At 37.7% G+C, this 72,089-nt stretch overlaps 4 protein-coding genes and 1 non-coding gene across 15 annotated transcripts; 1 reads left to right on the top strand and 4 right to left on the bottom strand.

The window, feature by feature from the left end:
* Window positions 1-52: 52 nt before the first annotated feature.
* LOC138897073 (uncharacterized) lies at window positions 53-935 on the bottom strand. Its single transcript, XM_070183027.1, has 2 exons — window positions 309-935; window positions 53-121 (listed from the first exon to the last, which is right to left on the bottom strand). The coding sequence occupies exons 1-2, from the start codon at window positions 933-935 to the stop codon at window positions 53-55; spliced, it is 696 nt and encodes a 231-aa protein (XP_070039128.1).
* Window positions 936-45,051: 44,116 nt separating this feature from the next.
* LOC104114335 (uncharacterized) lies at window positions 45,052-45,507 on the bottom strand. Its single transcript, XM_009624758.1, has one exon. The coding sequence runs from the start codon at window positions 45,505-45,507 to the stop codon at window positions 45,052-45,054; it is 456 nt and encodes a 151-aa protein (XP_009623053.1).
* Window positions 45,508-47,028: 1,521 nt separating this feature from the next.
* LOC104114333 (indole-3-acetic acid-amido synthetase GH3.10) lies at window positions 47,029-51,680 on the bottom strand. Its single transcript, XM_009624755.4, has 5 exons — window positions 51,267-51,680; window positions 50,596-50,697; window positions 49,907-50,298; window positions 48,808-49,257; window positions 47,029-47,658 (listed from the first exon to the last, which is right to left on the bottom strand). Exons 1-5 carry the CDS (start codon window positions 51,590-51,592, stop codon window positions 47,120-47,122), a joined length of 1,809 nt encoding a protein of 602 aa, XP_009623050.1. The 5' UTR covers window positions 51,593-51,680; the 3' UTR covers window positions 47,029-47,119.
* Window positions 51,681-54,451: 2,771 nt separating this feature from the next.
* LOC104114331 (pentatricopeptide repeat-containing protein At1g03560, mitochondrial) lies at window positions 54,452-68,362 on the bottom strand. 11 transcript variants are annotated; one of them, XM_070182085.1, is made up of 7 exons: window positions 66,107-68,362; window positions 65,012-65,164; window positions 56,336-64,634; window positions 56,063-56,255; window positions 55,726-55,802; window positions 55,129-55,632; window positions 54,452-54,733 (listed from the first exon to the last, which is right to left on the bottom strand). In XM_070182085.1, the coding sequence occupies exon 1, from the start codon at window positions 68,255-68,257 to the stop codon at window positions 66,191-66,193; it is 2,067 nt and encodes a 688-aa protein (XP_070038186.1). In that variant the 5' UTR covers window positions 68,258-68,362; the 3' UTR covers window positions 54,452-54,733; window positions 55,129-55,632; window positions 55,726-55,802; window positions 56,063-56,255; window positions 56,336-64,634; window positions 65,012-65,164; window positions 66,107-66,190. The 11 variants fall into 11 exon arrangements, with proteins under 11 accessions (XP_070038186.1, XP_070038187.1, XP_070038181.1 ...); XM_070182086.1 differs by having other exon boundaries at window positions 63,847-64,634; XM_070182080.1 differs by having other exon boundaries at window positions 56,063-64,634.
* Window positions 68,363-68,453: 91 nt separating this feature from the next.
* Window positions 68,454-68,525, top strand: TRNAQ-CUG (transfer RNA glutamine (anticodon CUG)). The gene has a single exon. It is a non-coding gene; the product is annotated as a tRNA-Gln (tRNA).
* Window positions 68,526-72,089: the final 3,564 nt, after the last annotated feature.

The raw sequence follows: 72,089 nt of genomic DNA, 5'->3' as shown, positions 1-72,089 counted from the left end.
ACGTGGAATACCACCTTTTCATCACCCACCCGGAAAGTGAGTTCTCCGGCTTTCACATCAACAAGAGCCTTCCCTGTAGCAAGAAAAGTTCTTCCAAGAATAATCGGCACTTCATTGTCCACTTCACGATAAAGAATGACAAAATTCACCGGAAGAAGGAACTTATCAACACGAACCAATACATCTTCAATCAATTCCAACGGTCTCTTTATGGTACGATCGACCATTTGTAATCTCATAGATGTGGGTCTTGGTTGCCCAATTCCCAAAGTCTTAAAAACCGAATATGGCATCAAATTGATACTTGCCCCAAGATCACAAAGAGCTTTAGTAAACTCGGCACTTCCAGTGGTACAAGGGATTGTGAAAGTACCGGGATATTCCAATTTAGGAGCCATTGAATGCACAATTACACTTACTTGATGAGTGACTTTGATAGTTTCAAAATTCATTGACCGCTTCTTTGTCACCAAATTCTTCATAAACTTTGCATAACCGGGCATTTGTTCCAAGGCTTTAACTAATGACACATTGATTGAGAGACTCTTCATTATGTCAATGAACTTTTTGAATTGATTCTTGCCATTTTGGTTGGCAAGCCTTTGAGGATATGGAGGAGGAGGCTTAGGCACTGGTGCCTTAGCCTTTTGCACTACCGGTTCCAGTATGTCAATAACATGATCCCTAGACGGGCTCACTTCCTCTTGAGTCTCTTCCACATTGTCATCAATATCAATATGAACTTCATCATTTGATTGTATCACATTGCTCGGGATCTCTTCTTCTAGTACTACTTGCTCATCATCCATAAGTTGCTTTTGACTTGAGGTGGGTGTATTTTCACCTTTTCCACTTCTTGTAGTAACGACCATGGCATGGCCCATGTTGTTCCCACACTTTGGGTTCACCACCGTGTCACTTGGTAGTGCCCCCATAGGACGAGAATTTAGAGCTTGAGAGATTTGCCCTATTTGCACTTCTAAGTTGCGGATCGATGTGTTGTGTGAGGAAAGTTGGGCATCAGAATCGACATTCTTCTCCATTATTTGCTTAAACATGTTCTCAATACGTCCCATTTCATTGTTGGAAGAACTAGGACCATGGGAAGGATAAGGAGGCGGGTTGCTTGGTTGTTGATACATCAGGGGCCTTTGAAAACCCGACCCCCAATTTCCTTGGTTGTGACCTCCCCAATTGCCTTGGTTATTGTTGTTATGCCAATTCTCTTGATTATTGCTACCACTATAATTTCCTTGATTATTGTTGTTATTCCAATTGCTTTGATTGTTTTCACCATTCCAATTACCATGGTTGTGAGAATTCCAATTTCCTTGATTGTTTTGAGGTCTCCATTGTTGTTGTCTTGGGCCTTGGAAGTTGTTTTTTTGCCCTTGAAAGTTGTTCACATATTGAAACTCTTCTTCTTGGTCATTATAAGAGTTATCTTGATCAAACCCACTATCTTCTTGCACAAAAGTATCCACTCTTTGTTGCACTTGTGGACCCTTTGTTCTCCGTTTGTTCACCATCATGTTTACTCCCTCCATTGCATTTACTTGCCTCGGGTTTTACACTTGTTGAAGTTGAGGCTTTTCCAATTGGTTCATGGTGGTGGTCAATTTGGCTATGGCTTGCCCATGGTCATGCAATTATTTGTGAAGGTGAATCACATTGGGATCATATTATGGAACATTAGCCCGAGATTTCCATGCCAAAGAGGTATCCACCATCTCATCCAAAATATCACACGCCTCCACATAAGGTGTAGTCGTGAAGTTCCAACCGGCAAGTTGATTCACTACACATTAGTTGGTTGTATTGATCCCCCTATATAAAATTTGTTGAATCATGTTTTCTGTCATATCGTTGTTGGGACACTCTTTTACCATTGTTCTATACCGTTTCCATATCCCGCGTAGTGGTTCATTGTTCTCTTTCTTGAATGCTAGAATTTCATCCCGAAGTATAGCCATGTGCCCAGGAGAGAAGTACTTAGAAATAAATTTCTCCGCCAATTCATCCCAAGTATGAATGGAATGGTTTGGCAAACGTTCCAACCAATCTAACGCTTTCCCTGATAGAGAGAAGGGAAAAAGCCTTAGTCTCAAAGCATCCTTGGAGACATTTGTTTGTTTACTCCCCCAACACGTATCCACGAACCCCTTCAAATGTTTGTATGCATTTTGACCTGGAGCACTGGTGAATAACCCTCGTTGCTCAAGCAAGGTGAGTATCACATTGGTGATTTGAAAGTTACCTGCCCTAATACGGGGAGGGACTATTACACTTGCATATCCTTTATTCGGCAAAACCCAGTGTGGAGCCTCTCTTACTGGAGGTGGGTATGGAGCGGGCACATTTTCCTGAGGCACTCGGCCTCATCTATTGGATTAAGTTTCAAGAGGAACCTCATCCATTTGATCATCCTCAACGTCCACATCTCCCAAAGCAATGTTTTCGAGCTCGTTGTTTTCCATGGTTGCACATGCAATTTCTCAATACATTAGTAACACGGAAGGAAAAGAAGATATTCCCAAAACATACTCAAATATATAGCTAACACCATTTTTAACTCCCCGCCAACGGTGCCAAAAATTGGTCTCATCCAAATCACACCTCAAAACAAGGATATAGAATGGTCGATTGCAATAATAGTAACCCAACAACGAGTCGGGATCGAATCCACAAGGAGTTTATATAGGAGTTAGGAGTATATATTCCAGTACGTGAGTTTGAACTAACTTAATTTACACTTCCACAAATTGGTTTTGTTTCTATTTCTATTTTTAAAACTAAGATTGCAAAGTTAAGAAATAAAACTAAGATAATTATTTTTGTTGTTTTCAAGTTTGTAAAACGCCTAGGGTTATGACCATCGCATAGGTGTTCGTCTACTGGGATATAAACCTTAATGCTTATTTTATTGATCGGGGTGTATTATAGCTATCAACTCTCAATTTGGCTATCTCAAGTCCAAATAGGTATCACACAAAATGGTTGATAAGAGCTCAAGTCGGGTTATTACTATATCTAGGCTGAACCCTTTAATTGGGTTGAACAATCTCTCGATTGACCCAATTTCTTGTTAGCCAAGTTTTCCTAGACTAAGTCTCTCTTCTCAAGTAGAGACTAAGTTAATTAGGCATGAACTAATGTTTGCAACCATTAATTCCACAAATTAAGCATGAACAAGGCTAAGCAATAAACACCCAATCATAAACAAGCACTAAATTAGATACTCATAAGGTTTACACACTAGGGTTAGGTCACAAACCTAGTAAAAATCTAGCTACTCATGCTTGAAATTGAAAAATAGAAGAAGAAATACTAATTAAACTCATATTAGAAAGTCAAAATGATAAAATCTATGTTAAAATATCCCAAAATATAGAAAACTGCTAAAAGAACCAAAGAAAAACGGCTACAGGACTTGCTGATGTCAAAATATTAACCTAATTTTGTGAAACTCGTCTATTTATACAAGGCTGGAAATTTCAGACAAAAATGCCCTTCGGGAGGTTCTGCGGCTGCACAATTCCATGTGCGGTCCGCATAAGTCTTCATCTTTGCAGGAGCTGGGATTCTGTGGCCGCACAATTCTCCACTACGGCCACGAGGCATTATTTTTACGGTCCGCAGATTTATCACTGCGGCCGCAACCTGGTCTTCTGCGGCTGCAAGGCACTCCTTTTGAGGCCGCATAATTCTTGTGCGGTCCGCATTCTTGAGGGACTTGGACTTTGAAAATTTGCACACCCTCTGAAGTTCATCTCAATTTCTTCATTTTTGGCCGCACAATTCCTGTGTGGTTCACAGTTTGCTAGGAAACCCTGTTGGGATTAGCTTCATTGTTTGCAGCTGCAGATGGAATTCTGCAGTCTGCACTTTGCAAGCTATTATGCCTTTTGTTGCTTTGTGTTTTGATTATTCCTTTTTTATTCGGATTTCATCCCGGGGTTCGACTTCCAACATTCCTTCAAATTTTGCACATTTCATCAGTTTTGGGAACACAATTAAATACATTTAGACTAAAACAAAAGCTAAAAGGCGCTAATAAGTAGTCAAAATCCCCACTTATCACGCCTGGAGGAAGAGAAACATCCGTGCCCCCAGGAGAAGTGGGTAGATCCGTCACCGGCTCGATATCTTGACCTTCATCATATTAACCTTTAACATCTTCGCCTTCCGGTTCCTCTTCAGTTCCCGAGGATTCAGAATCGGAACCACAAGAACCAGAAGCATCAGGCTTGGTCCAAATACCCCTTTTAGCAATTGACTCCAGCTCACGGGCTTTAGCATTTTGGCATCAAAGTCGATGACACCCGCTTTAGCCTCTTCCAAGGTTTTTCTCCTCTTACTGTACATAACATATGTTTTTTCAACAATGAGGGGAGCCGCTCGGCGCTTGAGTTCTTCTTTATGTTGGTCAACCACAACAAAAAGATTTTCCCGAGCAGATCTAATGGATCGGAGGATAACATCGAGATCACGGACAATAGAGCTGAAAAGTATATTATCTCAATGGTCCTCTTATACTTCTCCTCCAATTGGGCATATTTCACCTAGGCAACAGCAAGTTCTTCAATTTTGGAGTTCAAAGCTGCCTCCAAATTATTTAATCTTTCAGCGGAGGGAGCCTCGGGATCGGATGCAACAAGAACGACACTATGGACTTCAGTCCATTTGGCCCTAGCCTCTTCAAATTGAACCTTTAGCGGGGCAATCTCTTGGCTAAGGGTCTCTACTTCTTGCTTGCTTTGCTGCAAATGAGCCTCCAACACAACATCCTCAATAGCTTTGGCTTCCAGTTCTGAGAGGCGAGCAACAGTTTGGTCCCGCTCTGCCAAAAGTTGATCCCGCTCGGAGGTAAGTTCTTCCTTATCCCGAATCAACCTTTGGAGGCCCTCGGAAGCAAGGAAATTGGAATGTGAAACAAAAAACGCAAACTCAAAATACTACTAAATCAAAGATAGAAGAGATAACGAAGGAAGTGAAGAGTATACCACTGCGGTGTTGTGCATAACATTGTTGAACAAGCACTCTCCTAAGAGAGCTTGTATCTTTTCCCAATCGTTTTCTGAAGCCAAAGGCTTTAGATAATTAGCAAATTCCACTGGATGGGACAATAGATTGCACCTGGTAGAGACCGATAGAGTAACACTCCTCCTTTGTGGATCTTCTGAGGGGGCGGCATAATTTTGCCCCGAATTCCCATGAACTAGGGACTGGTGGAGAGGAACATCCTCTTCTCGGATAGATGCGGCCGGTGGAGATGATGTAGCAGTTGCTGGTGGAAGAGTCGGCGAAGAAGGAGATGAAGCCGATGGCATTTAAGGATGAGAAGTGGATGCGACAAGCGCGGTGCTGGGTATTGGTTGCTTGCCAACCGAAGACGACAGGGACCCAATACTCAGCCTCATAGTACCGGGCACAATGACTGGGATACGGAAATGGGAGTTGGCATTTTCCACCATCTCAAACTCCCCCCAGAGCGCTGAGGCATCGTCCTCGGTTGGTGTAACTAACTCAACAGATTGATCAGTCTATTGAGCTAAGGAAAGTCGTCATCTTCTGTGTAGAGAAGCCCCCTCCTTGCTGGCTTCCCTATGATCGTCAATCATCACGGTATCTATGGTCAGCTCGGGTGGGGGTCTTGTCACCATAACTTTCGGAGATGACTCAGGGGCGGCATTCTTTGCCCTCTTATTCTTCCCCCCGGCTGTGGAGGAACGCCTTCTATTTGGTTGCTTGTTCTCCGGCCAGGGACTCCGAGAAGAAGCATTCGCACCAGAAGTAGGCCCGGAGATGCTTGTCTGTGTAAAAGCCTTCTGTAGCAGCCTCACCACATCAGTAGAATTAGCTAAAACGTCCTCCTCGAGGGCGACAACTGAGCCCTGGGGTAGACCTATATTCAACAGGAGAGAAGAGTCAAACAACTTTCTTATGAGAAAAGGTAAAAACAAAATGAGTTCAACTTACCATGATTTTTGGCCTCCCACCCGTATTTCAGGGACAACTCTTTCTAAGTGTGGGTTTCGGGTGTAGTAACGCCCAAAATTTTTTGAACCCATTGGTTCAAGCCCTCAACCCTAGGGGGAACCCACCGAGTCGCTAAGAAGGGTAAATGAAGAAGAGTCAATAATGATAAGGAATGATCTTTAACAGAAGAAGAAACAAACGATAGACTTACGAGTGAGGTTCCATAATTTCGGGAAAGCGGGAGTAGAGGCCGAGATGATGTCACCGGTGGCGACTGAAATGAACTGTCCTATCTACCCACAGTCATTATCATCATCATCCATGCTGGATAGCAATGCATGATGGCCACGCTTGCTGAAGTTAATCATTCCCCCACGAAATGTTTTAGGGGAATAGAGGTTCTTCACTCGAGCTAAGGATAGCTCTTCTCCCATCTCTTGGCACACGCGATGTAGACAAGAAATTGTCCTCTACAAGGAAGGACTTACCTATGCCAAACACACCTGATAGCAGAGGCAAAACTCCACAATGATGCAGTCCAACTCTCCACTCAAAGAAAATGCTCCCAAAGTAAAGGGATACGTATAAATATATGTATAACCCTTCTTGGGTAATGTTATCCGCTCTGCCAGGTCGCGGGAGATAATGTTCAATTCTTAAAAATGTCAGTCTTCCTTTATAGAAGGGATATTGGAAGGACGGATAGGAGAAGGGTATACACTAACAACCCACGTAAGAGGGTGAGTAGAAGGGTACTTCTCTTCAAAATATTTGGAGGTAATCAGGTTCTTTGGGACGATGGTACTCACCGTAGAGGGAGCAGCATCATCAGCTTTGCCTTTGTTCTTTGAAGAACTAGGTTTTCTTGAAGAAGAGGCCAGTTTTTATCAGGGGAGGGGGGGGGTTCTCTCAAAGAGGGAAGCTAAATAAAGGTTAAAGTCGAAGTATGAGTTGAGTAAAGAAGGTCTTAGAAAATTCAGAGTATTATGAAGTGAGAATGAAGGAGGTTGATGCATATAAGTAAAGGTTTAGGCGGCTAAACTCGTGGTCATAATTACCTCGATAGCCGGTAAAATTTATGCTAAATCGTAGGATGGTGCGTGTACGGAGCATTAAATATGGAGAGACGTGCGTCTAATCAACCGTTAAAAACTTTTCAAAGAGGTCAGTAAATTTCCCGCCAAAAAAAGAATGTTTCTACCAAATTTCCGGTGACATAAAAGTATGCCACCGGAAAGTATGGAGACTATATGTATAGGGTAAAATATGTTATATTAAAAGATCACATGAGGAAGTGACACGTGGAGCCAAAAACAGAAGATAGCCGAAGTCAAAGGCAACGATCCCGTCTGTTACCGGAGAGAATGATACTCATAAAGATGGAATAAATACCCGCCACCCATTAGCATTTAATGATGAATATTCTACAGCATTAAGTATACTGTCCGTACAAGAAATATGGCATTCACTGCATGTCACTACACATTCTTCAATGGCCCTCATAATTGTTATTAAAGAGGGGCTTGATCCTAGGATCTTGTTCCCTAAGTGCAACTATAAATAGTGAGCTTTATTATCATTGTAAAGGACATGAATTTTCTGGCAAACATATGCTACACTCTGTTCAAAACTTAATATAATTTTATCTTCTTGCTCTTTGATATCGTTTCTATTTTGCCCGGAAGCCCTGCTCCCGGAATTATTATTTCTGCTATTTTGCCTCCATTTCAAGGGCCGTGTTAGCTCCCACCGCAGCCGCCGATTTTGCCTTGTCGTACCCTGCCGATGCCATCGCTGTCACTTTTTCCATATTTTCTTTGCTGCTTTTGCTGCAACCCCATTTTTCCGTCCAACTGGAATTGGATTGATTTTCGTTCTTCATTACAAGGAAAATTGGAAGCATCTAACTCGGTTATACATCCATAATCATCATTGACGCCATCTTCTCCACCTAGAACCACCGTCTACTTGAGACAAAAATACAATTGTTTTCACATATTCCCTTACGGTTGCATCATCTTTTCCATCCACCTCACTTCCGGGTGCCTATTGTCTTCGCAGTTCCCTTATTTCATCGTCTTTGCAGCCCAAGAACCAACTATATTCCAACAACAGTCAAATAAAGATCTTGTAGCAGATAATAAATTAAATATTTCTTCTTTCTCTGCATCTGCATTTCAGTTTAATTTCTTTTTTACATTTGTGTTTCTTAAGAATCATGTCAGTGTTCTTGGAATTACAGTATTGATTTTCCGGCAAAGTTCGTTCTTTTTTTTGGAGATTTATCGGTTTTTCTGGTGAGCTTTTCGATGAGGCGTACGGAAGATTTTCATAGAGTATATACGGAACATTTGGATTGAGTGGTTAAACAAATCGAAACCGAATACAAATCCAGAAAAATCGGACTGATTCTTAGTCTGCTAGTTTCAAACGACGACACCGTTCCTCCAGCTCGTCGCAATCCATCACGGCCAGATTTCCGTTAACTTCAAGTGCTGCAATCCAGGATCTATTATTTCTCTCTTGTCTTGATATTTTAATAGTTTGATATTTTAGCATAATTGTATATCATTTGCAGCCTATTTTGTTCTTTAATATTTAGTTAGTATTGGCCCTAACATTGTTAAATTAATTGCATTAGTGATAGCTTTGCATTATAGTTTTGCACATTTTCTTTGTGATCTTTAGTTGTAGATTATAGCCCGCTTTAGCTCTTGTACTGTATTTCTTCACCTATTTTTTTGACCTTTAATTGTAGATTATAGTTTCCGTTAGTTCCTTTATTTTATTTCTTCACTTGTTTTGCAACCTTTAGTTGTAGATTATATTTCGGTAATTCATTTTATTTTTTTTGCTTGTTTTCGGGATAGTACTTGCATAGTGACTCATAGATTCTAGTGGCTTTGATGAACGATGGTAGGGTAAGTTCTTGTCCTCGGGGGTGTCAGCAAGGGAGGGGTGTGGGGGGTAAGGGGGTAAGAGGGCTAAGGGAGCTACTAGGCTGAGAGTGGGGTCTTGGAACATAGAAACTTTGACTAAAAAATCTGTAGAGATAGTGAAGATTCTCGAGAAAAGGAAGATTAATATAGCTTGTGTACAGGAAACTAGGTGGGTAGGAAATAAGGCGCGGGATATGGGAAGTTTCAAATTTTGGTATTCTAGGAGAGTGGGGGCAGGAACGGGGTAGGTATCTTGGTTGATAAGGACCTTCGTGAACTAGTGGTAGAGGTTAGGAGGGTGAATGACAAGCTGGTGACTATTAAGCTAGTTGTTGGAGGTTTTACTTTGAACATAATCAGTGCGTACGCACCCCAAGTAGGTTTGGATGAGGAAGTCAAGAGGTGTTTCTAGGAGGATTTGGATGAGATGGTGCATGGTATCCCGCATACCGATAAGCTTTTCATAGGAGGAGATTTCAACGGCCAAATTGGAGCGACATATGGGGGTATGATGATGTGCATGGTGGCTTTGGTTTTGGAAATAGAAGCGGAGGAGGAACGTCTCTGCTGGACTTTCATAGAGCATTTGATTTGGTGATAGCAAACTAGAGTTTTACGAAGAAGAGGGAGCACTTGGTCACCTTCCGGAGTTCGGTGGTCGAGTCTCAGATTAATTATTTACTATGCAGGAAGTCCGATAGAGGTCTTTGCACGGATTACAAGGTCATCCTGAGTGAGAACCTCTCGACCCATCATAGGCTCCTGGTCATAGTCCTTGAGATCACGAGGAAGATGAGAATGAGGGCGATGTATAGCCAACATAAGATAAAGTGGGGAGCCTTGACAGAAGCTAAAGCGCAGGAGTTGGGGGTCAAGCTGGTGACTATAGGGGCTTGGAGGAGTAGTGGGGACGCAAGCGCTATTTGGACCACGAATGTGCAGTGCATTAGGGAAGCCGCAAGAGAGGTATTAGGGTTATCAAGGTGTTACTCTAGTAGTCACAAGGGAGACTGGTGGTGGAATGGAGAGGTGCAAGGAAAGGTTGAAACCAAGAAAGCAGTGTATCTGAAGCTAGTGGAAAGTGTAGATAAGGAGGAGAAGAGGGCGAATATGGAGCATTATAAGTTGGCTAAGAAAGAGGCAAATCTAGTAGTTATGGAGGCCAAGACTGCAGCTTTTAGTCATTTGTATGAGGAACTCGAGGGTCGAGGTGGGGATAAGAGGTTTTTCAGGTTAGCCAAGGCGTGAGAAAGGAAGGCGCGTGACTTGGACCAAGTGAAGTGCATCAAGGATGAATATGGTAGAGTTTTGTTGGATGAAGGGCTAATCCGTCAGATATGGCAGACCTACTTCCATAGTCTCTTATACGAGCAAGGGATATGAGCATTGTACTGGGTGATTTGGAACTCTTCGAGAGTCGCTGTGACTTTGGGTACTGTAGGCGGATTAGAGTTGATGAAGTTGATAGGGCTACGCGTAAGATGAGAAGGGGTAAAGCGACCGGGCATGATGAAATCCTAATGGAGTTTTGGAAGAGTGAGGGCAAGGCAGGCTTGGAGGGGCTCACTAGGTTATTTAATGTTATTTTTAGAACTAAGAAGATACTCGAAGAGTGGAGGTGGAGCACGATGGTTCCTATATACAAGAACAAGGGTGATATCCAAAATTGCAATAACTATCGGGGTATCAAGCTGCTTAGCGATAGTATGAAAGTCTGGGAGAGAGTGGTAGAGCTAAGGGTGAGAAGGAGTGTGTCTATTTCTAAGAAATAATTTGGATTTATGTCGGGACGTTCGACTACAAAAGCCATCTACCTTGTTAGGAGATTGATGGAGCAGTATAGGGAGAGAAAGAAAGACTTGCATATGGTGTTCATCGACTTAGAAAAGGCATACGATAAAGTTTTGAGGGAGGTTTTGTGGCGATATTTGGAGGCTAAAGGTGTACATGTTGCCTACGTTAGGTTGATTAAGGACATGTATGATGGAGTAAAGACCCGAGTGAGGACGGTGGGTGGGGACTCGGATCATTTTTCGGTTATAATAGGGTTGCATTAGGGGTCGCACTCAGCCCTTTTTTGTTTGCTCTGGTGATGGACGTATTGATGCGCCATATCCAAGGGGAGGTGCCGTGGTGTATGCTATTTCCAAATGATATTGTATTGATCAACGAGATGCAAAACGGTGTGAATGCGCAGTTAGAGGTATGGAGGCAGACCCTGAAATCTAAAAGTTTCAAATTTAGCAGGTCTAAGAAAGAATACATAGACAGTAATTTCAGTGGCGAGACTCAAGGAGGGCAAGGAGAGGTGAGGCTAGACTCGCAGGTCATCCCTAGGAGAGGGAGTTTTTAAGTACCTTGGGTCTATTATTCAGGGGGATGAGGAGATTGATGAAGATGTCACACATCGTATTGAGGCGAGATGGATGAAATGGAGACTCTCTTCCGGTGTTTTATGTGACAAGAAAGTGACACCAAAACTTAAGGGTAAGTTCTATAGAGTGGTGGTCAGACCAACAATGTTGTATGGGGCTGAGTGTTGGCCAGTCAAGATCGCTGTTATGCGGCTTCTTCCTGAAGTTCCTTGGAAGGGCAATGTAAGGCTAAGCAATCGATGTCAGTGCGGTTGTTGTCCGCCAATTGAGGTCCCCTCCGTATGCTAGACTAGATTGTTAGTGCCGTACGGGAAAACCAATATCGTGAGCAATTGAGCAGCGGAAATGAGCAATTGATGATGAAAGCTGATGATTGTATTGATGGTGATAAAAGCTATTACAAAATGTTATGCGGTGTCCGGGGGGGGGATACACTAGTACAGAGAATTGTTTAATTGCTTGAATGTTTGAATTATAATGAAAAGGACTTAGTCCTCTACAAGGTAGAAGAAAGTCCGATGGCAGCAACTTTGTCTTGAGCATCAGGGTCTGCGCGCGTATTGCTATCGGCGCGCGCAACACTATTTGGATTTGCATGCGGCTGGGCGCTGGCGCTTGGCATTGGATCTGCGCGCGGGGCACTGTCTGTGCGTGCGGCGCTTTTGGTAACATGATGGTTTGTGCGCGCGACACTGTTGGCATTCGCCAGCCGCTGGGCGCTGGCACTGATTATCGGTGGGGTGACAGAGGCGCATGCGCGCTTGTCACTTGGCGCTACCGAGACCACGGGGCTGACCGTGACGCTTGGCATTGGGAGGCTTGCCAGGATGCCACGGGGCGCATCCAAGGGGTCATGGGTTGATGATGGAAAGCAGACCATGACATTCTCCCCCATGTGAGTTGGCGACGTCCTCGGAGCCTTACCTGCAGGATGATGATAAGTGGTCAGGCTCTTGTTGGCTGGGAGGTATGTTCCCCTCGGTGCTGTGAGGTGACTTTCTAAATGACGTTCCATATATTTCTGAAATGACCTAAGGCGGCTCAGATGGAAGACTGGATGGATTTTCCACCAGTCTGGAGTATTCACCTGGTATGTGGATTTCCCAATGCATTTTTTGATAGACATGGGTCCGATATAGTTTTGCAATAGGCGAGTGTCCTGGGTCCTCGCTGCAAACAAGTATCGCTTTAGGACTCTTACCATCACTTTGTCTCCTGCTTGATGTTGGACAAAGCGAAGGTTTTGTTCGGCATACTTCGTTGCTCTCTCTTGGGCTTTGACAAGATAGCTCCGCACTATCTCCAAAGTTTGCTCTCATTCTTGTGAGAAGCGGGTAGCTCGAGGCGATGTTGGCATGTTTGGTCCATTCACCGTCTGTGGGAGTAGCGGTTGCTGCCCGGTAATAATTTCAAAGGCATTTTTGTTTGAAATGGAGCACTTTTGAGAATTGAAACACAGTTGAGCAGCATCCATAAGCTTTTACCCAATTTGTTTGTAACCCGGTTGCAAAGTGGCGGAGATATTCCTCCAGCATGTCATTAAACCGGTCTATCTGGCCATCTGCTTGTTGATAGAAGTTTGAGTTATGACTCAATTTGGATCCGAGGAACCTGAAGAGATGGGTTCAAAATTTGCTAATGAAGCGTGAGTCGCAATCACTAATAATGTCTTTGGGCATGCCCCAATATTTAACAATATGAAAGAAGAAGAGTCAAGCTGTATCTTCTGCCGATATGTTCTGTGGGGCTGCTATAAAGGTAGCATACTTGGAAAACTGGTCTACTACCACCATGATGGTTGCAAGATTTCCGACCTTGGGTAATCCTGTGATGAAATTTAGGGAAATGCTTTCCCAAGGTCTCTGTGGGACAGGTAGCGGCTCCAAGAGCCCCGCTTGTGCTAAGTGATCCGACTTGTCCTTTTGGCATGCTTGACAAGTCTTCGCACACTGAGGGGCGCCATGAGTTGCTAGACGCCGATGATCTGATGTTTGATTGAAGATGTTGTGGGTAGCCAGAACCGTAGGTTCAAACCTTTTGATTCCCTTCTTTGATTGTATGGCCGAGATGTTTTCAGCGGCCATCTTTATGGGTATGCATAGTATGGTGCGGGGTTTGGCCCCGTTGTCTCCCATCATTAGGAGCATGTTGGCATATGGTTCCGGGATGGTGTTGGTCTTCCTGAGGAATTCCAATCCCACTATCAATTCGAAGTCATCGATGATAGCTATGCGTAGGTTGAATATTTCCTTGTATGGGCCACGCTTCATTGGCACTTCTTTGGCTATTTCACTCACTGTCTGAGATAGAGAGTTGATAGCCTTGACACGACCCATACTCTTTTTCACCGCTAGACCAAGGCGCTGCACCTGAGTTGAGGCCAGGTAGTTGTGGGTAGCACCTGTGTCTATCAATGCCCGAATAGGTTTGCCATTTACTTTCATGTCAACGAATATTAAGGTCCTCTTTTGTGTGGTGGGAGGCCTCTCATCCGCCTTTTCTTTCCCTTTCTTGACGATTGGGCGTGCGTTCTTCTTGGGGTTACCAACACTGGTTCCCGCCAAGGTATTATGAATGGAGCCAACAAATGCGTTGAAGGTACCTACTTGTTCTGGGACGTCTGAGTCGTCAGTATTTGACTCATCTTCAACAGCCTGTTGAGCATTGATCTGTATATGGGGACATTGATTGTTCCAATGTTCCCCGCCGCAATGACGGCACTCTGAAGGGGGCTTTCTCCCCTGATTGTTGTTAACTGATGCAGCATTGTTGCTGCTTGAGGAAGGAGTCTTAGATTTGGATGCACCCTCGATCTCCTCCGTTTCTGTTAGGGCCACCGTAGCTAGGCTCGCTCCCGTTATATCCCCCTCGGACAGGCGGCTGGGGACTATCCTTCTGAGTTTCTAAATGATAATCCCCAAGGCATTCTACAGCTTGGATCGCCTTGGGCAGGGTATCTACCCATTGTTTTTACAGCTCCATACGAGCATGAAATTTCAAACCTTCTATGAATGCGAACAGTTTGTCTTTGTCCCCCATATCCCGTATGTTTAGCATGAGTGCGGAGAATTCTCGCACGTAATCCCGCACTGACCTGGTCTGGCGGAGTTCACGCAGCTTTCTCCGTGCATTGTATTCCACATTTTTGGGGAAGAACTGTAGGCGTATGGTTGCCTTCAGTTCTACCCATGTGTTGAGAGTATCTTCCCCGACCCTGATGACTTCGTATTTGACTCGCCACCAGAGCTTAGCATCACCCTGAAGATACATGGCAGCAGTTGCTACCTTTTTGGCTTCTTCCAACTGTCCTACGACATCGAAGTATTCCTCGATGTCGAAGATGAAGTTTTCCACTTCTTTAGAATCCCGGGCTCCGTTGTATGGATTTAGCTCTAGAATTTTTAGCTTGTGTGGCATAGGGGCAATGTTCGTGGCACCCCTGATTTGGTTTTCGCCTCCTTTGAGGAGGCTTTGAAGAGCAGTATTGACAATATTAAGCTGGCCTGTCCAGTTGTCTATGGTTTGCAGCATGGCAGTCAATCTATCTGCCTCTAGTTTCCGATGGGCTAAATCCTTGGCACGCTCATATTGGAGGTTCTCAAATTTGCCATGAATTTCGGCTGCCTCGACGGATGCCGTTTGCCGGTCTTCCTCAGAGTCGCGACTGATGGTTGCTATGTCAACTTCGGCCTGCCGCATTCTGCGGTCCAGGTCGTCCAACCTTTGCACTAGGTTGGTTTTTAGATAAGGCACCGTATCCACAATGGGACGTAGTACGTCAACCATCTCTTCGAGGACCGTGATGCGATCCCCATAATTCACCATGGTAAAAAATTATGATGATGGCAATGTGTGTTCCCTCGTCCGATGTCGAGCCTAGGCTCTGATACCAACTGTTACGCGACGCCTTCCTGAAATTCCTTTGAAGGGCGACGTAAGGCTAAACAACCGATGTCGGTGCAGTTGTTGTCCGCCAATTGAGGTCTCCTCCATACGCTAGACTAGATTGTTAGTGTCGTACGGGAAAACCAATATCGTGAGCAATTGAGCAGCGGAAATGAGCAATTGATGATTGTATTGATGATGATGAAAGCTATTACAAAATACTATACGGTGTTGGGGAGAGGTGGGAACAGACACCAGTATAGAGAATTTTTTGATTGCCTGAATGTTTTAATGCTTTGGTCTCCCTTAATAATTCTTAAAAAAAATAAGCCAAAGTTACATGACTAGACCTATGAAAGTTGTAGAAGCATAATGAAAATGAATGAAGTAAAACTACTCTATTATTACAATGAAAAGGACTTAGTCCTCTACAAGGTATAAGCAAGTCTGATGGCAGCAACTTTGTCTTGAGCATCAGTGTCTGCGCGCGCATTGCTGTCGCCGCACTTGACACTATTTGGATCTGCCTGCGGCTGGGCGCTTGGCATTGGATCTGCGCGCGGGGCACTATCTGTGCGTGCGGCGCTTTTGGCAACATGATGGTTTGTGTGCGCGACATTATTGTTGCGCGCAGCACTGTTGGCATTCGCCAGCCACTGGGCGCTGGCACTGATTATCGGTGGAGCAACAGAGGCGTATGCGCGCTTGTCACTTGGCGCTGCCGAGACCACGGGGCCGACCGTGGCGCTAGGCGTTTGGAGGCTTGCCACGACGCCACAGGGCGCGTCCAAGGGGTCATGGGTCGATGATGGAAAGCAGCCCATGACATTGCTCATGTCCAGAAGATGAAGGTAACAGAGATGAGGATGTTGAGATGGATGTGCGGGCACACTAGATTAGATAAGATAAAAAATGAGGTTATTCGCGATAAGGTGGGTGTGGCCTCTATTGAGGACAAGATACAGGAAGCGCAGCTTAGGTGGTTTGGTCATGTGGGAAGGAGGAGCACAGACGCTCCGGTGAGGAGGTGTGAGAGACTGACATTGGAGGGCCTACAAAGAGGTAGAGGTAGGCCTAAGAAGAGATGGGGAGAGGTGATTAGGCAAGACATGGCGCAACTTCAGCTGACCGATGACATGACCCTTGATAGGAAGGTATGAAAGTCGAGTATTAGGGTAGTAGAATAGGTAGTGTAGAGTGGTCATAACAGTAGTACTGATGCATTTATAACTAACCGTTGTTTTCTTTTATTGTTGATCATCATACTGTCTTGTTGTTTTTATTCTGCTTTTATAAGGCTTTTTGGTATTGTCCCTTCTTGTCTATATTTTCATTATTGTGGTGCTTATGCTTTCCTGAGCCGAGAATCTATTAGAAACAACCTCTATATTCTCACAAGGTAGGGGTAAGGTATGCGTACACACTACCCTCCCCAGACCTCATGGTGTGGGATAATACTGGGTATGTTATTGTTGTTGTCTCCATTTCAAAGCTAAGTATTATATTTTTATCTAATTTATCTATTATTTCAGGATCAAATTAATTTACTTGTTTAGAAATTACGTATAAATTCAACTGTACCGTTTTACGGGTAAACATAAATAATGATGTTTTATTAGAAACAATTTTTGCATATCATGATCATTTCATTCTTACTTTTGTCTTCTACTAATACATGTAACTATATCTCGCACTGCTAATATTAACCATTAAATTGAAATCAGATACCCAACATGATGCTTTTGGACAAAATAGGAGTTAAAGTTGAAAAAGTATTTGAAAAAATAGTAGAAGTTCAAACAGTCATTCGAAGTTGAAATCACCTTCAAACCACTAGTTTCAACTTAAAATACTAATTATTATAATTAAGAAAGAGGTTTAAAATTCCAAACTTGTGAAACAAATTTCAACTTGTGAAACAAATTTTAACTTGCAAATAAAGGGTACAAGATTAAATGATTAATAAGAAGTTTTAGATGTGACACTTCCAATCAACCATCGGATGTACTTATAAATTAGGTGAATACCAGCAGCTTTTTCCGACTCTATTATCCTAGTTTAACTTGCCATTGATATGTCGAGAGAGAAACAAAAATTAATAAGTAAGAAGTTAAACAAAACAAACAGATGGATGAAACAATAAACATTGTGAAGGAAAAAATACTAGTTTAACTTGGCATTGATATGTAGAGAGAGAAATATAAACTTATAGTAAGTAAGAAGTTAAACAAAACAAACAGACGAATAAAGTAATGAACAGTGTGAAGGAAGCAATTCTATTTTATGTACGGTTAGATAATGACAGGTACTTGAACACTATTACTATAGAAAAAACAATTTTTATTTTCAGAACTATTTTACACATCTGAAAAATGTAAAAAGTAGATAAAATTATGTAAAAATCAGAGAAATAAGTGGAGTGGGCGTGGGTTGAAGCAGCTGGGTCACATGCAGGTTTGGACCACAGAAGAAAAAGACGAGAGACCCGTGCAATTTGGGTCACGTGATCGGTCCAAATTTATTCTCAGCACTGACTGACATTGCTTTCTCTTCTTTCCATGGTTTGACATTTTACCAATAGCCAAAGTCTCACAAATATGAAATACAGTGAAAGTTTTCTATAACAATAATATACTTATTTTTTATAACAGCACTACATTATAATAATCAAAATATTTCAGAACAAAAGATATTCGGTATATTTCGTCCATTTGATCTAGATGTTGATCTACATATATACTGTGAGTTCATGGTAACTAGTTTGTTTTTTACTAGGTTTTTGTTATTTATTTTGTAGCCCCCATTAATTCGAATTTAAGCCGCGTAAGGCCCGTTAAAGTGGTTCCTTATATGTTTTAGATACGTTTAAAATAGAGGAATTTTCAAAAAAAAAAACTATTGTTTTAGTGACTATTAACTTCATATAGCTACCAGATACATAATTACTTCCTATAACTACTATTTAGTTGTTACGCGACTGTATTTGCTATATTCGCGCTACTGTATTCATGAATACAGTAGCGGAATTCGCCTAAAAAATAGGAGAGTGCAACTGTTTAATAACGGAAAGAGAATCAATTAGCGTGTACACTCCTAATTTAACTCAACAAAATCAATTCTACTCAAATTTCGCTGCTACACAACTGTATTCGATGTATTCGCGCTATTGTATTCATGAATACAATAATAGGGGAGTACAACTGTGTGACTGTATTCGTGCAACTGTATTCATAAATACAGTAGCGGAATTCGCCTAAAAAATAGGCGAGCCCGACTGTTTAATAACGTAAAGAGGATCAATTAGCGTATATCACTTCTAATTTAACTCAACAAATTCAATTCTACATAAATATCGCTGCTACTGTGATGTATTCCATGTATTCGCGCGACAGTAGTTATAAATACAATGAGGTAATCAAGAAATAGGGTGTATACCGTTCAATTCAATTCGACCGTATATATTATATTCAATTCATAGATATTCATTATTCACCATTATACATTGTATTAAATTCATCGTATTCAATTCGACTGTATTCAAACAACAAAAATCACAAAACACAGTGGTGTTCGACTGTATTCAAAAAATACAGACCTTCGGAATACATAAATACAAGTGAAAAAATAATGTATTTATACAAAAATACAATGCATTTGAGTGTTTTTGTACATAATACAATATATTTGTATTATTGTATGTGACTAATATAGCAAAGAAGAGAAAAAAGTTCGTCGGAGATAGCTTTTTTTGGCCAAGCAAAAAATTATATACATTGTATTAAAACTAAAAATGGAGATGAACAAAAACCTGACCTTCAAATCTAAGAGGATAATGACGCCAACGATCAAAATTGAGTGCTTAAGTGGGTATATCTCGTGTAACCCTCTTCGTGGTTGGTGAATCAGCCATTGAAGACAAAGTTTCTTCCTCAAAACCTAACAATGGCGAAAATTAAAAAAAAAGTGAAGAGAAAAAGAAGAATGACAGAGTAATTTGACGTGAACCGGCCAAAAACTTTACCAATTACCACGAACTTTTGGAGTAAAAACGTTGAGGATCAATTATGAGAAATTTGTTCCTACAATCTTGTTGAGAGAGAGAGAGAGAGATCGTTGAGAGAGAAAGAAGAAAAATCTTATTGTGATTTGAGAAAGAACGTGTGTTAACTGAAAGAACGAGAGAAAAAATACATAAATAGCATATTTTACGCCTGCATGGTAGCGTATACAATAAATACTTATTTTACTATAAAATATAAAAGGTAGCTATAGATAATAAAAGTTTAAAATAGTTTTGATTTATAATAAATAGGATGTAATAGTTTGCTATAGGAGGTTAAATTTTCTTTAAAATAGTATTTCAAATGTACCTCTGAAATTTTTTCGTACTTTAAGTTTATTAAAGATGAAGATTTTTGGTCTGTGACAAATATGTTTTCGTTAAGTTCAAAAGATCACTAGCTAATAGAATGGTCGTTATTGCTTTTGACATCCCATGGTATATGTGTTACCTAGTCACAAATATACAAATGAAACATAACCTCTATCCGAAGGAAAGAAAATGCATAAAAAGAGGAGTTGGAACATGATATAGATGTACCAAACACCCGATGTTTAAATCAAATAATATATATATATATATATATATATATATATATATATATATATATATATATATATATATATATATATTAAGTGAGAGGTCAATATACAAATATCATTAGTCTATTGACTTCAGTAAAATTAATTATCGAGTACGGATAAATTTTGTCGTCACAAATAATATCAATGAAAGAGCAACAATCATGCACTCAATATATGTTTTTAAGGGCTAAAAATATTCCTTAGTAGTAGTATGTTTCTTACTTTGAACTCCTTTGGGCCTTGGCCCTGAAGACATACAGCTATTTAGGAAACTCAAATATAAAATCGTCCGTCAAAACTAAGTAAACATTGCACGTGCCATCCTATTTGGCCATCCCCATTTAATCTATATTCATTTTTTAATTTTTTTTTTAAACTTATACCCACTTTTTAAACAATTTCGAGCCTCTTTCTCCTCCTCCTTCTACTCCTTCATTTTCTCATCCCCTTCCTCCTCCTCCTCCTCCTTCTTATTCTTCTTCTTCTTCTTCTTCTTCTTCTTCGGGTGACAATGATTTTATATGGTGGTTGTGAACATATTTTAATGTTGTTTATAATGTTTTACAATAGCGAGCTGTTATGACGCTTTATTTTTTTACTATTGCTTAGGGTTTCTTCTTTTTCTTTTTCTTAATTGTAAAATGGGTTCATTAGATTAATTAGTGTTTTGACAAATTGATGATTGGGGTTTGTTCCTGATGATATTTGGAGGTTATATTTCAAATTTGAGTTCATTTAGAGTAGATTTAGGTATTAAATAGTATATTGAATTGTTATAATTCGAAGAACAATTTTCTGTTTCAGGGCAATTTGCACTTCAGACCTATTTGACCTTAAGTGCATAAAAACGTTGGTTGCACTTAAGACCTTTTGGCCTTAAGTGCATCTGAAGTGCAATTTTTCACTTCAGACTTATTGGCCTTAATTGCATGAAACCATTGGTTACACTTCAGACCTATTTGGCCTTAAGTGCATATGAATTGTAAATTTTCACTTCAAACTTACTGGCCTTAAGTGAATGAAAACGTTTGTTGCACTTCAGACTTTTTGGCCTTAAGTGCATGAAACCATTGGTTACACTTCGGACCCATTTGGCCTTAAGTGCATCTGAAGTGCAAATTTTCACTTCAGACTTATTGGCCTTAAGTGAATGAAAACGTTTGTTGCACTTCAAACTTTTTGGCCTTAAATGCATCTGAAGTGCAAATTTTCACTTCAGACTTATTGGCCTTAAGTGCATATGAAGTGCAACTTTTCACTTCAGACTTATTAGCGTTAAGTGCATGAAATCATTTGTTGCATTTCAGACCTATTTGGCCTTAAGTGCATTTGAAGTACAATTTTTTCACTTAAGGCTAATTATTTTTTAACTTCAGGCCCGATAAGTTTGAATTTGATTGTAAAGTGGGTACGCTTGTAAACTTTTTTGCAAAGTGGGTATAGGTTCAATTGCGACCCCAAAATCAAGTATAGATGCAAAAGCCCCCAAAACTAATTGCATTCGCTAGCTTATATATATATATATATATATATATATATATATATATATATATATATATATATATATAGCCTTTTATTACTTTTAAAAAAAATATACATTTCTCATTTCAAAAATAACAGTAAGCAATCCACGTGAGATATTTGTCCAATCTATCACTTCAAATTATCTAGAACAAAATTTGATCAATCCGCACTGATTATTTCATAAAAATGTCCGAAACCAAACTAGGAAAATGTCATAAAATTTTCCTAGCCATGAAATACCAACACACTTGTACCTGCTGAGACATAACATACATAAGTAACTAAAGTATGCTTTCTCCACCAACAACTTAAATTTACAAATGAAACGATCACGTATTTCAGCATAGTATCAAAGCAAGCAAGAGTTGATATTCCATGTTTTGGTCCACGAGAAAAAAATCAAGACGACATGTATGAGGGCGTTTTAAGATATAAAAATGGGGCAACATGGTGCACAAAGCATTTCGCATTCACACATAATCCAGAAAAAGGCCACACCCCAGGGGATGCGATGTAAGCAGTCTGCCTTAACACAAGCATTAGTGACTGTTTTCACAACTCAAACCCGTGATCTATAAAGATATAATAATATAATTAACTACTTAAACGTGTGATATTTGTAACAGTTTAAGATTTTAAATGAGATAATCGTATACTTTTAGCAGTACCTCATGGTGTTCATGTTAGGGAGTTGTTTCCATTCATCCAATACAGGATCATAAACCTCGGACATATAGACCAAATGTCAATACGAACATTGTACTTAAGCACTGAAGGAACAACTTCTATATCGATTTCTTGAACATAATCGTTAGTTTCAACCCCTTCAACATCCTTGTAACATTGTCGACCTCCAATTACATAAATTGACTCCTCAATAACAATCATCGCGAAACCCTTCAGCACATGATTCTCCAAAAGGCCTGGAATCGACGTGGCTCGACTCCATGAGTTTGTTGAAGGGTAGTAAAACGAAATCCAATTCGATAAGTTAACGTTAGGGGTTACAAATTTTGCCACAAAAAGAGACGTAAACGCGATAACAATTAGCATCATTTGTTTGGGATTGATGAGGATTTTGTGAATGAGAAGAAATGGAACTCATAATGTTGTTCTTGATTTGCTGTTAGTAAAGAAATATTGGACTAGTGGAGAGAGTGTGTCATGAATTGGAATATATAGGTAGGGAAATTAAATGGAGAGTACTAAGATTTTTTGGGGGGGATTATTTCTATGAGTTTCTTGTTACTATGGTTTGAATATTAAGTTTGTTTTTTGTTTGTTTCATTATACTCATAGTTCAAGATTTTTTTGGTGAATCACGAGGAAAGTTTACAATTGAACTTGGAGTTGGTTGGAAATGAAGTACGCTGCTTTGATCACAGTCGAAAAGCTAGTGTAGTTGCAAGGTTTTCAATTAGACCAATACCTTGAGAGTTTTCTTCTATTTGTTTCCAACCCGATAATTGGTATATACATTGGAGCCCTATCAATCGGATTCGCGCCACGCAAAGCCCATTAAAAGGAAAGTATCTCCTCTAGAGAAATTTTTTCCATATAGGATTAAAACCCGAAACATCTGGTTAAAAGATGCATATATCCTATCCATCCTGTTACAATTCTTGCTGGTAATAGTCGTTTCGTTACCAGGATGTGATAGATAAGGATAATTCATGAGTTGAGATATCTTATGGAATTAGTTATCCCAACTTCTATAAGAAATAGCTAATCCCACTAGTTTAGTACAAAATGGTTCCCGGACTAATTAATACTCATAACAAAATTAGGGATAAAATAATCCTGTATTTTATCTCAAGATTGGCATTCCTTATCCCGCCAACCAAATGACTAAGAGTTCACACACTGAAGGTACATTTTTTCGTGTCTGTTTCTGCATCACATTACTAGTTCAATGGAAAAAAGGGAGAAAAGAAAGAACCAAATTGTTTAATGAAATAATTTTGTGGTTGGATAAATCAGAACTGGGTTGCATAAAACTGCTGCCAAACCCATTCACAAGAATTGGGCTGTCCAGAAAAGAAGTCGACGTGACATTGTTTAAAAGCCCAAATGTAAACTCATTTCTCAACTTTGCTGCAACTCAAAACCTTATGTTTTCAGAATTATACAGTAAATTCAAAATTTAGTTAACAGGGAACAGTGCTAACTCTAATATTAATCGACTACTTCTTACTAATATGGAAATTAAATTTGGTGCTCATCAAACATAATGGTAATGGCAGGATGTACTTTTCATGATTATTTATCATTATTTAGGTAAAATCAAAACAAAAATATGTAAATTATAAGATACTCTTTTCATCTTGGAACACGGTTCAAAGCCTTTGACGCTACTCCATTTGTGTACGATTTTCACAATATAAATTATTTAAACCGCTAGTCCTTACTCCTTAGTATTTCTTTCATTGCACTAACGTAATACATCAATTAATTGTTGACATAGTAAATTTTGTGCTCAATCTAATATAAAATAGAATTAGACGAGTTCTAGTTTGGGACTTCTAATGGAGTAGTATATATATGTGTAATTGTATATTGATGATCTTTTTTCTGATAGAAATAACAGAGTCTATGACTGCTGGCCAGAGTTCCTTTGTTTCTACATATTACTTTGCACTTTTGTCATATTCCCTTGGACGGAGCTAGGGAGCGGAACGGGGGTTCAAAAAACACTAATTATGTATATGTTGTAAACTAATAGTCCACTAAACTGTATAGAGAACTCAATTCCCACAGAACACACACACATAACAGTAAGTAAATGACACATCAGAGTTTTATGTAGAAAACTTCAAGCTCACAGGATTAAAAACCACAACCTACACTCGTAGGATTTCAACTTCACTAACTGAGCAAACTTCATATTACAACCTATTATAATCTAGGAATTAACCTCTTAATCCCTCACCTATTTGTAATAGGATCTAGTCCTTCATTCTGTTTTTGCTTTGTTTTTCAAGCCTTGGAGTCATTTGAAAGTCGGCAACACACTTGAGAGAGAGACTTGATAATTTAGGTTTTTTAAGAGAGACTTGTGTTTTCCCTCGCCTCATCCGGTACAAGGCATGCTCCATAAAGTGACTGTTGCACTGTTGCGTGTGCAGAGATACAGTGCAGCGACTTTAACAGCTGTAGAGAGTTGACTTGTACTGTCACCGGAGGAACTGATAGCCATCTGTTCCCTCTGCCATTTCTTTGACTCAAGTTGTTGAAACTTGTGGCAGACATGAAACTTGTTGTTCTTGAACACTTTGAGGATGTGTAACAGGTTCCCAATCTGATTTTCATATGAAGTTTGTTAGATCATCAAAATACGGGGAAAGATTTCAAAATTTCCATGATTCAATTCTTTTAAGAGCTAGTAGAACTATAGAAGTGCTTTCTAATAGAAGCACAACAACTTCCTCTCGTTTTCCCATAAGGGACCTTTATTTCCTATTTATAAGGGTCGTGAGATCAAAACCCATTCACACCAAAAACCCAACATATATATTAGGTGGTGAATCCTTTAGCCCTTCGACAGTGCTTGCTCCCTTTAGTTCAACATCAAGGGGCATCCTTTTATCCTTAAAATCGAGAAGACGAAAAAGATTATTCCACCTGTGTGGTTGCACACCACATTATATAAAACCTTATCAAATATACTAGTATGAAAATTTTGGCTCTATAATGCTAGCTGTCTTAATCTTTCTAAATCAAGAAAGTTGTTTGTTGGTAATAGTCGTAGTTTAATTTTCAAGTATCAATGATTGGATCTCCTGTGAAAAACGAGTTGCACGAAGCAAGAAAAAAACGTTCAAATTAAAGTTTTAAAGTAATAATTCTATTAAATTCATAAAAGAATTGGTAAGATATGTGTTAGCAAATTGTCCACGCTTTCGTATTTCTTGCATGGCTATAGGCTTTCTACGTGTAATATCTTCTTAAACATTAAGACAGTGTCGTCTTAATAATTCACTTGAACATTGACGTTTCCTTATGCTTGTTTATTTTTATTCTCTTCTAGTTATTCACTCTCTCTCTCTCCATATTTTTGTCATAAAGAATTTTGCACAATCATATCAAATAATAATTTAGTAAGAGGTAGGATTTGAAGTTTATGAATTTTGAATTTGTCATTGAAACCATAGTTCGTCTTAGTTATTGGGTTCATAATTAAATATTTATGTATATTTTATGAATTTTCTAATACAAGGTTTAAGCAAAAGTTATTGGCTTCATCTGAACCCGTAGCTAATGTTCTCCCTTCGCCCCTGCAAGTAAGAGTAATGGTAGAATGGTAAGTACTCCTTTATATTTAATCAGGGGCGGCTCAACACTATTGGAGGCCTAAAGCCAAACTAGCAGAAGAAGCCTTTAACCTTTTTTTCTTAAAAAAAAAAAAACTTTCTTATATATAATTTATTTGAGATCTAATTTTTCAGCTTTTTGAGATGCAAAATTATAAATAATTATTTTATAATCAATTTCTTCTAATAATTATTTTTCAATTGATAATATAGATAATCCATTCAACCTCTCTTGCGCCATGGTTGATTTTAAGTAAGATTTTATTAATTTTAATTTTAAAAAAATTCTTTCAAATTTCTAGTTTGTGGTTGAGGGCGGGCAGAGGCAACTGTTACAGGAACTTTTATCATTATTCTATAAGCAATATAAGTATTTGAAAAAGAATCAAGTGTTTTTATGTGATTGAGTATGTCGATTAGAGTATTATCATCTCTTCTTTTTTGGGATTGTATCAAAGATTTAACTTTTTTTTCTTTAAGTTTTGAATAACCGGATTCATACTTTCTATTTGACATATTTTAATTTTAATAAATACTAAAAGGATAATATATGCATACGTATTGAAAATATTAGTAAAAACAAACGTTAGACGAAAACTATTACTAGTAAGTTGGAATAGAAAAACTTGATTCATTAATTTGATGTGAAAATAAATATTTGTTGCTTTCAATATACTTCTCGTATATAGACTTTAGTTGGATAGATGAAAAATACATAACAATAGAATCTCTTGGAGGTTCAAAGGAAAAATATAATAGTAGTAATGTTTGTTGCAACCGAGAAAGATCAAAAAAAGAAAATTGAATATTGTGGAAACTAAGAGAGGAAGTGGAAAGATTTACATAATATTTAATAAAAAAAAAGACTAAAAAAAGGAACAATCAATTGATTCTTTTCATAAAATTTGTATTTACCCGTTAGGGACACATTTTTAAGGAATAGAGATATTTTTCCTTTTCGGTTTTTACCAAGATATGTAATAGGGGTAAAAATATTTAATTTAAAAAAATTATAGGGTAAAAAGTGGAGCCCCTAAAGTTGGGGCCTAAAGCTTGGGCTTTAGTGACTTTACCCAAAAGTCGGCCATGTATTTAACGACAGATTTCAGTTTCGAACCCTTAATATGAAGTTGTCTTTGTTAAATAGTGTTTTAACCCAATAGACTTCTCGTCATGAATTCGAATTTAGTCGAATCTCAAATACAATCACCAAGTGAGAAGCCCCCAAAAACAGTTGACAGCCAGCAGTAAAGAATTAAAGTATTTGAATCCATAATGTCTTTGTTTCAGTGCATTAAAATCTTATCAGCACTGCCATTCACCGCATGACTTTTTCATACTCGTATACAATGTACTGGTCCAACAGCTTTTAATTGTTCTGTCGCCTTCATATGGTTCAAGGACAAAATAAAAATATCATCTCTCTATTTGGATCAAGCTAGATTCAAGCCGGGGAAATCGTTAAATCGATAACGATTTGCATGTGGTGCCATTTGATCCTATTAATTTCTTGTTGTTAGTGATTGTTACTTTATTTTCACTGTTTTTTGAGCCGAGGGTCTATCCGAAATAACCTCTCTAGGGTGTGCGTACATACTATCCTCCCTAAACCTTACCCGTGGAATTTTTTGTTGTTGTTGTTTGTTAGTGGTGTAAAATTTTTCGTTTCAAAATATATGAATTATTGTCTTTGATTGTAAAATTGCTATTAAAGGAGGATGATCCTGTCAGTGTGAAGCGCAGTACTGAAGCTACTGTTGATGACATGTCATTATACGTATACTTCAAATACAGAAAAGCAGTAGAAGATTATTCTTAATTTTTAAGACACTTCCAAAATACATTCACTACAAATTATAGCAACAGGTACAAACTGAGTATAATTAATGTATAAGAAGTCTAAATTTATTCAACTGTATCTGTGGTTAAAACAGATAATAGTAGGTTTCCCTTCCCTGGATCAGAACTGCAATTAGAGGCGAATCTAGAGTGTTGAGTTTGAGTTCAATTAAACTCATCATTTTCAGTATATATCATAAAAAATAAAAATACATTCTGTCTTTGCACTCAAGGGCTAATCTTTGTCCGGCCCGAAACCTTTGCATGCCTCTGTTACCAACTTTTGAGAGGCCTACACCCATAGAAACTGTCCACCTAAGATTGTCTCGTGGCCCTGTCAATCTCCTTTCATGGATATCTCGTGCGTGAAGGATTGCTCATGCTTTCCAAACGTCATGCATTTTTTAGGCCATTAGTCAACGATTCCATGGACAGCAAAATAAAGGTGTGGAAAACTCATTTTTAAAGAATTCAAAATTTTGAGACCATTGAATTTAAATCATGAGTATATATAGATAACCATTTATAGGGTAAGTGATGGAAATTACAGCGCAGCAAGTGCCAGCTTTCTTTCACAATGAAAAGATGTCCAATTATATTGACTAGGGGTGGGCATAGTTTGGGCAAACCCGAATTTCAAACCGAAATCCAAATTTTTTGGATTTTTGATTTGGATTTTCGAATTACGGATTAAATTTTATACTTAATTTATAAAAGTTCTGGATTTCGGATTGGATGTTGGATATGGCACTTTGGATTTTTGGATATCTGAAAATCCAAAATGTTTATACTTTATATTTGGTCCATTATTCATATGTCAATAGTAATAAACCCAATACCTTACTCATTAGACATTATCTCATATATTCAATACCAATTACTAAGTTAATATCAGAATACTTTCTATTTGGATATGATTTTGCTATTTCTACTTCTTATCGGCCTTATTAACGTCTATGTTGATAGTACAAGAGGAGAAGGGGAGGGGATGAATTGTAACCGATTTTAAAACTTAGTTGACTAAGAGAGGAATTAGTCGACCAAACTTTACAGTAGGTTCGATTTCAGCAGAAGTAAATTATGCAGAATAAAAAAGTAAGGGAGGCAGATCAATTTGTGGTACCTACATCCAGTTCTCTTGGGTCACAAGGGTTCTCTTAGATCTTCAATAAGTCTTTACAACAGTAGTGGTTTTAGTACGTTCACCACCAACGATATTCAGCAACAATGTTTGTCTAACTTACACAACTCTTGTTTTATTTTCTAACTCTTCCTATCTTTTGTGATATTTGTAAACTCAAGAATACAGTGTTTGTACTAAGAAAGAGAAAGGTATAGAAACAGATGTTAAGTTGCGTAAGCTTCCTTGTCCTTCCACTTCTTCTTTAATAGTGCTCGATGAGGCTTTTGATTTCACTTTTCTGGGATTGCGAAAGATCATTGATTGAAGGTCTTTTCCTTGTGAGGCATAGTCTTCTAAGAGTAGGTGTTACAACCCATATTTTCGCACGTACGAGTACGTCGTAAGTCAATTGATGTAAGTTCAGAACTGAAATCATATTTGAAAAGTTTACAAAGTAAGCTAATCATATTACCTCGGAGGTTATAAATATTGAAGATCATGAACAACAAGTACAAAGATGGTTGGAAGGTTCAGAAGCTAAAGGAATTAAAAAAAAATAATGTTTCGTCGAAAGTTGACAAATTGGGAATGTTATAACATGTACTTTTGGAGTGAGACCAGGGTGTTTAAATGATAAGGAGGTTATGTTATGAGTTATGTTAGTCGTATGATAGTCATGTGTTATTTTTGAAGTCAAGCGAGTGGTGGAACAAAAGTCTATAAAAGTCATCACAAGTTACGTTCATAAGTTTTATTGAAACTTTGTGTCAAATGTAACTGCCATTTTCTCCCAATATACGTAGAGTTATGGGGTGTTCCACCCATAGAATTAAAGATATATGAGTCTATTTTCCAACGCATTAAACCGTTTATCAATATGATATTGGAGTAGAGAGATATGGGTATTTTTCCGAGACTGCGCAGACTGTCACCTACTTGCTTAAACGAGAATCCAAAACTAGGCCTGTTCGGGTCGTCCAAAAATGGGCTTGTTTGGGTTGTTCAAAGTGGCCTTTTTAAAGGCTTATCTCCTTCATATATTAGGATGATAATAGGGTAAAATAACCAGACTTAATCTCTGCAAAACTCCTTCCAAAAATTTCCCCCAAACCCCAATTAATTTTCTCTCCCTTTCAAGTTCTAATTGGAGGTAAAGCCTAGAGTTTGAAGAACCAAGATACGAGCCGAGTTATCCAATAAATAAGGTAAGTTTACTGCTCTCTTTCATCCATTTTTTTTCTGCTGTAGATGCATAATAAGTCTTTCTATATTTATAAGAACTCACGGGACGGTGATCGGAAGTCGTGAGTTTGAGCTATTCACTTGTAGCGGACTGTTTTGTGGACTGTTTTGTGGTGCTGTTGGGCTGCATATTTTACTACTGTTTTGTGGAGTTTTGGAGGAGTAAGGGTGTGGAGAAACACCACATAAATGCAGGATGTTGGGCTGGTCGTTCGTCGTAACATTTTTGGATTGTTGACACTACTACGGTGGTTGTTTTATATATGAAGAGATTGGGGTGTGTTGGGCTATTTTATAGTATTATGTGGTATGCATAAGGTTGGAAAATAATGTATATATGTTGTTATTGTTGTTTTTGGTGTTGCTGGTGTTATCTTGAATTTGGAGGAAGTAAGAATTATAGGGGAGATGGTGTCCGTTTTAATAAAAAATAAGCTTGTCGTTCGTTGTGCGTTAGTTGTACCTTTCGTAACTTAATGATAGTATTATTATCGTTGTTGTAGATTAAGGTGAGAAGAGGCGAGTTCAAGTTGGTGATTGAAAAGATTATGATAAGGTATGTTAAGGCTAAACCTTTCTTCATTTTGGCATGATCCCGTAACTACATGAGTTTGATAACGAGGCATAAAGAGAAGTTCGTATTTCTGAATTTATTCACATTATCCTAGTCTCAGAAGTTATAGTATTCTCCCTTATCGGGACTTCATATTCAGTTTAGTATTGTCTTCTTTCAGCCAAGAGAGCAGAGAGAGAGAGAGAGAGAGAGAGAGAGAGAGAGTGTGTGTGTATATATATATATATATATACAGTATTATAGTATTTTCACCACCATCGAGCTATAATCGGTGGGCAGGCCCCTACTGGGCAACCTCTGATTAAATGGTAAGTTATATACCGATCCTACTGTGGCCGAGTGCCTATGAGCGAGCCCACAATGGCCGAGATACAGAGCCTAGTATGGCCGAGCGCCTACGCGCGAGCCTACTACGGTAGAGCAGTTACACATACCGAGCCTTATAAGGCCGGACAACTATTTTATATACTATATGGAGAGAGTTGAGTCAGTATCAACAGGTAAGCATATTTTCAGATTATTTTTGACTCCCAGTTACATTCAGTTATTATATCATCAGTTCAGTTTCAACTTTCAGTTATTTTGTTGTCCTACATACTCAGTACATTATTTGTACTGACGTCCTTTTGCTGGGGACGTTGCATTTCATGCCTGCAGGTCCTGATAGACAGCTGGATAGACCTTCCCAGTAGATAGAGCCAAATATCAGCTTGGTTGGTAAGCTCCACTTCCCTGGAGTTACCAGTCTAGACCTTGGAGTCCGTTTTATATATATATGTCTAGACCTTGGAGTCCGTTTTATATATACAGGTTTGATGGGTAGGTCGAGGCCCTGTCCCGACCATGATACAGTTCAACTATCTCTAGAGGTTTGTAGACAAGTCCTGTATAGTTTGTATATCAGTAGATGTTTGTGGCGGCCTCGTCAGCCTACATATATATATATATGAATACGAGATTTTGGGTATGTTTACCCCTCAGATGAGAGAGACGATATTTTCAGATGATTCAGAATACGGCCTCATCAGCCTAGGTTTAGGTTTACCCCTCTAGAGTTCATAGTTACATAGTAGTACGCTCGGGCCGAGTATGGTACCGGGTGCCGGCCACACCCCTTCAAGTTTGGGGCGTGACAAACTTGGTATCAGAGCAGTTCTATCCTAGGGAATCTATAAGCCGTGTCTAGTATAGTCTTGTTTATGGGTGTGTTGTGCACCACACTTATAAGCAGGAGGCTACAAGGCATTTAGGAGTCTGTTACCCTTCGTTCAAATACAAATCATGCTATAAAGCTGAGTCGTAAGAGTTCGAGCCAAAGATTATGCTTGCTAATGATATAGCGATGCTTTCAATTAGAAAAATTATAGCTAGCTAAAGGGCTAATACAACAGCATGTAAAATTAGTAGAGAGAGAATTCTTGACTACGTGGCCCTGTTTGAGACCCTATTAGATCATGCTTACCATATGTACAAATTTTCCATTTACCCTAAGACGGGAATATCTAACATACCCCGTGAATAGCAGGCCATGGGAGTTTCAGAAGGTAAAAGTATAAGTTTCAACAGATAACAGAAGCAGGGTGAATAAGGGTACGAGGTACCTAGTTAATGAAGACTGTCCGAATTTCCACGTCAGGCAGAGAAATAAAAGGATTCTAAGTTACCTTCAACAGAAATAGAGGTATGTACAATTGACCACACCCATCTCAGTTATGCCCTATGGGAGCTAACATATATAGTTTAAGAGAAGGATGGGATATCAAGATCCAGCTTGGGTTAGAGTAACCCGAAATGGTGGATTGAGCCAGGGGAACTAAAAGTGAAATAATTTTTTGTTGAAGTTTTCAGAATAATGCGATAAACAAAAGTATCAGCAGGAGAATAAGAAGAGAGTAAATAAAGTATTATGAGTAAGATGTGATAAATTGGTGATAACAGTAAATCAAAATATGATATGATGACAAAGTCTATAGTCAAGTGAAGGAAAAAACAAGAGGTGACAGGTCTTGAGACAATAAAAGAGTAAAAGCCAACAGTCATATCCTCATTTCGAGAAATGAGTTGGTGCGTCCAACGTGATTACCAAAACAAAAACATTTAGACCGCCGGAGTAATAGAAATCAGCATGGGCTAGTGAACAAGATAAACTGAACATCAATTAGGGATCGAATGTGGTGATGATAGTCGACATCAAGAGAATTTCAAAGATCGCATTCCAGTAATAATACAATCGACAACAGAAGAATAACCTTTAAAGGTCATTCAGGAAGATGCTTCCCTAAAGCAAGCAAGGTGAGTAAAGTAAAGCTTAAGGGACTATGTGTGCCAGTTACACTAAGTGTCACCCTCGCAAGTGAGGAATTTCGTTATCCTTGGTACAGAAGGATTACCGTGAGGAGAGTAAGGATCATCGATAATGTGAAAAGATGCCAAAGATGAAGAGGGTAAAACATCTATACGTAGATCATCATAGCACTAAATCTTAGTGCTCCCCTAAAGGGGGAATATGGTGCGACGTGGCATTAGGTCAGAATTAAGTGGTTCTAGTAACTATGGAAATTGTAAAGGAAGAATGTGATAAGAATGAAAAATTTACGAGAGTGCAGTGATTTAAAGCCTACAGATATGCTACGATTCCATAACATTATGCAAACACGATGTCAAGGAAAGGAAGTAAGGGTCCCTGCCCAAAATGTTATTGATAGACGAGGAGTCAATGCGAGACGTAAGTTAAAAAAAAGGAAATAACCCAAGAAAGATTGTGCAGAATATTGATATGAGAATAGGCCAACGAGTAGTCAGTAGTTGATTCAAGAGAAGCCTAGTTATGGCTACACAAGAAGATACAGACAAATCAACAGATCGTGCAAGATAAAAAAAATAGTGAACCCCAACATGAAGCATTCAGTCTCGCAGATATGATATTGTAACCTTGAGAAATACTCAGATAGGAGTCAGGGTAGTTAAAAGTATTGTATGTTGAGTATTACAGAAATAAAAGAGAATGCCGCTGGGAAGACAGTAAAAATATCAAGTTCAGAAGCAACCCTACAAGCACAAGAATGTGGAGATAAGTAACTACGGCCATTAAATAGGAAAGGAAGAACATCAAAAATTCCGTCAAGCATACAATGTAATAAGCTCATAGTTTTACAAGAGTCAGAGGATCCTCCCTAAGTACTACAACGAAAGACTAGCTGAGAAAATAAGGAAGAAGGCTTCAACATAAGCATAGTGACCTAAAGAAGAAATGATCTTGTAACAACAGTCTCACTATAATATTGTATACACTCTATAAGAAAGTGGCATCTATCGTGGCTAATGAACAGGAAGTAAAAATCAAAAGTAATATTTGAGATCATATGAGTTGCACAAAATTTCAATAGGTGTGGGAACTAGGATAAGCCAAGTATTCATACAATAAGTAGCAGAACGACCAGGAGAAGTAATTGCGCACTTTTAAAGAAAACTGAGAAGGCACAAAAAGAATTATTCAATTTATGACCCAGAGTTAGTTACATTATGACCGCACTTAACATTTCAGAGTATTATCCATGCAACATATATGTTGACATTCCTACAGCTATAGGAGACACCGGTATAAAGTTAAAAGAAAGAATTGAGCCCAGGTCATAGACAAAGGATTGAATTGTTAGAAGATGGTATGGATATTCCATAGCGTCCATGAAGGGATAAAGAAATAACTAATACCATGAGCCGCAAATCGGAAGATAGCTTAAGCCTATATAAAGGCTGATCAGAAGGAAGAGGAAACTAAAAAGTTACATCAACTAAGTAAATCAGTAGTCTGATTATTGGACCCAGAAAATTATAGAAATCATGATTGAGAACATAATGAAATCACTCTTAATATCAGAGGTGCAAGAGAGATAGTACAACAACCATATACTATAACGGCTCTACGATAAAGCCATTTAGAAGAGTACCGGCCTCATAAAAAGTCACTATGAAGCTCTCACCAGATTGTGTATGCACCTGAGGTGCAAGTGTTATAATAGAGCTTCAAGTCGTGGATGTGAATTATACCTGTGTTAAAGTGAGGTCATGAAAGAGATAGAAGATGTGATGCGAGATTTTAAGGTAAGTAAGGTAAAGGTGAACAACGTACGGGATACTCAAATGCAGAAGGTTGTGAATAATCCATACTTCAGATAGAAAGCCAGAAATGCTGAGACTCAGTATCCAAGATTAATAACGGCATCATCAGTGGCATATTTTCCGACCTATGGTTTCTATGTATCAAGAGGTCTAATTAAAAGAATAAAGAAGAGTTAGAAACGATGTGATATCTTGCTTGATGTTCCAGGATGACATAAGGAAATCTACTATGCAAGTAAGTTGAAGGAAGGTTGCGAGTAATATAATAGATATGTGTAAGTCGCAAGCTAGATTATGGTAAAGCGACAAGGTTTTAGGAAGACAGGAGTAAGGATAAGAAAGGGCAAGTGAGAAGGTAACGAAAATGGATAAGTCCTCGGGATTAAGCCAGTGAAAACAAGAAAGATGATGGTTTCTCTAAGTTATAGAAAGCTCAGTATAGGCTGAATAAACTCAAAGGAGTCTAAGACTAGCAGCATTTAGAAAAGATGTAATGTTGCCCTGGTAGTAGAATGAGGGTATGATTGCGACAGATAAAGGATGGCGTTTGGGCCTTCGATTGAGTAATGATTTGGTTTCATGAATTGTACCGGATTAAAATACCCCTCATAAGGTGAATCACATTAGGATGCTATGAAATACGGTTATGAAAGCATGGTATCGCCCTAGGTGGATCAGTCTGATCATCTCAGAAGTTCCCCGATGAGACGTGAGCCCTAGTGATTACATAAAAGGTCAAGTTATCAATGGTAAATTACAGATCAATATTGAGGTGAGTCAACAATGGATGGATAAAATCTACAAAGTATGAGATGATATTAGGCCGTCATTCTTAAGATAAACAGTAATGAGAAAGAACTAAAGGACTTAGATTTATACATATAGGATAAGCAGCGAAAGGGTAACCTGGAGTTGGGTAGCAAACCTCGGTAATAATAAACTGAAGTAAGTGTGATGGTGTAGTATAACCTACCTAGATATAGTAAAGCCATAAGGATATATTTAGAAGGCTACGAAACAAGATATCGCAACAGTCATAAGTTTGACAAAGTAGCGAGCGAAGAACTTCACTACACCTATATACACCGGGAGGAACAACTTGTCATAGTTCTATATATGTTCCCAAAGTGAGGCATAGAGATTGGCTAAAAGTTGGAAGAAAAGGAACATAAGAGTCGCATAGGCGCACATACAAGGACAAAGTCGTACATGCTGCATGACAGAAGGTCGCAATAATTACGAGGTTGGAAGGATTCAAACCAAAAGTCATGGTGTAAGAAAGAGGCCTAAAGGGGGGAATGCCCTGGTCTATAGATTTATTCATAGAACAGTTGCCTAGATGGAAAGGCCAGCAAAAAAGTATTTATGAGAGCTATAGTTTATGAGACTGATAAGTGCACCAGTCAACATTCGAGGACGAATGTTCCAAAGGGGGGAATGATGTTACAACCCATGTTTTCATACGTACGAGTACATCGTAAGTCAATTGATGTAAGCTCAGAAATGAAATCATATTTGAAAAGTTTACAAAGTAAGTTAATAATATTACCTTGGAGGTTACAAATATTGAAGATCATGAACAACAAGTACAAACATGGTTGGAAGGTTCAGAAGCTAAAGGAATTGAAAAAAAATAATGTTTCGTCGAAAGTCGACAAATTGGGAATATTATAACATGTACTTTTGGAGTGAGACCAGGGTGTTTAAATTGATAAGGAGGTTATGTTATGAGTTATGTTAGTCGTATGATAGTCGTGTGTTATTTTTGAAGTCAAGCGAATGGTGGAACAAAAGTCTATAAAAGTCATCACAAGTTACGTTCATAAGTTTTACTGAAACTTTGTGTCAAATGTAACTGCCATTTTCTCCCAATATACGTAGATTTATGAGGTGTTCCACCCATTGAATTAAAGATCTATGAGTCTATTTTTCAACGCATTAAACTGTTTGTCAATACGATATCGGAGTAGAGAGATATGGGTGTTTTTCCGAGACTGTGCAGATTGTCACCTACTTGCTTAAACGAGAATCCAAAACTGGGCCTGTTCGGGTCGTCCAAAAATGGGCCAGTTCGGGTCGTTCAAAGAGGCCTTTTTAAAGGCCTATCCCCTTCATATATTAGGATGATAATAGGGTAAAATAACCAGACTTAATCTCTGCAAAACTCCTCCCAAAAATTTCCCCCAAACCCCAATTGATTTTCTCTCCCTTTCAAGTTCTAATTGGAGGTAAAGCCTAGAGTTTGAAGAACCAAGATAGGAGCCGAGTTATCCAACAAATAAGGTAAGTTTACTGCTCTCTTTCATCCATTTTTTCTACTGTAGATGCATAGTAAGTCCTTCTATATTTGTAAGAACTCAATGGACAGTGATCGGAAGTCGTGAGTTCGAGTTATTCACTTGTATCGGACTATTTTGTGGATTGTTTTGTGGACTGTTTTCTGGTGACGTTGGGCTGCTTGTTTTACTACTGTTTTTTGGAGTTTTGGAGGAGGAAGGGTGTGGATAAACACCACATAAATGTAGGATGTTGAGCTGGTCATTTGTCATAACATTTTCGGGTTGTTGACACTACTACGGTGGTCGTTTTGTGTATGAAGAAATTGGGGTGTGTTGGGCTGTTTTGTAGTATTGTGTAGTGTGCATAAGGTTGGAAAATAATGTATATATGTTGTTATTATTGTTTTTGGTATTGTTGGTGTTATCTTGAATTTGGAGGAAGTAAGAATTATAGGGGAGATGTTGTCCCTTTTAATACAAAATAAGTTTGTCGTTCGTTGTGCGTTAGTTGTACCTTTCGTAATTTAATGATAGTATTATTATCGTTGTTGTAGATTAAGGTGAGAAGAGGCGAGTTCAAGTTGGTGATTGGAAAGATTGTGATAAGGTATGTTAAGGCTAAACCTTTCTTCATTTTGGCATGATCCCGTAACTACATGAGTTTGATAACGAGGCATAAAGAGAAGTTCGTATTCCTGAATTTATTCACATTATCCTAATCTCAGAAGTTACAGTATTCTCCCTTATCGGGACTTCATATTCGGTTTAGTATTGTCTTCTTTCAGCCAAGAGAGCAGAGAGAGTGTGTGTGTGTGTGTGTGTGTGTGTATATATATATATATATATATATATATATATATATATAGTATTACAGTATTTTCACCACCATCGAGCTATAATCGGTGGGCAGGCCCCTATTAGGCAACCTCTGATCAGATAGTAAGTTATATACCGAGCCTATTGTGGCTGAGCGCCTATGAGCGAGCCGAGAATGGCTGAGATACAGAGCCTAGTATGGCCGAGCGCCTATGAGCGAGCCTACTACAGCAGGGCAGTTACACATACCGAGCCTTATAGGGTCGGACAGCTATTTTACATACTATATGGAGAGAGTTGAGTCAGTATCAGCAGGTAAGCATATCTTCAGATTATTTTTGACTCTCAGTCACATTCAGTTATTATATCATCAGTTCAGTTTCAGCTTTCAGTTATTTTGTTGCCTTACATACTCAGTACATTATTTGTACTGACGTCCCTTTGCTGGAGACGCTGCATTTCATGCCTGCAAGTCCTGATAAACGGCTGGATAGACCTTCCAGTAGACAGAGCCAAATATCAGCTTGGTTGGTAAGCTCCACTTCCCCGGAGTTACCAGGTCTAGACCTTGGAGTCCGTTTTATATATATATACAGGTTTGATGTGTAGGTCAAGGCCCTATCCCGACCATGATACAGTTCAACTATATCTAGAGGCTTGTAGACAAGTCCTGTATAGTTTATATATAAGTAGATGTTCATGGCGGCCTCGTCAGCCTGCATATATATATATATATGAGTTTTTGGGTATATTTACCCCTCAGATAAGAGAGACGATATTTTCAGATGATTCAGAATATGGCCTCATCGGCCTAGGTTGAGGTTTACCCCTCTAGAGTTTACAATTATAGAGTGGTACGTTCGGGCCAAGTATGGTATCGGGTGCCGGCCGTGCCCCTTCAGGTTTGGAGCGTGACAGTAGAACTCAAGGGTAGCCTCATGAATCTAGCTTGAGAGGTCTAGCCAGATTCATTCTCAGTTTGAATTTTGGCTCCTTCATCTTTCCAATTAACTTCTCTTAAGAACTTTTGCAGATTTCCCTTGATTGTTTCTCTTTCCTTCCTTGTATGCTCGAGAATCTTTTGCTTGTTTGATTGATTTTCTTTCCTTTCTTGTTGCTTGTTTGATTGATTTTCTTTCCTTCCTTGTTGCTTGTTTGATTGATTCTTTTTCCATCTTGGTATCCATGGAGTTTGAATAACATAGTCGTTCGCTCCATTTGATATGCTTAGATGATTTTCTTTTCTTTCTTGTATTCATCAGAGCCGTTGCGAATCGCACATAAAGTGGAATGGCATTAGTCAATGCACTTTTGATTATTGATCATTATTAAAATCCTAAACCTAACAATCTCTCCCTTTTTGATAATGATAATAATCCAAAAGAGTTTGACTAATTTAGAGGATACTTTGATAGCTAATAATAATAACAGTTAAAGCATGGATAATTATATACATCTAACAGTTATGTCAGGAAAAAATTGGCATAGTCGACTGTTTGCCCATCCAAACACAACGAAAAAAGAAGCTTTATCAAACAACACAAACAATAACAAAGAAAAAATTATTTAAACAGCCCGGACAATCAATTTCTCCCCAGGAAATACTTCAAAGTGTTAATCCCTTTGGTGCAGAAACTATCATAGGGGGCATCAATCTCCTTGGTAACTTTGGTTGACTTCTCGGTGACATCCTGCATAGCCCTGATCCCCTGCCTCTTTGTGGCTTGAAGGGTGATCCTTAACCTGGCCACATCTGCTCCAGTTTCCTTGTCATTTCCCTAATCTTGTCCACATGTTCCTGCATATAATTTAGTAATTCCTTGATACCTACAATATTTTGTTGCATCAGTAGCAACTGATTTGAGGAAAAGGATTTGCTTGATTCAGATTTATCCCTCCAGTGCCTTATTGAGGAATGGATTCTGATGCTTTGTCCTTCTTGAACCAAGTTCTCTCAACCAGAGTGAACCTCATCATAGCAAAGGCAGTCTTGTCATATGTGTTAGAGATGGTTTTAGGGATATAAGGAGACAAATCCACTTTCGTAACTTGAAAGATGTGAGAGATTACTAAACCATAAGGCAAGTTGTTAGCAGAAGAAGAGACATCTGTGATGCTTTCAAGCATGTACTGACGCACCCACGCAAACCAGTTAATAGCCTTTCCATTCACAAGACAGTACAGGACAAACTCAAATCTCTGATAGACAAGGTGCTAAGAGAACCAGTACGGGGTAATAGGGTGGTAGAAATAATATGGGCTAGTACACGGTGCTCAAATTTCAAATTTTTGGGACCAATATCAGGGAGGGGGGAGGGGGTTTCAAACAAAATACTTTTTGCTTCTTCAAACGAGACTTCAAAACTATCAGGCCAAGAATGTTTCACAAAGAAATTATACCCAACAAACTTAGTTTCAAAGATCTTTTCAAACTGATAAGAGTCAAGAATAATGCGAGTTCCCAAAACCATGGATTCTAAGTCATCTTTGCCATTCACAAAAGGATTAGCATAAAACATATGTACATGCTCTTTATAGACAGTGTCACCAACAATTGTAAATAGGGAGAGAAGTTTTTGAGTTTCAAACATAGATATAACATCACAGTGAGAGTTTTTCATAGATTTCAAACTTACAATGTGACCATAGGCAATCGACTTCTCTTTGTAGGCGACAAATTTTGTTTTCTCTTCGGGACCATAGAAGTTCATCTTGTCTTCAGGCCCAAATTCTATGCTCTCTATTTTTCCTCTCTTTTGAGATGACTGTTTGGGGATGGACTCCATTGGACGTTTTTCAGCCCTCTTTTGATCAATGAGGATTTCTTCCTGAGAATCACTGGACTCATCCACGAACTGTTGATGATGTGTACTCTCTGACGACTCAACATCCACCGAATCATCAGTTTGAGTATTTTTCTTAAAGCGATGGCTTCTTCTAGGCATGAAGAAAGATGGAGAAGGTTTGGTTTTGGCCATGAGCAAGAGATAGCAGAGAGAATCTTTCTTTGTGATAGTGGGAGATATGAATGAGAATAGGGGTTAAAAAGAGGGTGAGTGATGATGAATGGACACCTCGATTCTGGAGAGGCATGTGAAAGGCAACTGAAAAGTTGCCTTCTGCAAGCTCACAGTCAGTGAGATAATTAATGCACATTCAGAGTAATCAAACACACTTAGAGATATTTTAGGCAAAAATCACGAACAACACTTATAGAATATTTTTTAAAATAGGAAAACTTAGAGAAATTAAATGGGAATCAAGCAAATACCAATTTTGTCACGATGAAAACAAAATCTCCCTTCAAGTAGTGGTTTTGTAAAAATATCAGCCAACTGATTTTTGGTATTAATAAATTCTAACACAATATCACCTTTTGCAACATGACCACGAATAAAATGATGCTTAATCTCAATGTGCTTAGCCCTAGAATGATGCACATAATTTTTTAAAAAGAGAATAGCACTAGTATTGTCACACATAATTGGAACGCAATTAAGACGTAAATCATAGTCTAACAGTTGATGCATTTTCCATAGGACTTGTGTGCAGCAGTTGCATACAGCCAGATATTCTGCTTCAGTGGTAGATAAGGCAACACAACTTTGTTTCTTGTTGTGCCAAGATATAAGAGATTTTCCAAGTAATTGGCACGTTCTACTTGTGTTTTTCCTGTCAATTTTATCACCTGCAAAATCTGCATCTCAAAAACCTTGAAGATCAAAGACATTTAAGCTTCCGTACCATAGTCCATAGTCGACTGTCCCTATCAGATATTTGATAGTACGTTTAATAGCATTCAAGTAGGATTCTTTGGGAGCTGACTGATATCTTGCACATTTGCAAATACTAAACATAATATCATGTCGACCAGTTGTAAGATAGAGTAGAGATCCAATCATACCTCGATATATTGTTTCATCAACACTTTTACCATCATTATCTTCATCAAGGGTGGTTGATGGACTCATATAAGTCCCTATGGCCTTAGCATTAGACAAGCCAAACTTCTTGATAAGCTCTTTTGTATACTTTGTCTAACTAATGAAAGTCCTTTTCTGTAATTGCTTGATTTGTAGCCCAAGGAAGAAAGTTAATTCTCTCATCATACTCATTTCAAATTCTCTTTTCATGATGTTTGAAAATTATTGCATAACACTGGGTTAGTACTTCCAAAAATAATATCATCCACATAGATTTGCACAACTAAATTACCTTTAACTGATCGCTTGATAAAGAGAGTAGTATCAATATTACCTCTATCAAACCCATGTTTGACTAGAAATGAACTTAGCCTTTCATACCAAGCTCTAGGAGCTTGCTTTAACCCATACAAGGCTTTGGATAACTTGTAGACATGATTTGGAAAGGATTCAATTACAAATCATGGGGGTTGCTTAACGAACACTTTCTCAGAGATGAAACCGTTTAAGAACGCGCTTTTCACGTCTATCTGGAACAGTCTAAAACATTTATGAGCAGCATAAGCTAATAAAATACGAATAGATTCTAACCTGCCAACAGGAGCGAAGATTTCCTCCTAGTCAATTCCTTTTTATTGTGAATAACCTTGAACAACCAGTCTAGTTTTATTTCATACCACCTGTCCAGATTTATTCAACTAATTTCTATAAACCCATTTTGTTCCAACAATGAGTGAATTCGGAGGTTTAGGGATGAGTTCCCATACTTTGTTCTTCTCAAATTATTTCTTATTCAACTTTTGTCCCCAAGGGCCGCATGGTTCGAACTGAGATGTGAGGGCTATATTTGATGTCTGCTTTACTGATCTTCTTGCTTTCATGCCTTCCCGAGGATTTCTAATGATGTACCTATGTGGATATCCTGGCTCATTTTTTCATTCATTTGGAACTACTGGTGCTGGCTTCAATCGACTGATCCTGCTGATTAGTCACCTCATCACAAGTGTTCTCACCTGTATTTACAGACTTTGGAACTATGAAAATTTCCTCATCTTTAGGTAGTTTTTCATTCCTTGAGCGAGGGTTAGTGTCCACAAATAAAACATGTATGGATTCTTCAATAGATAAAGTACGTTTATTAAAAACTCTATATGCTCTACTTGAGGGAGAGTATCCAAGAAAAATACCTTTATCGCTTTTTGGGTCAAACTTACCAAGGTTGTCTTTTCTATTATTGTGGATAAAATATTTGCAGCCAAAATGATGGAAATAATTGATGATGGGTCTTTTACCTTTTCACAGTTCATATGGAGTCTTTTTTAGAATAGATCTTTTCAGGCATCTGTTAATGATGTGACATGCGGTGCTTAGAGCTTCTGCCCAGAAGTGGTGTGGGAGAAAATTTTTCATAATCATAGTTCTTGCCATATCTTACAAAGTTCTATTTTAGCATTCTACCACTCCATTTTGTTGAGGTGATCTAGGGGACGAGAAATTGTGAGAAATCCCTTGATCATTGTAGAAATTTTTGAATGCTTTGCTTTCAAATTCTCCTCCATGATCACTTCTTATGGCAGAGATGTTGTATCCCTTTTCCCGCTGTACTTTTTTGCAGAAGACTTCAAAATTCCTCAATGCATCATCTTGACTCAGAAAAATAACCTAGATAAATCGAGAAAAATCATCTACTATAACAAAAGTATATTTTCTACCACCAATACTAGCAGTTCTAGTTGGACCAAAAAGGTCCATAAGCAAAAGTTGAAGAGGTTTTGTAGTAGAGACTATCTTTTTAACTTTAAAAAAGGACCTGGTTTGTTTTCCTAATTGATATACATCACAGATTTGATCTTTTGAAAAATCTAGTTTTGGAAGATCAATGACAAGATCACGTTTGGAAAGTTTTTGAATAGTATGCATGCTAGCATGACAAAGTTTTCTATGCCACACTCAGGGATCATCAATCATAGAAACTAGACAGATTTGATTTTCTAGACTGTCTATGCTACTGAGAGTGTAGACATTCCTATCTCTATTTTCAGATAGAATGATTTTACCTGATTCGTCTTCAATAAACAAACCATACTTTTTAAAATGAAACTCATAGTCATTGTCACATAATTGACTGATACTGAGTAGATTATGCCCAAGTTCATCTACCAGGTATACCTCGTCTACATCACATGATGAGTTGAGAGGGACTCTTCCAACGCCAATTGCATTTCCGTTTGTTTTGTCTCCAAAAGTAACTGATCCACTATCTAGCTTAGTGACAGTTTTGAATAATTGTTTGTCACCTGTCATGTGTTTGGAACACGCGCTATCAAGATACCATTTCCCTTTTCGATTCTTCTTGTGGTGTTCCTGCAAAAACAAGTTACTTATTTTTAGGTACCCAAGCCTGCTTTGGTCTTGGAAGGTTAGTATTCTGAGTATTAGCCTGATAAAGGCCTTGGGTCGCCAAACCCATCCTCTGTTGTTCTTAAACCTGCAATGGTTAGATGTATGACCAGGTTTTCAACAATAAAAGCAAGAGGGGTTATTAGAACTGTTAGAGACTTTTTCTCTGCTATTTCTAAACCTGCAATGGTTAGAGTTGTGGCCATCTTTGCCACAATGAGTGCATGCAGAGTGATTTCTTGTCCTAGATGTGAAATTGCGAAAAGTTGACTGGTTTGATTTGACATAACTGTGACAGGTGGATTTACGCAATCCATTCAGTTGAAGTTGAAATTCACTAACTTCATCTTGAAACATGTCTCTTTCTATTGCACATACTTCTAATTTCAGTGCTCAGTCTTTCTTTTCTCTTTGGATCTTTCGAAGTTCATTTAAAACTTTATCAATGTCTGTAAGAGCAATATCAATAAATTCTTGAAATTCATTACATTTAGGACATGTAGGTAAACGTATCTCACTTGTTACTTTGCTTGCCATGAGACCAAGCTCACCTGAATCTTCATCGCTATCTTCTTTGATGGACATAAAGCACATGTTGGCAATTTCCTTATGACCGGATTCTTCTTCATCACTCCATGCTCCAAAAGATTTCTTTTTCTGGAAATTTATGCTTAGTTTTTTTTTCCAGCTCAGGGCATTCAACTTGAATGTGTCCATGTTTTCCACATTCATAGCATCTTCCATCATTTTTTTCATTCTCATTACTCATTTTCCCCTTTCTGAAATTTGGTTTACCTCTTCTGTTGTTTCTATTTTTCCTCATCACGTTTGTTACAACTTTAGAGATCATAGCTATATCCTCATCTTGTTCTCCTCCTTTTTTTTCTTCTTCTTCATTTTCTGATTCAGCCACTATTGCTTTAAATACAACTGTCTTCTTTTTTTCTTGCTGTACTTGTATGTTTAAATGTGTTTTCTCAAAGGCAATTAGATCACCTTTGAGTTCATCATATGACATCTTGTCAAGATCCTGACATTCTAGAGAAATTGCTTTGGGTTGCCAAATAGTGGAAAAACTTCTTAGAATTTTTCTGACATGTTCTCCACTTTTAATGGTCTACCAAAGGATTTTAAGTCTCCAAGGATTTTTCTGAACCGGGAGAATATTTCTTCCACTGATTTTCCATCTTTCTTTTGAAATAATTCATATTCACGAACTAGAAGATTGATCCTTGTTTCTTTTACTTTGTATGTTCCTTCATATGTTACTTCTAACTTGTCCCACATTTCTTTTGCAGTTTCATAACTTGATATCTTTTCATGCTCTTCTCCGCTTATGGCATTATACTGGAGATATTTTGCCTTGGCATTCACTTGGATAACAACTGCTTGTTCTTCAGTGTACTCATCTAAGTCGAGAGGATCAGATGATACTATGATCTCACTGTCTTTGTCCTTCTTTGGCGGAATAAGAAAATTTCCTTTGTTGATCACATGCCACACTTTAATATCATATGACATAGTGTATGTTTCCATACGTACTTTTCAGTGGGAGAAGTGCTGTCCATTGAAGTAATGAGGTCGTACCTGAGAGGTTCCTTCTTTGAATAGTGCTCCAACGACTGTGTTTGATGCCATGATCTTTTCCTCACTTGCTGCTAGGCAATACTTGTGAGTCCTTGCTCTGATACTAATTAAAAGTACAAGAGTGGGGGTGAATTGTAACCGATTTTAAAACTTAGTTGACTAAGAGAGGAACTAGTCGACTAAACTTTACAGTAGGTTTGATTTCAGCAGAAGTAAATTATGCAAAATAAAGAAGGGAGGCACAGGAATTTTATACTGGTTCAGTACCGGTGTAGTACCTACATCCAGTTACCTTGGGTCATAAGCGTTCTCTTAGATCTTCAATAAGCCTTTATAAGAATAGTGGTTTTAGTACGTTCACCACCAACGATATTCAGCAACAATATTTGTCTAACTTTGACATAACTCTTGTTTTATTTTCTAACTCTTCCTATCTTTTGTGACACTTGTAAACTCAAGAATACAGTATTTGTACTAAAAACTAAAAAGGTATAGAAACAGATGTTAAATTGCATAAGCTTCCTTGTTCTTCCACTTCTTCTTTAAAGTGCTCGATGAGGCTTCTGATTTCTCTTTTCTGGGATTGCGAAAGATCATTGATTGGAGGTCTTTTCCTTGTGAGGCATAGTCTTCTAAGAGTAGGACCAAAGGGTAGCTTCATGAATATAGCTTGAGAGATATGGCCAGATTCATTCTCAGTTTTAAGTTTGGCTCCTTCATCTTTTCAATTAACTTCTCTTAAGAACTTCCGCAGATTTTCCTTGATTGGCTCTCTTTCCTTCCTTGTATGCTCGAGAATCGTTTGCTTGTTTGATTGATTGATTTTCTTCCTTGTTGCTTGTTTGATTGATTTTTTTTCCATCTTGGTATCCATGGAGTTTGAATAACATAGCTGTTGGCTGCCTCTGATATGCTTAGATGATTTTCTTTCCTTTCTTGCATCATTAGAGCAGTTACGTATCTGCACACAAAGTGGAATGGCTTAGTCAAGGCGCTTTTGATTATTGATCATTATTAAAATTCTAAACCTAACATATGTTGCATTTTCTTGAGATGATTTCATTACTTGAATATTTTATTTGGATGATTGCGGTGAGAATGAGGGACTTTTTAGGTAATTTAACAGGAACACTTCATTTAGATGTTTATTTTTGTAAGAAAAAAATATCTCAACTTATAGGCTCAAAACCGAAAATTTAAAATATCCAAATCGATTAATCCGAAACCGTACTTAAAAAATCTAATCCAATCCGAGCTTATTTTGATTGTCACTTCTTCCATCTGAAAATCAAAAATCCAAACCGAAATTTTCATATTGAATCTGAAGTGTCCGAACGCCCACTCCTAATATTGATATCTCTTGTTTTTCTCTTAATAACATATTCTTATTTGTAATAAAGCATCACATCGTACTCTGATGAAGTTGCAATAGTATACTTCTAATGATAGTTTTTTAATAAAGCACATATCTTACTCTAATCAAATTGCAATATTATATTTCCAATGATAATTTTTAAAAAACAAAATATTGCTATATGTATCACGTTCAATACAAATATTTTTATAAACCATAGGCTGTACTATAAACCCTTTTAATGGTACAAACATTGAGAATTCTCAATAGAACTTGGTTGCTAGTACATCTAGGAGTTTTAAACTGGCTCAATGCTGCTCCATTTCCTATGAAATATTCCAAAATCTTCTTAAAAGTACCTCTCTCCACAATGCAAAGTTCCAATGGTCCAATTGAATTTGTTTTTCTTGATACAACATATCCATGATCCACAAAAGAAGCATCCATTTCCCTACAACATTCTCCTAAAACTTTTTCTTCAACTTCTCCTTTGATTTCCCAATAGATCACATAATGGCCTGGTCTTTTTGCTACATTTGCATGACTTGTGAAATCAACTAGCTCAGCTCTTGATTTACTTAGGATCTGTGAACCTCTCTCCACCACTAACTGGAGGTCTTTCTCGGTGTTCTTATCGATATTTACTGTCAGTATCAGCTTTCTCCTACATATGAAGTTGAGTCTAGGGGTCTTCCTGTGAAAACCGGCCACTTCTACTACATCCCCTAGTCTATACCGATAAAGACCTGCAAATAGCAGTTTAATTAGTTAAAAATAAAAAAAATTAATTTATATACACTAACAATTGAAATAAGTTATACAAAATCAGCGTATTTTAATATGTTGCAAAAAGTTGTCTGCCCTATTTTTTTTTTTTACTAATTTCATTTACCGTGAACGATTACATGTAATTAATCTTTTGATGACCCGATAAAAGTTCTTCCACTCTAGTAATCTATAGAAATTAAAAACTCAAAAGGTAAACACTTCAAGTAGACAAAAGAAGAAAAATAAAAACGAACTTCTAAGTTCTAACACAAAATATGCCACCTAACTAAGATATTTCATTGTAAAGTCTAAACTTAATTTGGGAGAGCATGACTCTTAATATGGATGCCATGGTCCCCAAGATATTTGGTATCCATTCTTGAGAAGAAAAAAAAAAGGAATTTCTCTTAGTAGAATTTACTTCCAATTTGTTTTTTCTTTTTTATAAAATAAAACGATTTTGCAGCGTGAAAAGGACTAGATAATCCCTTGTTCTTGGAATTGCAGACACTCCATGTTTATATTTAACTGGATGATAGGCTTGCTGTCGAAATTCAGTACAAATAATTGATGCATAGTGCTTGATGTAGTCTAGTATAGAGTCAATGACCAGCGTTATAAACGGAGGCGGAGACACAATTTGAAGTTTATGGGTTTACAATTAAATATTATATATATTTAATGATTTTTTTAACCCAACTACTGATTCTAAGCAAAAATTATTGGGTTCCTTCGAACCCGTAACTATGCCCTAGCTCCACCCTTGGTTATAAAAGATTTTTTGACTATTAGGTCCCTTGAAATATTATTACAGATAAATATCCTTGATAAGATTAATAAGTAACCTAGCTAGAAACTAAAGTAGATAGTAACCACTACAACATATTAGACTAAGTTAAAATATTTATGTTTTGTAACTTAAATCCTATATTATTAAAATAAAATTTAGTTTATATACACAGATGGTATAATAAGATTTACACTATCAAATCACTTTAAAAAAAAAAAAATTCGATCCGCAATAAATTCCTAAGTGGGCACTTAACAAAAGGCAGGTAGACATAGAGATATTTACATGACATTGACATGGAAAAAGGAGCACTATAAAATTTGAGTTATTTTATTACCTGTAAAAGTGGTGAGGACAATCTCATATTCTTGTCCAATCTTGACTTGAGATAAGGGAACTGGCTCATCTTCTATAAAGTCATCAGTGGCTAGATTGGTATCTTGGCTATTATTGTAATTTTGTGACTTGGTTCTATGTAGTGGTATGAATTCAAAGTAAGCAAAAGTGGGTATTACTGCAAAAGTAACTTTCTCTGGTGGATATGAAGGTTCCACATTCACTCCAATCCAACTCTCTGTAGACCCATAATCAGCACTCACCAAAGGCAATTCTCCAGCATAATGCCTCAGTTTTGTTAAATATGGTTGCATTGAGCCAGTCATTATTGAGTAAACATACTTAGCATTTGGCCATAATCTTGGAATTATGCTAAGCCAATCTTCCCTTTCTACTTCCTCACAAATTGATTCAATTCTTGAAGCCAACTCTGGATTTGGCAAAGTAATACCTGTTGAAGACATAATCAAGTAATTAAAAACGTACTTTCTCTAACTTAAAATTTGGACGAGATGGTAATACACTTCAAAATGGTATCAGTACAGATAAAGGTATTAAGTTGAAATCTCACTGTCACTCATTTATTATAAAAAATTTCACATGCTAGGCCCAAGAAAAAATACTCAAGTTTGCACATGAAAAGACGTATTGAAGATATAATGAAGTAATTAAAAGTTGTGCTACTCGGATTATCCAAAGGTATAATGAAGTAATTAAAAGTTATTAAAAAAGTACTCTCTCTAACACCTTAAATTTTAGACAAGATGGCAACACACTTTAATATGGTATTAGAAGAGATAAAGGTATTGAGTTCACGTCTCATTGCCACATGTTTATTAAAAAGAATTTTTACGTTCTAGGCCCAAGAGAAAAGAGTCGGGCTTGTACGTGAGGAGATGTGCTGAAAACATAATGAAGTAATTAAAAGCTATGTTGCTCGGATCATCCAAAAACGTCTTCGCATGCATGTCGGAACTTTTGAAGGATCCGACACACACCCAATGGCATTTTTGGAGGATCCGATATACACCGAATAATATTTTTGGAAGATCCGAACAACATAGATTAAAAGTGTACTCTTTCTAACAGCTTAAGCTTACCTAAGACGGCGTTTCGGACTTTAGTTATGTTGATTCTTGAACTAAGAGTGCCTTCCCTAATATCATGACATAATTCTTTCCACAGCTCTTCAAATGATCTGAATGCTTGAACAATGCTATATGCAAAAGTTGAGGTCACAAATTCCACTTCCTCAGAAAAATACAAGCCAAGAAGGAGGTGACAATATGTAGATTGTTTATAATCTCCACTTGAAATGACTTCCTCAGGGCTGCAAGTAAAAGACTTTGTGTCTTGCTGTTTAATCTTGAATTCCTTACTAGCATAATAATGAGTTGTAGCTGTTCCTGCTATTAGTCCCCCTTTTGTTTTATATTGTTTGCTGCTGTATATGAATTCAAGAACTTTTCCTCCTCCTCTTATTGAATAAATCCTGTTTATTACGCCACCATGCAAACAGAGGAAACTAGTAAGATTTACAGATTCTAATGAAAATACTCAAAAATAGACAAAGGCAGCCCGGTGTATGTTCACGTAGGGTTTGGAAAAGGGTCGCATCCCAAGGGGTGTAACATAGGCAGCCTACACGGATGCAAGTATCAGTGGCTTGATTCCACGGCTCGGACCCGTGACCTATAGGTCACACGGAAATAACTTAACCGTGGCTCCAAGACTCCCCTTATACACCAATATAGAGAAACTTTGAATACTTTCAAGATTTCAGCCATACCTTGATCTGTAAGCTGCTGCTAACTTGAAAATTTGGAGAGTAGTTTGGGAGCTATGGTGAGTAAAAGGCACAAACTTTTGTCTTCCCTCTGTGGTGCCAGAACTAAATGCAACAAAATAAGAAAACATTAGCAACAATAACTATACCTCAATTTTATACAAGTTAGGTCGAATGCATAAATTATCACTCACTATGTCGTTCCATTTAAGCTCATCTCAATCCAATAGTATTATATAGTAATTTGTCTCCCTTGTTTAAATCTACCATGAAATAAATATCTATAGCAAGTACTTTTGGTCAGCTTATTACACATACAACAGATTATATTTTCCATATAAACTATTTTATTGCCAAAAAGGTGCTTCTTAACTGCCACTTCAATAAGAAAGAAAGAGTAAAACAAATATTTAACTTCTATTCATTAAAAGAAAGCTTCAAGATTTAAACGTGACCTTAAAAATTCTTACTACTGAGCTCGCTGCACTTTCGAAATTATGAGTTAAAAACTTAACATTTGTAAAAATTTTGTATTTTTTCATGTGTAAATATATGCTCCGTGTCGAAGCATCAAATAAGTAACGGTACATCTGCCTCTGCATACACTGACAGTGCAAAAGAATCTCAGTGTCAAAATTAGAGAAAAATGTAGCTCAAGAATACAAAAACTTCACCTTAAGGACAGAGTTGTGATTGGTTCTTGAGTGATAAGAGGAGCTGTTTCACCATCAGCAATTCTCTGAATATAAGGCTCAAAATCTGCATGAGAAGCAAGAGGGACCATAGTTGCAAAGAGTGATTCCAATGCATTTTCATTCATAATATCTTGAAGTCTAATATTTCCAAGCCATTTCTTGAGATATTCAACACCATAGTTGAGTTCAAGAATCCGGCGAAGCGTCTGCAGCTGAACAGCGGCGACGTTCTCGGCAGTTTCTTCGAACCAACTGATTATTTGGGTGTCACCATTGCCATTGTAAGTGGCCTCTGTTGGTTCCATTTGCTAAGGCTAAGAGTGTAGCCAGCAGCAAATATATAAAGGGTTGGATTAGTTGGTAAGGTGGCATTCATTTTGTTTTGTGAGGCTCAAGTTATTTAGGAGCCAACATAAGATTTAAATGATGAGTCTAGTAGGGTCCAATCAAATTGTTATAATATCAAGTTAAATTCTTTATTTTATTCCATTTTATATAACACTTGTTCTTTTCTATGTACAACAATAACGACGATATATACCGTGTAATCCACAAGTAGGATCTGGCAAGAGTAATGTGTACGCAGAGTCGCAGACCTTACCGTTACCTTATGAAAGTAGAGTGACTGTTTTCGATAGACTCTCGACACTTGTTCTTTGTTATGTATGTTTAGAGGGAGAAAAAATGATACTTTGATATTTAGAATTTTTTTGTTAAAATCATTGATTTTATCTTAATGACATATTCTTATAACCGTTGACAATGTCATGGCATATTTAATATTAAAAGTTTTAGGAATTTTAGATATATGTGTCAAATGTCTTTCTTTATTTTTTAAATATTTACTAGTAATTTTTACATACATATCCATATTTCGTGTCGAAATACAAAATTCAGTTGACCTATAAAGCTAATAATCTACATCTGCTACATCTACATTATAGGTTATCGATGCTCGAGCACCCATTACTTATGGAACCAAATACTATCATTATAAAAAATAGAAAATTTATGCAAATATATTAACCAATCTTAGTAGCAATTTTGAGATGAAAAATAGTTAAGCAACCATATTTAAAATATTTGGATCCGTCACTGTCCACTGCTGAACACGTTTTTATCATGGACGAGTTAGAAAGATAAAATATTTTTGGATTGAAGTTAACGTTAAAACTAAATTAGCCTATTTTTCTTTCTCCACCACTTAATTGAACGAGGAGAAATAGCCAGAAGCCCACTTGGATAATGAAATATCCATCTTTTTACAACTACAGAATTGTCATTTTATCACAATTCTGTTCAAGAAAGTGCTCTTTCACACGCTTAATATCACCCAAAGTTCAAAAAGAAATGTGTACAATGCTTTATACACCACACAATGTCTGTCATATATTAAGAGGAGAGACAGATAAGAAAAGAAAAAAATATCTTGTCTTGTTTTGGGAAATTGATGGAGATAAATAGGGTAGGGACCAAAAGCCATTACTTTGACAGGAACTATTCCTCTTTATTTCTATTTTCTAATGTAAATTTCCCGTTTGTGAATGAGTAAGAATGGTTAGAGGAAGTCATTATTCATGAAATATATTTTTGAAAAATATTTTAAGTGTTTAATTGGTGAATGAAACTTTTTTTAAAAAGAAAAATATATATTTGAGATTAAAAACACTAGCAAATAGGAGATTCAGGGAGTGTTTTGACGAAATTTTTGAATACTAAAGACTAGTAATAATGTTTATTTGATAAAGTAATATGAAGTTTAAAGACTAGACAGTTATAAGGAAAACGACTTTCGCCCATAATAACAGAAGTTATTTCCCTCCATTTAATGTCCGTCAATCAAACACCAAAAAAATGACTTTCTACTGAAAAATATTTATATTCTTGAACACCTATAGCGAGTGGATTGCAGAATCGTCCATCATTATCCATAAATAAAACTTGAAACATTGCAGAATAAAAGTCATATTTATTTTTATCTATGTAAAATTCAACTACCATTGAATTCATAATCTAGTGAGTGGATTGTACTTGCAGCTGATGAATCATATGGGACTTAAAACTGTTATGTTGTTCTAAATAATCAATTAACAATATCCTCTACATGTCTCTCCAACATAGGTTAGCGAGCGGAGAAGGAGCAACAACTGAATTCAGTCGAACCCGTATTTGCAATTTTAGTTCCACTCATATTAGCGAGGGGAGATTATTCCTCATTTGTCGGCAAGCGGAGAATATTTACATCTAACTATAATAACTTATTATGATTATCTGATATATGAGAATGTCTTTTATTTAAGCATGTTTAACTGATAAAACTTAATATACAAATTTCATGTCATGTATTTATTAGAGTGCAAGCACCTATATGTGGGATAGCAATAAGACAGTATTCACATTAGGGACCATGCAATTACTCTTTGCTAAAGCACTGGTTTTAGGACCGCTCAACTGTAGCATTTACTAGCATACTCTATCACGCCCATGCCCCACTCCCCTCTGTTATAGGGCAGCCCGGGTGTGCACTCCCGCATTTACGCAGGTTCCAGGGAAGGGCCGCACCCCGAGGGATGTGATGTTGACAGCCTATCCTAAGGCAAGCATTAGTGGCTGCTTCCACGGCTCGAACCCGTGACCTATAGGTGGTCGCATAAAACAATTCATGTCATTTTCCAGTAAATTCTCAAATATGCGACCCACCACATTTTTGTCACACACCCCGTCACCCTGTGCCAGTAGGCGCAAAGAGGGAGAAGAAGAAACAACTCCATAAAGATCTTCAAGTAGCTAATAAATTGTTCCAGAAAGTTTTGCAAGTGGCCTATAAATCAATTTCAGGAGGTCCAAAATCCAGAACAAATGCACATTTTAAGGCAGAGTAATCAACCAAACACTGTCCCATATCACAAAGAACCAAAGAGATAAGATAAGAGATACCAAAAAGTATACTAAAGGAAGGAATCTCCCCATATATTACAACAACAATAACTTACCCAGTGTGTTCCCACAAGTGAGGTTTGGAGAGGGTAGTATGTACGCAAACCTTACCCCCTACCTTGTGAAGGTAGAGAGGTTGTTTTCGGAAGACCCTCGGCTCAATAAAGCAAAATCACAACAGTTATGACAAAAAACTATGGAAAGCGAGATAGTAGCAACAACCGAAGGAAGCAAAGAAAACATCAGGTAATAATATCGATCTAAAAAGGGAAAAAATCTCCCCATATATTGTACATTATATTTGGAGGTAAGACTTCTAAATTATCGTGCAGCAAGATTTCAATGCCCCAGCAGAATCTAAAAAAGATATATGCCCTTTCAAGACATATGGTTTGGCTTCCTCCACTTTCGAAAATTCAGATACCATATCTTTCATTCTGTGATCCTAATACAAAGTTAAATTCACAAAGCCAATAAAAGATAGCATCTTCCTTGACAAAGATATGTATCTGCATAACAAATAAATACAGACCACGATCAGTGGCTACTCCATATTCCGATATAACACAAACTTTTACAGACACTTGACATGAACAGATTTTTCTTGACAACAAGGACTTTTAAGGCCATTAAACATATGAAATTTCTAAAGTTACGTAAAGATAGATAGCAGACCAGAACTCTTACGATTAGTACCTTCAAGATTGTCTTTGGGATCAAGGGATCAATCAATCAACTATCTCGCAAATTACCAAATAGTCTTTGACACATGCGTCAAAAAAGAAATTCCGCATGTTTTGGCTAGATGAATATGAATGGATAAGCAATACAGGCATGTGCCAACAAACATCACAGATAGTAGAACATGCAAATTGATCACATTATAGAGAATGCAGTTACTCACGTGTTTAATTGAAAAGCAGCTCCTAAGAGTGAGTAGCTCCAAGTGCGAATTTCTCTTTGATACTCATCTCATGTACTCAAACTTAACATACAGCAATTGGACAAGGACAGCATGGACACGTTCTTCTTTTCACTCCCACTGTCCTGCTGCTATGAATCACACAAGGAAATTTCAACCAAATACTAGCTATGCGATTCCTTTTCCCTACTTTAGCTGCTTTTCCTTCTGCTTGCTGCTCAGCCTCAACTAACTGTCGTGGTTCGGCAGGAGCTGCAAAACCCACAGCCATAAGAATAGATCTTTCTCAAACTCCCTGTTGTTTATAATCTTCTTGTCTCACTTCACCAACAGCAGCAGCAGCAGAATTGCCTTCTGAAATAATCTCTTGTATACTACCAAGTGAAAATGAACATAATTGAAGTTGGGATATAACTATTGTCAAGCAAAACTTGATAGCTTCTTTCTCTTAGGATTTGGAAGGAGTTGCGATCCATCAGATGAGATCTTAAAAACAAAGAAAATATATACATAAATACAACTGTTACAAACACACATTTGTCAAAAACACCCTGTAATCACATTGCAAGAAATAACTACCTGGTCTAAGTGTTGTGATGCAGATGGCGTTTGCATACTAATGGATCCGCTTGCATTCCCCTCAGATATCACTACATCTTCATGCAAAAAAAAAAAAAAAAAAACAAATTAAATAATACTTACTAAATTTTGAAAATACTACAAAGCAACTTCACACTTGTCTGCGAGCCAACAGGTATAAAAAGATGTATTTCTGAGCTTGCCAATTTCTTTTTCAGCTGCCTGAAATCTTTCTGAATAATAATTAATTATGAAAAAAACGCAAAAAAGAAAATAAATTTCAAACTAAAAATAAAAACTTGGATCAAATGTAATAAGTTCGTGATGTGTAGGACACCTCGACGTTTGCTTTCCTCTGTGCTAGCCGGACTGCATACCTTTCTCTATCTCAGCAACTTCATTCAATGGTGCAGCATAGCCGGGGAGCTTTGGAGTATTTTGCAGAAGGATTTTTCAAGTCGAGCTTCATGCAACATCGTTGGGGTGTTTTTGACTCTTATCAATTGAAGCGCCATTGTTTTTTACTTCCACTGCATATTGATAGAGAAAAGAAATCAACGACTCAAAACTTACCGGTAATCAAATATAATAAGATAGAACACATTTATACCTGTAGTGACAACTTCCTGTGTGTTTCTACCTAAAATTCCTTGACAAACAGTTAATGCTTCCAAAAACAAATTGCAATACGAGTATAGACATCTGCATTCAGTGCATGTTTTTTAGTAACAACAGCTTCATTATCTGCATCTTTCTCAATTCCAACATTCTCGGTTAATAACTTTTCATCACATCCAACATTTTTGCTCAATCTATCAACACTAGAACCTTCCACTTGAACTTGCACTTTGCTTTTTAACCTCCCTCATTACCCTCTAGTATAAAAATAGAAACAATACAATAATTTCCGACTAAATAGGCATGTAGTTAAGTAAAGGCCAATGGCCTCGTGACCACTTAAACTTGTATCCGTTTGTAAAACCGATACATGAACTTACACATTTTCCATTTGAACACTCCAACTTGAAAAAATGGGTACTAATAAACACATCCAGCAGAGCGTGTATATCAATTGCGCTGACATGTACAACACGTCATATGCTAAATTATTTATTACTTGACATGTGTTATTTGTGGGTCCCATTTTTAAATACAAAATCAGCAAAAAAAAGTTACAAATACAAAAAAGAAAAAAAGGAAAAACACCTAAAACTTACTACACCAATTTTAATCTGTACACAACCATCCCCCTTCTTCTTCGTCACCTCCTCCCTTCCTCTTCTTCTTTCTTCTCCTTTCTTTTTTCTTCATTATTCTTTCCTCTCTTATTTCTAAATCAAATTCACAACATCACTATGGCCATGATTAGACCATAACAAAAAAACTTAAATTTGGAATTTTAGAAAAAAAAAACAGAAATCCATGATTTTGAAAGTGGAGGTCGCCCAATACTATTACAAATCTGCCTTTTTTGCTACTACTTTGGTAAAGATGAATTCGATGATAGAACAACGACAAAGTTCAAGCTTTCTTCCGTCTACCGGTGGTTGAGGGAGGTTGGGACGAAAATGGTGGGTGGAGACTAGCAAATGAAAGAAAAGATGGAAGATGAAGGAAAAAGGAAATAGAGAAAGGGGAGGGGGAGAGAAATTAAGATAGAAAATGAAAAATATTACAGAATGGGGGTGGGAGATTTGCTGGGAAGACGAGAGAGTTGGGAGTAGAGGTGGGCATAAAACCCGAAAAAACGAATTCCGAACCGGACATTAGTTCGGTATTTCGGTATTTCGGTATCAATTTTTTGGTTATTCAGTGTTTCGGTACGGTCCTCGGTATTGAAGTTTCGATATTTCGGTATATCGAAATGCCGAATTATTTGGCAGATGTTTGGTGGAGTCGTTGGACTCCTGACTGTTGTAGTTTACTAGTTTACTAGTTTAGCTGTGTCGTTGGCAGATGTAGTTTATTGGGAAGCATTCTTAGTTGCAGGGACTCAAATATTGTTGATTGAAGAGTAATTAAGTAAAAATCTTCTTAGTCGAAGGGAAGCATCTTCTAAGTTTTGTTTGGCAGATATTGTTGATTGAAGTGTTGAAGCTTTCTTAGTTAGACGTGCAAACTTTTGTATCTTTAACTTTTATTGAAGCCTTCTTACAGGCACATGTTAGTAAGTAAGGGCAGTAACATATGAAGTTATCCAGTGAAGTGTTGGTGTTGAGTCTGTTGACTGTTGAAAACGTTTTTAACAATTTAGTTTATTAATGCTTTATACTAATGCAAAATTAGTTTAGTTTGGTTGGCTACCGAAACCGTACCGAACCAAACAAGAAATATCAAATCGTACCGAATTACTTTGGTACGGTATTTGGTATGCATAATTGATTTACCAAACCATAGTTCTTAATAGCGTACCGAAGTACCGAACGCCCACCCCTAGGTGGAAGGGGAGGGGAAAGAGAAGGGGAAGGGAAAGGTCTTTTTTTCTTTCTTATTTATATTTTATTCTAACTCTTAATATTTTTTTAATAAAAACAATACTATCCATGCGCCTTGGCAGCGTGATTTGCACACAATTTAGCCATGTCAGCTGCATTGCTTCCACATAGGCATAGTCAATGGTCAAAGGTGGTTATTAGTACCCATTTTTTCAAGCTGGAGTGTTCAAATGGAAAAGGTGTAAGTTTATGTATCGGGTCTGCAAAGTGATACAAGTTTAAGTGATCACGAGGCCATTTGGCCTTAAGTAAATAAAGTACAAAACATGTTGTAGTTAAGCAAAACAACATGAAAAAATTCAGATTAAACAGGCATGTTAGCAAACACAATACATAACTTCAGCTCTAACAATACTGAAGTTCAGCAAATACAGAACAAAAACTTCAGGTTATGAAAGTTAAAGAAGCATGTAATTCAAACAATGTTGAACAAAAAACTTCACACTAAAAACAAAAATAAAAAACTTACATCACATATTGTGTTAACTAATTTATCATCAAACCCCATTGAAGAACGTTTCAAACGACTGTGGGTATGAGGTGATTCTCCAATTAAAGGAGTTGAGTTCATTTCTTTTGACCGACTTTGACTGCATGGTGATTCTCCAATTAAAGGTACTGGATTCATTCCCTTTGAACGACTGTATGGTAATTGTCCAATTAAAGGCATTGAATTCATTTCCTCTGTAGAATTTTGGAGGTATATGGGTAGAGCAGGCTTGGAGTAGCTGACTAGCTATTTAATATTATTTTCAGGACGAAGAGGATGCCAGATGAGTGGAGGTGAAGTACGATGATTCCGTTGTACAAGAACAAAGGTGATATCCAGAATTGTAACAACTATAAGGGTATCAAGTTACTAAGTCATACCATGAAAGTTTGGGAGAGGGTGGTGGAAGGGAGGGTAAAGATCAGAGAATCAGTTCGGGTTCATGCCGGGTCGTTCTACTACGGAAGCTATCCACCTAATTAGGAGGTTGGTGGAACAGTACAAAGATAGGAAGAGGGACTTGCACATAGTGTTTATTGACCTAGAGAAGGCGTATGACAAGGTCCCTAGGGACGCTCTTTGGAGATGCCTGGAGGTGAAGGTGTACCGGTAGCTTATATTAGGGCGATTAAAGATATGTATGGTGGAGCTAAGACTCGGGTTAGGACTGTGGGAGGTGACTCAGAGCCTTTTCCGGTGGTTATGGGGTTATACCAAGGATCTGCGTTCAGCCCGCACTTATTTGTCCTGGCGATAGACGCACTGACACACCATATTCAAGGGGAGGTGCCTTGGCGTATGCTGTTCGCGGATGATATAGTTTTGATTGATGAGACGCGATGTGGCGTTAACGAGAGACTGAAGGTATGGAGACAGGCCCTGGAGTCTAAAGGTTTCAAGTTGAGTAGGACCAAGACGGAATATTTGGAGTGTAAGTTCAGCGACGTGTCGGGGCGGATGTGGAAGTGAGGCTTGACTCACAAGTCATCCCTAAGAGAGAGAGTTTCAAGTACCTAGGGTCTATTATCCAGGGAGATGGGGAGATCGACGGGATGTCACGCACCGTATCGGGGTGGGTGAATGAAATGGAGGTTAGCGTCTGGAGTCCTGTGTGACAAGAATGTGCCACCTAAACTTAAAGGCAAGTTCTAGAGAGCGGTGGTTAGACCGGCCATGTTATATGGGGTCGAGTGTTGGCTAGTCAAGATTTCACATACCCAGGAAATGAAAGTAGCAGAAATGAGTATGTTGAGATAGATGTTCGGGCACACTAGGATGGATAAGATTAGGAATGAGGATATTCGGGAGAAAGTGGTCATGGCTCCCGTGGATGACAAGATGCGGGAAGCGAGGCTTAGATGGTTAGAGCCTAGATGCTTCGGTTAGGAGGTGTGAGCGGTTGGCTCTGGCAGGTACGAGAAGAGGTAAAGGACGGCCTAAGAAGTATTGGGGCGAGGTGATCAGGCAGGACATGGCGCGACTTCAAATTTCTGAGGACATGGCCCTTGATAGGAAGGTGTGGAGGTCGAGCATTAGGGTTGTAGGTTAGGAAGTAATCGAGCGTTTCTCCTCGCTGCGCCGGCTAGTGTTTTGTCTAGGACTGCTAGCGGTTTTTATTGTGTTTCACATTTTTTCTGTCTTTTACATTTTGGCCTTTCTATTTATTTGCTGTATTTTCGATACTATTTTTCTGGTTTCTATTGTTGTTATGGATCTATTGTCTCTGAGCCGAGGGTCTCCCGGAAACAGCCTCTCTATCCCTTCGGGATAGGGGTAAGATCTGTGTACACTCTACCCTCCCAGACCCTACTAGTAGGATTCTACTGGGTTGTTTTTGAATTCATTTCCTCTTTGGTAGGGATTATCTCCAATACCCTAAATGTCAGATATTTATGTTTAATAGATGAAAAGTATATTAGCAAAAATAAAACTGGTACATCAACAAAACTACAGAGAAAAAAGAATATTAACTTACAGCACGATTACTGTTGCAAAACTCATAAAGTTCCTTATATTTAGGCTCCCCAAGATTGGATAACCTAACATTATGTGGATCTGAGGGACATGACTGTATTGGTCCTTTTTTAAATATCTGTCCCGAATATCAAGGAAGCGCTCATAGAACCAAACACACGGTGAATTTGGGAAATCCCCCTACATTGTACTCAGATGTATTACTTTTGTTGTCCAAAACATGTTTCATTGAAGTTATCAGTTTCTCATAAGACGCATTGCCCCAAGGATAATTAGCACAAGCATGTTCGTCTTTAACAATAGCTGCATACTCCTCAGACACAGTTGCTTCATGTTTTCTTCCAAACACAATAGACTCAACAATTAGATTTTCCATAAGCCTCACTGCATCTTTATCACTCTCACATACATGTTTGAAATTTACATAATCCTCATTCTTTAACAAGTAATCTCAAATATCCTTCAGTGTTGCACCCTTAAACTTTCCAAGATAGTGCTTCAAAATGAAATTCTTGTTTAATTGGTTTTTCAACAAGAGTTGTGATCCTCAAATCACTTATAATGTGAAAGTCTTCAAGGCTGAACGACACTTCACGACCAAAAATCTTGAAACTAATTGAATCTCGGTCATTGGTGTATACGCGAGAAAGGATCAAACAATGAACCAACTTTATATTAAATTTGTAATTCTCCATAGGTATGATATACCTAAATGTACCGTTACTCAGCTTCTCCCCTTGTGCAGGAGACAAGAAAGTTGTAATTAAACCTTTCAAATCATGGTTCCCCTTCTCGTAAGCAGGGGCATTAAACCAATCTCCAACCTCATAACACATCTCCCCTGGTTTTGTAGGTACTGCAACGGGGGCGATGAAGGAGCTTTACGTACTCTAGGAGCTTTAGGTACATTAGGTACTCTAGGAGTTGGGTACATTAGGTACTAAAGCTCCTAGAGTACGTAAAGCTCCTTCAACGCCCGTTGTAGTACCTACAAAACCAGGGGAGAGATATTGTGAGTTTGGATATTGGTTTAATGCCCCTGCTTACCGGAAAGGGAACCATGATTTAAAGGGTTTAATTACAACTTTCTCTACTCCTGCACAAAGGAGAAGCTAAGTAACAGTACATTTCGGTATATCATGGCTACGGAGAATTACAATTATAATATGAAGTTGGTTCACTATTTGATCATTTCTAGCGTATACACCAATTACCGAGATTCAATTAGTTTCAAGATTTTTGGTTGTGAAGTGCCTTGAAGACTTTCACATTATGAGTGGTTTGAGGATCACATCACATAATGTTGAAAAACCAATTATACAAGATTGTACAATTCTGAAGCGCTATCTTGGGAAGTCTAAGGGTCGTTAAAGGACATTTGAGATTACATGTTAAAGAATGAATATAAAGAGGATGATATGAATTTCAAACATGTATGTGAGAGTGATGAAGTTGCAGTGAGGCTTATGGAAATTCTAAATATTGAGTCCATTTTATTTTGAAGAAAACATGAAGCAACTGTGTCTGAGGAGTATGCAGCTATGTAGAAGACGGACATGCTTGTGCTAATTATCCTTGGGCAATGCATCTTATGAGAAGATGATAACTTCAATAAAACATGTTTTGGACAACAAGAACAAAAGTAATACATCTGAGTATAGTGTAAAGGTGTTTCCATATCCACTGTGTGATTGGTTCTATGAGCGCTTCCCAGATATTCAGGATAGATATTTAAAAGAGGACCAATACAGTCATGTCCCTCAGATCCCCAAGATGTTAGGTTATCCAATCTTGGGGGAGCCTAAATATAGGGAAAGTTTTACTTCAGTAATCATGCAATAAGTTAATATTCCTTTTTTTCTTTTTTCTTTGTAGTTTTGTTAATATGTTGATGTACCAGTTTTATTTTTGCTAATATACTTTTCATCTATTAAACATAAATATCGGACATTTAGGGTATTGGAGAAAATCACTACCGAAGAGGAAATGAATTCAATGCCTTTAATTGAACAATTACCAAGCAGCCGCAGTCGTTAAGAGGGAATGAATACAGTGCCTTTAATTGGAGAATCACCACATAATTGGAGTCGGTCAAAGGAAATGGATTCAACTCCTTTCATTGGAGATTCACCTCATACCCACACTCGTTTGGAACGTTCTTCAACGGGGTTTGATGATGAATAAGTTCACACAATATGTGATGTAAGTTTTTTATTTTTATTTTTAGTCTGAAGTTCTTTGTTCAGCATTGTTTGAACTACATGTTAATTTTTATAACCTAAAGTTTTTGTTCTGTATTTGCTAAACTTCAATATTGTTATAGTTGAAGTTATGTACTGTGTTTGCTAAACTACAAGCATGTTTAGTGTGAAGTTTTTCATATTGTTTTGCTTAACTACAACATGTTTAGTTTGAAGTTTTGTATTGTATTTACTTAACTACAGGCCTATTTAGTCTAAAATTGTTATATTGTTTCTATTTTATACTAGAGGGTAATGAGGGAGGTTAAAAAGCATGCACACGAAGAAAGGCGCTTGATCGCGAGAGATGTTGTTCAAGAGTTTGGAGAGAAAGAATGATATGTCGTTGTGGAAGATGTTGTAAGAAAAACCAAGGTGGGCTTATTTATAGAGAAGTATTTGTTGCTTAGGTAATGATATTGTTAGTATTCTTGTATAGGAATATTTGGATTCAAAGCTGGAAAAGTTATTTGAGATTGTTGACAAGTCGAAAAGGAAATATGTCGCTGAAGAAGATTCTGAATTTATGAACTATCGAGAATATGATAGAATGAATGAGGTCTTCAAGCCTCAGTCTGATGTAAATGCTGCTGATGATAGACTGCATAAAGCCCCAGATAAAAATGCTGGAAGTGAGCAAGTTAAGTGGAAGGTTCTAGTGTTGATAGATTGAGCAAAGATGTTGGATGTGATGAAAAGTTATTAACTGTTATTAACTGAGAATGTTAGAATTGAGAAAGATGCAGATGATGAAGCTGTTGGTACTAAAGAACATGTACTGAATGCAGATGTATGTACTCGTATTGCAACAGGCAATTTATTTGTGGGAGCGTTTGTTGTTTGTCAAGAAATTTTAGGTGGAGACACATAGGAAGTTGTCACTACAAGTATAGCTGTGTTATATCTTATTATATATGATTACCTGTAAGTTTTGAGTCATTGATTTCTTTTCTCAATCAATATGCAGTAGAAGTCGAAAACAGTGGCGCTTCAATTGATAAGAGTCAAAAATTGATGTTGCACTGCATGAAGCTAGAGTCGAAAAAATCCTTCTGCAAAATACTCCAAAGCTCCCGAGCGATGCTGCACCATTGAATGAAGCTGAAGCTGCTGAGATAGAGAAAGGTATGCAGTCCAATGATAGCACAGAGGAAGGCAAACATCAAGGTATTCTACACATCACGAACGTATTACATTTGATCCAAGTTGTTATTTTCAGTTTGAAATTTTACATACTTCTTTTCTTTTTTGCCTTTTTTCATGATTATTCAGAAAGACTTTAGGCAGCCGAAAAATAAATTCGTGAGCTCATTCGGCTATATATGAAAAAGATTAAATGCATATTTTTACACTTGTTGGCTCATAGAAATGTGTGAAGTTGCTTTGTAGTATTTTCAAAATTTAGTCACTATTATTTAATACTTTTTTCCTTTTTTTTTTTGCAAGAAGATGTAGTGATATATGAGGGTAATGCAAGCGGATCTACTGGCTTATGCAGGTTTTATACCGTTGGTCAGTGATATTATTGTCATAATATTACTTATTTTTTACTAATTGGCTACCAGTTCATTAATTTGTAAAAATAGGGTACATGTTAAAAGGTGGTACAAATATAGAGTATGGCTGCAAATTCCCCAATATTACCTCTTTTTATGATAATACAAGATAAGTTGCCTGAGGGTGCCATATTTTAGTTGATGGCAAGAACTGCTGAATCAACAATCGAAAGCATAAGTGTAAGCACAAAGCATATGAGAAGAATCAATGACGGATAGTAACTAATATGAGTGATAATCCCATCCAACAATTTTAGGTGTCTCGGAGTTATCTTAAAAATAAGTTGACACTTCCAAATAATCTTCCACGATAAAGTTTTTTAAAGCAACAGAAGGGGTCAGCATCTTTAAGTATATCTCAGGCTTAATCAGAATGGGGGAAAAGGTCAGACTTCAGAGTTTGTGACTTGAGTGTCACTATCACACCACCCTATATCGTACTTCCAGTTTCAACAAAAAGAAGATAGAGCTAACGCAAGCAAGATGATTTGTCAGATTCTCTTATTAAACAAAAAAATCAATTAACTTTACCTCTTTATTTGCTTGTTAGAACTCCATAAAGTGGCAGATATGCATAGCTTAGCCAAATGGCATGTTCATTGCTTATTTGATCACATCATTGATTTTGTTTTACATTAACCAAACAGGAACGTAATAACCATCATTGCATCACCAACACGCTCCCTGCATGTGTCAAAACTAGTTAAGAGAACCTTAGAAAACAAACTTTGTTTTAATATTGGAGCTAAGTTCTATTTTGAGATTACTCATCTAAAAGAAAATTTTATTGTAAGACTATTAATTGGTTTAAATATTGTGCTAGTGTTATAAGGAATCTCAAAAAAGCAAAATGCATCTAAAGGATCCAAGAAGGAAAACGCACTAGATCAGTATGGAAAACACAGAGTAGATACAAGCACTCCTTTTCCACTTTGTTTGTCACATTTCGATTGGGTAAAAAAGAGTAGAGTATATAATTGACTTGAAGTACTTCATAAACAGGCGGGGTAAAAACTCTTCTTCCAAAAAAGAGACAGAACAAAGATGACAGAGGAAGGTATTCGGTTTTATTTTATATTTTGATAGTTGAGCAGAGTATATACTTTTTTTGGCAAAAGAGTAATTAAAAAAAACATAATTTTAAAGAGTATAACTCATAGCTTTAAGGATTATAAAACTGCAGCTCTTTTAATTAGTTAAGACATAATCTGAGAAAAGCACCAAATCAGCCCAAACTGTACACTGTTAGGCACACACAAAACCCCCAGAATAAGCAAAATAACAAGACTCGGATCACCACCAATCTCCATCCAATCAAGTACAGAAGTGTACCTAGGATTACTTTCCTACAAATTTGAAGCTTTATAAAAATAGTTGTGGATCCCAAATAGATTTTAAGTCTATTTCAGCTAAAGGTAATGAGTAGTAAGAGAGTTATTTGCCACGTAGGAATCACTATCAGATAGGCATGTTTGAAGAACTTCAAATAATTAAGAAAATGTCAGAGGGACTAACTAAGTGTAAATTTCACGACTAACACAAAAGGCCGACGAAAAAAAATGAAAGGTTGAAGGAAAAGTAGCAATGCATGTATATTAACTTTCTATATAAATTCTGCAAACTCACTTTCTAATTTTGTAACCAACCATGATAGTAGCACAATAACATTCTTGAATGTCCCAATAGTAACCCCGCTATCCAGCTTTAGCCTCAGCTTTCCACCAGTACTCGGAACTTTACTCTCCTTTTGATACTACCCTGCCTGTCGTATCCAATGCCAATCTTACTATGCATCAGCTTCAGTGCCATATCAGCATTCCCTGTCTTTCTCAAGGCATTAATCAAGACAGTGCGAACTTTTCCAGGAATTTCTCGACCTCTATCCACAATCCCATCAGCTAATTTGCAAGCCTGTTTTATACGACCTACCTTGCACAGAACATTAATCATATCTTCAAAAGCTGTCTCAAGGATAACACCCATTGGTGCCAGCTCATCCAATATCTTACACGCTCTTGCCACCTTTCCAGAAAGACAAAGCCCAGTTGAAAGGGCTCGAAAAGAAGCGGCATTTGGAGTTATACCCTTATCAATCATCATATGCCACAATTTCAATGCCTCTTCATTTTGATGCTCTTTAAACAAGCGACTGATCAATATGGTATATGTATAAACTGTTTGATCACAACCTTCATCTTCCATTCTCTTAAAAAGAACCAAAGCTTCATCAATTTTCCCAGTTTTGGCCAAGGCATCGATAAGTGCATTATAACAATAAGAGTCACGCGTACATCCCTTCTCGGCCATCTCCTCAAAGAGTTCTCTGGCCTCGTCAACTCTCCCTGCCTTTCCTAGACCATCAATAAGACTTGAATAAAACATGGCGTTGATAGCTACATTGTTATTTTGACAGTACTCGAGCCACTGCATTGCCTCGTCCAACCTCCCACTCTTGCATAAACCATTTACAATAACCCCAAATGTTACCTCATCTGGTTCAAATCCTTCATTCTTCATTCTGTCGAAAAGCCTCATCGCCTCATCCAAGTTTCCAAGTTTCATGTATGAATCAATCAAAGAAGTATAAATCGACAGATTAGGTTTAAAACCCTTCTTGATCATATTCTCGAAAACAGTAAACCCTTCCAAAACCTTCCCAGTTTTACAAAACCCTCCAATCACTAATGTATAAGCGTGTGGTGGAATATCCAAGTCCTTTTCCTCCATTTCGTGATAAAGTCCCAAACAAGAATCAAAATCTTCCTCTGAGTAACACGCTTGCATCAGAGTCATGTACGTAATCTTGTCAGCTTCCACTTTTCTAACCTCCATATCTCTAAATTTCTCCATTGCCTTTTGAAGCTTCCCTGATCTACAATACCCTTTAATCATAGTATTATACGTAACAATATCCGGATTAACTTTCCCGCTTTCCATAACCTCAAAAACGCGTTCAGCAGATTCAATAAACATGGAATTAACCAATCCATTCATCAAAAAGTTATAGGTATACAAACTAGGCTCAATACCACTTTCTTTCATTTGACGCCACACAAATAACAATTCTTCAACCATCCCAAGTTCTCCGAAACTCCTAATCAACAAATTAACCGACCCCACATTCATCAACAAACCACTACCTTTATGCTTAAATTCACTAAACACGTGCTTAATTCTATCCAATTCGCGCGAAGCAGATAAAATCTGAATTAAAAACGCATAGCATTCAACATTATGAGCATACCCTTTTTGCTTACCAGCCCAATAAAAGAAACGAAACGCGATATCAGGCTTACCAGCAAGGTCACCTGACTTCAACACATATGCAACAAAACTAGGAGATAATTTGATCAAAAATTTACAACAATAAGCATCTAAATTCTGCTCCATTGAGTATGAATTGTCCAAAAGATTCAAAATTTGTGGGACCCATGGTGATATTTTGAGATCTTTAGGGTCTGTAACTAAATCAGAAAGGTCAATGAATGGATTTACCCATTCTGGAGGTGGGATGTTAAAAGTAGAAAATAACCTTTTGGGTTTTGAAGTGAAATTTGAGTAAAGATTTGATTTTTTTGATTTGGGTACCTGGGAAAGTGGAAAATTTGAATAAAATGGGTCTGAATGACATCGACTTGTTTGGAACTGGGACGTATTTGATTGAGGGATTGGTAGTTTGAAGAAGAAAAATTGGTTTGTGCCATTGGTGAGGGTACTGTTGTTGGATTTGGAAGTTGCAGAAATGGAACAAAGGGGTTTTTTCAGGGTTTTTCTCATCTGGGGTTTTTAGTTCACTGGGTTGAAGTTGAAGATGCAGCAGCTTTTAACAATTTTCGAGGTGGTTCAGTTCAAATGTGTCTTCAGGCTTTTGGCACTTTTGGCTCTTGTAATGATGCAAAACTTCTGTTTAACCAGTGTTTAAGTTTGCCACCCATATGTTATAAATAGAAATCTTGCAAAATGATAGCAAAACGGTTCTATGGTCTAGCGGTTAGGACATTGGACTCTGAATCCAGTAACCCGAGTTCAATTCTCGGTAGAACCTCTTTGCCTTTTTGTTTTTTTCAGAAAATTCTATTGCACTATGGAAATAAATGTATATAAATATTCGAAGAGTTAATGAGTTTTTTTAGTGTGATATTTTTATATGTTTTGAATATATTGAATTGTTAATCTTTGCCTTTTTGTTTTTTTAAAATTGAAAATTATATGTCTTTGCAATAAATTTTCAAGATATGAAAAATAAACTGCAATCACAAAATAAGAGATTTTTACTAATCAATTGTGGTTACAATTCGATAAGAGGGGTGGGGAGGGGTTGCTCTGATGGTAAGCAACCTCCACTTCCAACCAAGAGGTTATGAGTTCGAGTCACCCCAAGAGCAAGGTGGGGAGTTCTTGGAGGGAAGGATGCCGAGGATCTATTGGAAACAGCCTCTCTACCTCATGGTAGGGGTAAGGTCTGCGTACACACTACCCTCCCCAGACCCCACTAGTGGGATTATACTGGGTTGTTGTTGTTGTTATAATTGTGGGTACAATTCTGTTTCTTCCTTGATTCTTCTCTCCTAACTATCTCCATGATTCGAGGGTTGAAGCAACTATTTCTCGAATATATGATGATGCAAATCTCCTAGGGATGTATTTGATCTCCAACTTCTTGAACTATTTGATTGTCAAGAAGTATCCGGCCACAACGGTATACTAACCTCCAAGCAACTCTAATAGACTCCTATGAATTCAAGAGTCTTGTAGTATCTTGAATTTAGGATTTTGCTTGATCCGTAAAAATTTCGGTGTCTACAAATGCCCCTTACTTCAAGGTTTGCCAGGGTGTAGGCTTGCCGAAACTTGAAGACGAGACTTGAAGTACTCGACCATCACAACAAATGATTTTGAAACTTGGAGTTTTCGATTTACATGTGGAAGAAATGAAGGGCAGAATTGGTCCCACTGAGCGTGCCAAAATTTTAAACAATAAATTTGCGTCAAGAAAATATAATCGAGACCGAAAAGTATTGCAACAATCGTAATATTTTATTTCAAATAGTTTGAGTGTTACAATCTCTATGAATCCTCTGATTCTTCTTTCTAGTAGTAAATAAATTCAAGGGCCTTTGAGCTTGATCTTGAATCAGCATTTGTTGCCACGAACGATGGTCTTGAATTCAATTAGCACGAACTTTGATTTGAACTTGTACCCCTTGAATCTTGATTTGTTCTTCGTTCTTGAGCTTGAACTTGATTTCTTGAACTTGAACTTGATTGCTTGAAGCTTGTAGAGAAATTTGCAGTGTTTGATCCACGAGTTCTCTCTTGCTTCTTGTTATAATCTCTGATCCCTTTTCTGAGTTATGAAGACTCATATTTATAGTTGTGGTAGGGAAGAGTTGTGATAAGAATAAATTCTTTTCGACCAATCAGATTGAAGCGTGACAGAGCCGTATTTGATTGGCTGGAATATGTCACTTGCACATGTAGTGCGATTGCATTGGCTTTTTAATTTGACTTGGCATGCTTGTCATTTTGACATGTGGCATGATCATATTAGCTCTTCTGTTTGACTTGGTGTGCCACGTCATTTGAAGCGTGGCACTGGCCTCTAGGAAGATGACATCTTGGGCCTAATGAAGTGGGTTCATCACTTGTAGCCCAATTAAATGGGCTAAGCCAGTGGATTTGGACTTATTTATTTAATCCATATATATTTGACTTATATAACTAATTCAATTATATTAGTCCAATAAATTTATTTGGACAAAAATATCTTGAATTTAAAATATAGCCCAAATTATTTTATCGATTGAGATTCGATAAAATTTAAATGCTTACATATTTGTAAACACCGAAATTTTAATAGATCAAGCTAAATCATAAATTCAATATACTACAAGACTCTTGAAATCCTATGAGTCTATTAAGGTTGCTTGGAGGTTAGTCTACCCTAAACCCTAACTCACACATCTATAAAGGGATACATATTCCCTTAAAGAGGCGTCTCAAAAATCCTATAAACTCTTGGGATATTCACAAAGAGATCAAAGTATGGTCGGATACGTCTTGACAATCAAATAGTTCAAGAAGCTAGAGATCAAATACATCCCAGGAGATCTACATCATCCTATATTCGAGAAATATGTTGCTTCAACCCTCGAATCACAGAGATAATTAGAAGAGAAGAATCAAGGAAGAAACATAATTGTACTCACAATTGATTAGTAAAAATCTCTTATTTTATGATTGTAGTTTACTTTTAATATCTTAATAATTTATTGCAAACAAATTGGCACGCCAAGTGGGACAATCTCTACCTCTCATCTTAACTTTTCATTCACCAAAGTTCAAGAACATCGAAATGGCTTCAAAGAAAATCAACTCCAGATCAACTTCCACTAAAGCTCCTAATTCTATGTTGATGTGGAAAATATCATAAATATTACCTTTGGAAGCGTTGGGCCAGTTACAAAGAGCAAAGTATGCTCTTTAGGATAACAAACACTTTAAGTGACGTCCGCATCAAATCCTATTTTCGGATCTTCATCCTCAAAAGAAACAAGATCCTCTACCAGCATGACCCAAAAAGGGAACAATGTCACTGAAAGGATCGACGAGGTACTTGCTCAACTTAGTTTATCTAAGTCTAAGACACCTTCCGTGCAAGCCGGTGATGATGAATTGAGCGTTGGATCTCCTCTGGTCTCCATTAATGCGACATCTAAGCTCTATTCCAACAATGATCCATATTATTATTCCTCCTCTATGGCGATCATGCAAGCAATGATTATTGAAGCTTCTATTGTAGAAGAACAACTTGCAAATTTGACGAAAGCAATTGGAAGCTTATCAAAGCACGTGCAAGATCAAGATGCTAAAATTTCAAAGTTAACAAATACATTGGATAGCATAGTAAAGGGAGAATCGACACAAACATCTTTAAATCTTCAAAGATCGCAAGAGAAAGAAGACACCTCTGAAAAGCAAAAAATGACAACCAAGGAGATTCAAGTCTCCGCTGAAGGTCTCATTCTCGTTGAGAAATTAAAAGACTTCATCATGGAGGCTATCAAAGTAAACCTGAGTCGTCCAAATTATCTCTCACATATGCAAAGCCGTATATGCAAAGAATTGATAACTTGAAGATGCATGTTGGTTATCAACCTCCTAAGTTGCAACAATTCGACGGCAAGGGAAATCCGAGATAACATGTAGCACACTTTGTTGAAACTTGCAACAATGTTGGAATGTATGGCGATTATCTTGTCAAATAGTTTGTTCAGTCTCTCAAAGGTAATGCATTCGATTGGTACATAAATCTCGAATATGGTTCCATCAATAGTTGGGAGCAGTTGAAGAAAGAGTTTCTCAATCATTTCTATAGCACAAGACGTATCGTAAGCATGATCAAACGTACAAACTCTCATCAACGAAAGGATGAGCCAATTATTGACTTCATCAACCGCTGGAGGAGCTTAAGCCTCAACTACAAAGATCGCCTTAGTGAAACTTCTAGCATCGAAATGTGCATTCAAGGCATGTGTTGGGGGTCCACTCTATATACTACAAGGAATAAAGCCTAAAATATTTGAAGAACTAGCAACTCGTACTCATG

Source organism: Nicotiana tomentosiformis, chromosome 8, assembly GCF_000390325.3.
Source record: "Nicotiana tomentosiformis chromosome 8, ASM39032v3, whole genome shotgun sequence".
NCBI classification, from domain to species: domain Eukaryota; kingdom Viridiplantae; phylum Streptophyta; class Magnoliopsida; order Solanales; family Solanaceae; genus Nicotiana; species Nicotiana tomentosiformis.
This window is presented reverse-complemented; position numbering and strand designations above follow the sequence as displayed.

Bases quoted from the DNA above. Each gene is read 5' to 3' on its own strand.
- LOC138897073 (XM_070183027.1), bottom strand. From the start codon at position 935: ATGGGGGCACTACCAAGTGACACGGTGGTGAACCCAAAGTGTGGGAAC. The intron at 122-308 runs GCAAGTATCAAT...TTTATCGTGAAG, and splicing joins AAGCTCTTTGTGATCTTGGG to TGGACAATGAAGTGCCGATT.
- LOC104114335 (XM_009624758.1), bottom strand. From the start codon at position 45,507: ATGGAAACATACACTATGTCATATGATATTAAAGTGTGGCATGTGATC.
- LOC104114333 (XM_009624755.4), bottom strand. From the start codon at position 51,592: ATGGAACCAACAGAGGCCACTTACAATGGCAATGGTGACACCCAAATA. The intron at 50,698-51,266 runs GTGAAGTTTTTG...TGTTGCATTTAG, and splicing joins ATCACAACTCTGTCCTTAAG to TTCTGGCACCACAGAGGGAA. The intron at 49,258-49,906 runs GTAAGCTTAAGC...TGTCTTCAACAG, and splicing joins AGTCCGAAACGCCGTCTTAG to GTATTACTTTGCCAAATCCA.
- LOC104114331 (XM_070182080.1), bottom strand. From the start codon at position 68,257: ATGAGAAAAACCCTGAAAAAACCCCTTTGTTCCATTTCTGCAACTTCC.